The sequence below is a fragment of the Heterodontus francisci genome, chromosome 29 (genome assembly GCF_036365525.1).
Source record: "Heterodontus francisci isolate sHetFra1 chromosome 29, sHetFra1.hap1, whole genome shotgun sequence".
In the NCBI taxonomy this organism is placed as follows: Eukaryota; Metazoa; Chordata; class Chondrichthyes; order Heterodontiformes; family Heterodontidae; genus Heterodontus; species Heterodontus francisci.
The window spans coordinates 42,539,954-42,612,042 of NC_090399.1; the positions used below are offsets into that span (position 1 = coordinate 42,539,954).

The following is a 72,089-nucleotide window of genomic DNA, read 5'->3' on the forward strand; positions in this document are numbered from 1 at the left end:
GCCCGCTCTGGCTTGTTGTGGTACTGTAAGTTCTCTAGAGAGCAAAAGTGAAGGCACGGCATAGTTGTGCTATTGCTGGGTTTCCAGACTGCACCATTTGATGCTGGTCAGTCTGTGAGCGGGTTCCGGTCCTTGGAGATTTCCCCTTGGTCTCTTCTGCTGTAATGGTTACCTTAGTGACCTCATGGATGGTTATAATGTTGAGGTCCTTATACATTGGTAGTCCAACCTCTGCTTGCCTGCTCGTGTTAACTAGGTAGAACATTTGTGGTTCCATGCTGACTTGGCATAGCTGCATTGCATTGTTAGTGTGATACTGCAAGGGAATGGATGACCTGTTGTATGCAGATAACCTGGCAGTTGTCAGTTGTATCATTGATTTCCAGTGACTCCAGAACATATCTTTCATGATTCGGACTGGTAGTATATTTGCACGAGCTTCGGTGTCAATCTTGACCCAGAGTGTATGTTTGTCAGCTTTCTTTGGGCACATGATGTTAAATGGAGCAAAAGTTGTTTGACTTCATCAACATGATGTGTTAGGTTCACAATGTGGAACGCTTTCTCATCTTCTGTTTGAGAACGTCTTCTCTCAGAGTCTGGTCTCAGGTTTGTTTTGCTGTGGACTTCGTGTATCAGCTTGCATTTACTCAAGACTTTGGCATGTTCCTTGCTGCTGTTGCCCTGTTTTCTGTTTGCTTGTGTTCTACCGTGACTTCTGGCTGTGTCTCTGGAGCCAGAATTATTGCATAGGTGTACCCAGTGTCCTTTTGCTACACGCCTTGCACAGGTCTCAAAATGCAGGACAACTTCACCATGAATAGGACCAACCACACTTACCACACAGCTTGTTTGCTCTTTTCAACCTGGTTATTGGTCTGATACTGTTGGCTACAGCTAGTGCTTGCAGGTCCTGTTGTTCAGCTACAATGGCTTCATATTTCCTGCCATCTTGCAGCAGTGCATCAATTCTGTGACCTTTCTTTTTCCCGATGAGGTCTTTCTGAAATGCTTCAATGGGTATTCATATGAGCATCAGCTCCATTATTCGGTCAGACAGCTCAGTTTCTGAGAAGTCGCATTTATTGCCCTTACTACGGCATCTACTAATGAACTGGTCTATTGATTCCTGTGGCTGTTGCCTGTAGGATATCAATTCCAGGTGGTGAATTTGAAAATTCACTCTTAATCGGAGTTGATCATCCAGCACCATCCATATCTTTGCGGGATATTTCTGGTCCTCTTCAGGTAAGCCAGAGTTATTGATTCTGTGTAATCCATCAGTTCTGACTGTTAGAAGCATTTTTACAGCCTGTTTTTCTGGTACTACAATTATTTGGTCTTTAAAGCCTAATGACATTCCTTTTTGGAACAGTTTGAATTCTGATAGGATACCCAGGTCTTTCCAGTTTGTGCTGCAAAATTTGGTATCCATAGTTCTACTGCTGTTTTGCTTTAAGACAAGCTTCTATGATTCTGTCAGCAGGTCTGGCAGCATCTGTGGAAAGAGAAGCAGAGTTAACGTTTCGGGTCAGTGACCCTTCTTCGGAACTGACAAATATTAGAAAAGTTGTTCAATATTCAGTGTATTTACACCTAATCTGTACTAATGCTTTGTCTTTCAACACACCATTAACATATTGTTTGCCTTTGCTCCGTGACCTTTTGGTCAGCTATGTGGCCTGGTCCAATCTGCACCTTCTCCTTTGTTATCTCTTGCCCCACCCCCACCTCACTTGCTTATAATCTGTGACTTTTCTAATATTTGTCAGTTCCGAAGAAGGGTCACTGACCCGAAACGTTAACACTGCTTCTCTTTCCACAGATGCTGCCAGACCTGCTGAGTGATTCCAGCATTTCTTGTTTTTGTTTCAGATTTCCAGCATCCGCAGTATTTTGCTTTTATTCTACGATTCTGTACTGCTTTCCTTTAAAAAAAAGTCTTGGCTGCTTTGATTGACAGGAGCAGGCGTTTAGCAGTGCTTGTCTGTTTATGTAGCTTCTGGCACTCTATTCTGTCTGTTGAAGAACATTTGTTGCTTTTAAATGAACTTTTTGATTTATTGCAGAAAGTGGGATTGAAGGTGAACCTGAAAAAGACTCAGTTGGTGCAGAGTGAAGTCACCTCCTTGAGGGTAAAAATCTCTGCTCCAGGACTCAGTCCGGATCAGTATAAGGTCAAAGTTATTCCGAGACTCCCATTGCTTGTATCGATGACGGCATTGCCATCCTTTTTGGGATTGGTAGGATATCGGAGAAGTTTTATCCTGAACTTTGCAGATTTGGCCGAGCCACTGTATGAATTATTGAAAGGTGATGAGGAAGATATTCGGCCAGCATGGGGGTGATAGTCACACAGAATCAGTGAATGTCTGAAAACAGGCAACAATGCAGACTACTGCCCTTATCACCCCAGACTCCAGCAGGCCTTTCCATCTGGAAGTTGGTTCAAACCCTTCCAGCCTGACAGCAGTTTTAAGTCAGCAACAGCAGATAGACGCACGTTGTGCCCTGTATTTTGAGAGAGGCAGGAAATATGTACTCAGCCTGTGAACGTCACCTTCTGGGCAGTCAATCACTTTACTTACATCACCGGACCACAGAAAGTGATTTTATATTCATCGCACATGCTCCTTAATCTTCTATTAAAACCAAGTGATACGAAGGTGTCTTCTCAATGGATCATCAAATAGACACTTGAGTTACTGCAGCGAGACTTGGACATCACCCCCACATGAACAACTCTTTTTGCCCTGATGCTTGTGTACGAGCGAAGTCCACACCAGTGTCTATTACCTGTGTTGGAGATGGAATTAAACCCGGTAAAAGCCTGCACTATTCTGGAGGCCCGAAATGTGTACTTGTACGGCTCGTCCTATTACACTGACGGCCACCCCAAAACCGGGTGTGTCATAGTTGACATGGACACTCCTGATTGGACAATGGGAGTCCAAGTTCCTGTCCATTCATCTCAACAATCAGAGCTGATAGCTGTCATCCTCACCGTCCACTATACAGCATCAAAAGCAACTAATATTGGGTCTGATAGTGGTTACGTCTGCAATGCAGTTATGGTCTTACCCCTGTACCATAAAAATGATTGTTGTTTATCTGATGGTAAATCTTTATTACATTCTGGTCTCCTCTGTAAGCTATGGGAAGTGCTCCGGGAACGAGTCACCCTCTGTCATTAGGAAAGGTAACAGCCCATCGGAAATAGTTGGGACAAGGGATCAAATTTGGGAAGATGTGGTAAATCAAGGCAAGAGAGAAAGGGATTAATATGGGAAATGATAATCTGACTATGACAGGAAAGATTCATCACCAAACACCCAGGGTAACAATACAGCCGACTGACTTGCTCCAGAATCCGCAGAGAATGGATTCCCAGTCCCAGGGTAGGTGATGGATAAATCCAGATCCCAGGCACCTGTTGTAGCTGTTGTTACGAAAATAAAAACCATCAATTTGACAGAACTCCAAACTTTGTTCACTCCATTTGCTCAGGTTATAGAATGGCACAAACAGGGGTGTCCAGTATCACAGCCCCCCTGGTGGGCAAACTCCACAGTGATTCAACACCATGATAAAGAAAGCCCCTCCCTATTAATGATTAAAATAAGGTTGATTCATTGGTAGTTTACATTCCTCCCCACCTTAAAGAGGAAATGTTAGTACTCTTTCATTCTCACCCAATGGCTGGACATTACTCAGCCGATACTACATCACAAAAGCTAACTTGCGCCTGTCGGTGGCCAGAAATGGAGCAGCATGTAGAGCAATATGTCAATAGATGTAGACCATGTTTGCAAGTTAATCCTCCTTCCTGTTCGAATCGCGCCCTACTCCGGTCACAACCTCCTCCTAATGGCCCGTGGACACACTTACAGATTGATTTTATTGGTCCCTTTACAAAGTCTCAGGGAAACTATGAGTTTGGTCTTGTGGTGGTGGACCAATTTACAAAATGGATGGAGGCCTTCCCAACCAGGAATAATAAAGTACATACGGCCACACAATTCCTTTTGCGTGAGGTGTTCTGTCGGTAGGGAATACCGAGACAGGTGGTTAGCGATCAGGGTCCACACTTTACAGGGGACATTTTTACTGCCCTGCAGGACATGCTCCAAATAAGGCAGAAATTGCACATTACACACCACCCGCAATCATCAGGGATTGTGGAAAGGAGTAATCGTACTTTGAAAACCAGAACACCCCACTCAATTGGCTGACATGAAGCCTCTATGTTTGATGACAATATGTTCCACCCGTCATAAGGCAATAGGGATAAGTCCATATGAGGCTATGACTGGGAGACAAATGCAGATACCGGGACAATAACTCTGGGGAATAGAACGTCATTAAAACTACAGCCATGTCGTCAGAAGTGGTTGCAGACAATGATAGACCACGTGGAATAAGTGAACAGACTGGTGGCAGAAAACCTGGGAAGGTCACAAAATCAAGTTAAACAATGTTTTGACGAGAAAGTCAAACCATTTGAATATGGGGTTGCAGATCAAGTAAAATAACAACATTTCTCCCCTAAAAAAAACACCTTTTGATGTGAAATGGGTCAGTCCCCAGACCATAACTGATAAATTAAACCCAGCTGTAAACTATTGAATGTGCCACACGGTCCAAAAAAAGAACCAAAGTTAAGGTGATTCCATATTAATCAGATGGAAACTGTTAAGGATTAAGATGTTACATTTGCTCTACCTACAGGTGAGAATGTGGACCTGCATGCTTGAATTAATACTTGGAAAGACAGTGAACACAATAAACACAACAATAACATTCAGGACACCATTATTCACTGTACTCTGGACAAAGCAGGTGAATGTGCTCCACTTTGCAATTTATGGATCAGAACCTCAGATTTTTGGTGGACATAAAGTTAATGAGTCACAATGACTCTTACAAGACATACGAGGAGGATCTCCCAGTTTGGATAAGAAATAATAAGAGAGATAGTGTAATGACAGCAAACATAACAGGCTATGGTGCTCTCCTGGGAAGACTTTCTATGAGAAATAAAAGAGGGATATGGAGTGTGTATTCTGTGCAAGGTAAAAGACAGGGGAGGCCTGAATGTGTGGAACTTTCTGGGAAAGAATAATGGGAACTGGGAGCAAGTAAAAGAAACAAACCAAGGCCCAGTGGAATCAGAGAGTGAAGAAGACATCCAATTGAGTTGGCTTCGATGGTGGAAGAGACAGGAAGGGCAATATTCTTGTCTTAGGTCTAATAATGGAAATTGGGATGACAGACCTCTTTCAGTAACTTTTCGGTGATGGGCCTTGGGGGGTAATAGGCCGAGTCAAGATAAGATTTGAGGATGCAATAACCGGATGTACAAATACCGACAGCTACCTCTACAGTGTTACACTCATACCAATGAGAAGGTCGATAGCTCAGATGCCTGGGATCAGGAACAAGTGGGGCAATGTCCTCAATTAGAGGCTCAAACTAGGGTGTCAACTGACGTGGCAGACAAAAGACACCTACACGAGATACTTCATATAAACACCTTTATTGATACTTCAATCACTTATTAAGCTACTCGTTATTTCCCTTGTTAAACTATTTGTTACTTGTTACAATAAATCACAAGACTCACGGCTTGGAATTAAATACTACCCGTTGTGAGGTGAGGTGATCAGTCTCCCTCCAGTGGTGGGTTCTCTTCACTGAATCCTGGACTCGGGGTTCCCTTCCGCGATGGTGGTTCCTGCAGATCTTCGCTTCGGAGGTTCCTAACCTCCCCTTTTTATCCAGTTGCTTCCAGCATCGAGAATGTTCTTAGTCACGTACACCCATGACTTGGAGCCATCCGTTTGCTTAGTGCTAGTTGCAAAGCAAAACAAAATACATCTGCTGGCCTTGTTCTCCCTATCTGTCCTTGTCTAGCAAACTTCGTAACTGCAGCAGTCTCATATTCTCATAGTCTCATTCAGAAAACAAAATACATCTTATCACACACTGCCTATTCAACAGGCTGGGCTTGTTAAGCTGCAACTGCAGCTGTTTCACAGTCCTTGTCCTTGTGTAAAGTTGGCTATTTTTCCCTTCATGCTTTGCAGATGCTTGGCTGTTAGCCATCCAGGTACAATCCAGAAATAGCCTTGTAATCATCCCTACCCACGAAGCAGTATATCACCAGGTAATACCAGAAGTGGTCCCTGTCATTTTAAACTTAACCAATTTAGTATTGCTCGAATGGTGTCCCAACATAACAATACAGTTAACTCAAGGGATGATACAGCAGGTTTTCGACCAGTATTGGGAAAAGGTTGCCTTTGTCAGGAATATCCTGTTATCAGGACAATACAGAATTATGTAAAATTAGGAGTTTGATTGAAGTTTGCCCAGTCAAGCACGAATGCTACAAGGTTGGGAAGCAGAAGTTATTGGGACTAGTAATACAGATCCCCAGTCTTATGAATTGACCCATGCCTAATCCTCTGTTTAGAGTAGAAAACATAGGGGTTGTGAGGGAAAGTGTCATTCGTCGATTCCTGAAAGCACCCCAATGGTCGATCCGGCTAAAAGAACTAACTTGGATAGAACCAAACCTACAGGGATTCAGAACAAGTAAGGATGCTCTCATTTGCCCAGATGATTTATTCAAGAGACACATGTGGATTCAATGAGTAGGAACTGAACAGTATAATGGAGGTTACAGGACCATCAGATGTGAGAACTAGAATGACCAATGTACGAGAAGGGAATTACTGTTTTACCACCTTAGAAGACTATCATCATCACGGGTCACTGAAATGTCCAATCAAACCTGGGCCCAACAGTCCGACACCAACCAAAACCACAGGGATAGGGGGAAAAAACCTCCTCGCCATTGCTAAGCCTGACCAACAGGTTTTACAAGTAAAAGATGACTTGAACGTAAACATAGAGGATTATGTCACTAAATGTGGATATGACATCCCTGAACTACCTATGGTCTTAACAACATTAATAAGTCAAATGAACATCTCCCAATGCCATTATTACACACAAGAGCAAAGAAATAAAGCTATAGCTAAGGAAGTTCCGGGGTAGAGGATTCAATACATTGATGGGAAATAGGGTTCAACGTGGAACTTCCCCCCTGAATTAGAATAATTTCACAAATATTGGTTATAACTCAGTTATTGGTGCTAATATGCTTACCACTCTATACTTGCTACTTGAAGCACCTGGTGTGTCAGACAAGATGAGAATTAAACATGATCACAGCACAAAATCTCTCGGAAATTAGTAAATGTGGAAGTTTGAAGTACACAAGAATTTAATTTGAGGGGTCAGCGTAAATGCCTTGCCCTCAATGTGGGGTTATTGTAACATATTTCACTGCTTGGTGTAATTTCTTAAAATGTGTAAGCTTAATTATGTGATTATAAGAAGTAATAACACTTTATAATACTGTTACAGTAACTATAATATGAGTAAACTCAGGTAAACCTAGTCTGAGGCTGAGAAGCAAAGCCTGATGCTGAGCTGAGGTTATGATCAAAAACAAGCTGGCAGCGAAAAACAAACCTCGAGTTAAATATAAAAAGAATGTAGTGGAATGTTTGAAACTAACATAATGAAAAACAGAACATTAGTTAATTACAATTAAAAGAGAAGATTTAATGTTCCTAAGATCTGTTATCACCAGATTAAAAGATATTGCTGTAAGTCATGTAACAAGTGTTTGTATGAGGTTCCTAGATCAGGAATAATAACGTTGTAAGGAAATGGAACAATGTGATACCAGAATATTAAGCATAACATTTGATGTTACACTTTGAAAAAATGATGATTAAACGGAATGAGTGAGATAGCCCAGGCGATTGTCAGTTGCCACGTAGACTCAAAAGAGAAAAAGGGTATAAAAGAACAGCTATTGAACATGAGAAGCAGCACAAAAACCCAGAGGAAGAAAGAAGAGAATCTTTAGTCAACAGAACACAGCATGAAAAAGAGACACTGCACCACAGTCACTCGGAGGGCTAGCGCCAAGGTTCTGAGGGACAGGCTGTGACTATTGTCCTGGTCAATTATTACTTCTTTGGAAAGGATGCAAAGTACTTCATAAACCTGTGGTACTTAGAACCAATATATATCTGTACCCATAGTAATTATTGTCGTCATGGACAAGTCACCCTTGTTGGATTGAACTGAATCCGGAAAGTAGCAGGAAAGCTCCACATATATCCCCATCCTCAATGATGGGGGAGCCCAGCACTTGAGTACAAAAGATAAGCATTTGCGACCATCTTAAGTCAGAAGTGCTGAGTGGCTGATCCATCTTGGCCTGATCCTGTGGTCCCCAGCATCACTGATGCCAATCTTCAGCCAATTTGATTCACTCCACGTGATATCAAGAAATGTCTGAAGGCACTGGATACTGCACAGGCCATAGGCCTGACAATAATCTAGCTGTAGTACTAAAGACTAGTGCTCAAGAACTAGCCAAACTATTTCAGTACAGCTACAACACTGGCAGCTACCCGACAATGTGGAAAATTGCCCAGGTATGTCCTATACGCAAAAAGCAGGATAAAATAAAATCTGGCCAATTATTGCCCCAACAGTCTACTCTCAATCATCAGCAAAATAATGGAAAGTGTCAACGACAGTACTATCAAGTGGCACTTATCCAGCAATAACCTGTTCACTGACAGTCAGTTTGCGTTCCACCAGGGTCATTAAGCCCCTGATCTCATTACAGCCTTGTTCCAATCATGGACAAAAAAGCAGAACTCAAGATGTGAGGTGAAAGTTACTGACTTCGACATCAAGGCAGCATTTGACCTAGTATGGCATCAAGAGCTCTAGTAAAATTGAAGTCAATGGGAATGAGGAGGAAAACTCTCCAATGGTTGGAGTCGTAACTAGCACAAAGGAAGATGGTTGTGGTTGTTGGGGGTCAATCATCTCATCACTGCAGGACTTCCTCTGGGTAATGTCCCAGGCCCAACCATCTTCAGCTGCTTCATCAACGACCTTCCCTCAATCATAAAGCCAGAAGTAAGGATGTTTGCTGGTGATTGCACAATGTTCAGAACCATTTGTGACTCCTCAGATACTGAAGACGTAAGTGTCCATATGCAACAAAACCTGGGCAACATTCAGCCTTGGGCTGATAAGTGGCACATAACATTTGTGCCACACAAGTGCCAGGCAATGACCATTTCCAACAAGAGAGAATCTAACCATCTCCCCTTGACATTCAATGGTATTACCATCACCGAATTCCCCACCATCAATATCCTGGGGGGTTACCGTTGACCAGAAACTTAATGGACCAGCCATATAAATATTGTGACAACAAGAGCAGGTCAGAAGCTGGGAATTCTGCAGCGAGTATCTCATCTCCGGACTCCCCAAAGCCTGTCCACCATCTACAAGGCACCATTGTCAGGAGGTTGATGGAATACTCTCCACTTGCCTGGATGGGTGCAGCTCCAACAACATTCAGGAAGCTAGACACCACCCAGGACAAAGTAGCCTGATTGATTGGCATCCCATCCACCACCAACGCACAGTGGTAGCACTGTGTACCATCTACAAGATGGACTGCAGCAACGCACCAAGGCTCCTTCGACAGCACTTTCCGAACCCACAACCTCTCCACCTAGAAAGACAAGGGTAGCAGTTGCATGGGAACATGACCACCACCGGCAAGTTCCTCTCCAAGCCACACACCATCGTGACTTGGAGCTATATTGCTGTTCCTTCACTGTCACTGGATCAAAGTCCTGGAACTCCCTCCCTATCAGCACGGTGGGAATACCAGCACCAGATTGACTGCAGCTGTTCAAGGCAATGGCTCGACACCACCTTCTCAAGGGCAATTAGCAATGGGCAAGAAATGCTGGTCTACACCCATGAAAGAATAAAAAAAAAACATTGTTTAATCCCCCACCATTTATATCCTGGCTGTAACCATTGCAGCAGCAGCAGGATTATAATCCACCACAATCTGTAACCTCATCTCCTGGCAGATCCTTCACTCCACCATTACCCTCAAACCAAGTGACCAATCTAGTTTAAGGAGAAGTGAAGGGGGAGCAGCACCAGGAAGACCTGAAAATGAGGCATCTACCATTTGAAGCTACAACACAGGACTGTATGTGTGCAGAATGACAGAAGCAGCAAACTAGAGACAGAGGCCAGCGATCCCCTAATCAACAGATCAGAACACAGCTTTGCAGTCTGGTGACATCCAGTCATGACTGCTGGTGAACAATTAAACAACTAACAGTAGGTGGAGACGCCATGAACATCCTCATCCTCAACGATAGCAGAGACCAGCGAGTGAATGTAAAAGACAAAACTGTAGCATTCACCCCAATCTTCAAACAAAAGTGTAGGGTGGATGATCCATCTCAGCCTCCTTCTGAGGTCCCCACCATCACAGATGTCAGTCTTCAGCCAATTCAGTTCAATCTACATGATATTAAGAAATGGCTGGGTGCACTGGATATAGCAAAGGCTATAGTCCCTATAACATCTCAGCTGTAAAGCTGAAGGCCTGTACTTCAGAACTAACTTAGGGCGGCACAGTGGTTAGCACTGCAGCCTCACAGCTCCGGGGACCCGGGTTCAATTCTGGGTACTGCCTGTGCGGAGTTTGCAAGTTCTCCCTGTGACCGCGTGGGTTTTCGCCGGGTGCTCCGGTTTCCTCCCACAGTCAAAGACTTGCAGGTGATAGGTAAATTGGCCATTGTAAATTGCCCCTAGTGTAGGTAGGTGGTAGGGAATATGGGATTACTGTAGGGTTAGTATAAATGGGTGGTTGTTGGTCGGCACAGTCTCGGTGGGCCGAAGGGCCTGTTTCAGTGCTGTATCTCTAAATAAAAAAAAAATAACTTCATCTCTAGCCAAGCTGTTCGAGTACAACTACAAAACTGGCATCTACCGGACAGGTATGTCCTGTCCACAAAAAAGCAGAACAAATCCAATCCAGTCAGTTACAGCCCCATCAGCCTCCTCTCAATCATTAGCAAAGTGATGGACGGTATCATGGACAATGCTATCAATCACCATTTACTCACAATAACCTGCTCACTGAGGCTCAGTTTGGAATCTGAAAAGATCACTCAACACAAGACCTCATTACAGCCTTGGACCATAGATGGACAAAACATCTGAATCCCAGAAATGAGCAGAGAGTGGCTGCTCTCAACATCAAGGCAGCATTTGACCAAATGTGACATCAAGGAGCCCTAGTAAAATGGCTGGTGTCACACCGAGCACAAAGGAAGCTGGTTGTTGTAGGAGGATAATCATCTCAGCTCCAGGATGTCACTGCAGCAGTTCCTCAGAGTGTTTTTTTTGTTTTCTTTCATGGGATGTGGGTTCATGGGAACAGCACCACCTCCAATTTCCCCTCCAACTCACATACCATTCTGAATTGGAAATATATCACCATTCCTACATCATCACAGTCAAAATCCTGGAACACATTCCCTACCAGCAGCATTGGGAGAATATCTTTCCCATACGGATTGCAGCATTTCAAGGCAATGGCTCACCACCACCTTCTCCAGGGGAATTAGGGACGGGTGATAAATGCTGGCTTTTCCAGTGAAATCCACATCCAGAGAATGAAGAATTAAAAAATAAAAATTTGATTTTTATATATTTTGCTTCTTGTTTTTAATTGTAAATTCATTTTGCTTTAACCTTTTCCCATTCTCTTGTCCTCTTTCACTACTGACTTTTTTAGCCTCCGCCTCTCATTTTCTATCTCCATTCTTTACTACTTTCTATCCATTTCATTTTGTACTGAACATTTCTCCCATTGTCTCTCTTATTTTTCTCTTCATTGATGAATTATTATTTCTGTCTTTCCTTTTCCTCTTCTCATCTTCATTCTACTGATCTTTGGACTGGTTTCTTTCTTTCTCCCTCTCAGACCTTTATAGCTGATTATTTCTTACTTATCTTTTCCACACATCATTTCCCTCTTTTTTTTTATTTCCCAATTTAATTCCACATCTCTCTCATTTTGAACCTTAATTCCTCATCTCATTTTGTACATTTCATCTTTCAATTTTAATCTTTCCTTTCCACATAATCACTTCAGTTGGTTTTAATTGTAATTTAATTTAACTTTTTCTTATTTCCTATTTTACTCCTTCCCATTGCTCTAATGTTCTCCTGATCTTTTACCATCCTGAACTGATTTATTTGTTTCAATTTATCTTTGCTTTGCTCAATTTCTTTTCCTATTTCACATTTCAATCTCTTTTCTCTTTATCTTCTCCCTCATTTTTCTATTTTCTTTTCCTCATATTCATTCTATTGCCCTTTTAACTCTTCATTTGCTGATTAACGTTTGTCTCTTCTCATCTCCCACACTTTCCGATGTATTTTTTGTCTCCATCACATTATTCTTGTTTCTCTGTTCTTCTCTTCCTCACATCTCACACTTTTTAAAAAATTCATTCTTGCTTAACTTTTCCTCTTCTCATCTCCCTCATTTTTCGATTAACTTTTTCTCTCCTTCATATCTCTCATTTTTACCTCAAACAGATACACATGGTGGGACTGTCACTATCAGTGTTTACACACTCCTTAATCTGACACAATTGGGATCTCTCTGAAATGTTCACCATGATTGGGACATTACCAGACTAGGTCAACTCCTTAGTGAAGAGCAGACAGTGTCCGTCCAAAGATTGTCAGCAAATTCCCCCTCATGAAGTGAGACTAATATCACTACCTCTCAGGTGGGAATTTCCTCCAGAACCCAAAGATACTCTTGTAAATTTCTCCATGAACCAACTTCCCAAAATTACCCACAGTCATTCTATTCCTCAGCCCCAGAGATTGGTCCAACATCACCTTCAATCAAATTCTGCTTCTCCTGAGTCTGGGCCGTGCACCTGGGTTCACAATTAGAAAAAATAGTTTTCAGGATTCCCTGTAGTCTAAGAAAAGGAATTAAAGGAAGACCAGTAAGGTCAAGTGGGTTTTTTGATACAGGAGCTGGTAAAGGGATGTTCTGCTGCTGATGGGTGAAACAGACCCAAGGGCTGTGTTGGTGCCATTAGAGGGAATCCTCCTCCCACTCATGAAGTGCCAGAGACTGGATTCTCCATCAGTCAGATGAAGCTTTCCATGGATATGGAGATGTCATCTTGGTACTTCAGAGGGACTGGGCCTTGTGTCCCCAATCTGACCCAGTATTAACAGGAATGGAGATTAAGGGAGCCAGAAGTTACCACTTGTGTCTCCAAAGAGTTATGGGTGATGTAAAAGAGGAGAAAATGATCTGTATAAATTTCCCCTCTGATCCAGTGTTGGCCAGTGTCTGTACATCGGTCAGCTCTGTACCATCAACCTCTGGAGAGGAAACATCACAATAAACTGAATTGAAACAAATTGGATGTTAGAAACAAAGAGTGAGATTCACTGTCAGTCCATCGAATGGGGCCAAACCCACTCCAGAAGCAGCAGTGGGAAAGGAAATGTAAGTGGGAAATGTTGATCCTCCTGCTCAGTCCATGGCCCAGCACATTAGTGCTTCAGTGTCCTGGTTATTCCAGATTAGCACCTTCCTTCCTTCTTTTCCTCCTTCCTTCCTGCTGGGTCAAATTTCATCCAATTCCGATCTTCCCACTGATCAATACTTCAATGCTATTTATCAGTGTCCAGTTTGGTTTCTAATCCCTTTGTAACAGGCCTCATATGTGTTAACCTGGTATTGACTGTTACTCCTCTTGATCCGTAGACAATCTGGATTAATTGTAAACAACAAGCATATCAAACACATGTATCTGGTATGAACACACCATGATCTGAGGATCTGTATTTTGTTCAGAATCCAGTTCCTCAAAGCTTTACTTTTTCTGTCTTTCCTTCACCGTCTCTTGGGTCGAGTGACTGACTGTCTTTTACAGCAGAGCTGCCGTTATCTCCCTCCGCAGGGGAATTCCAGCATTTCTCCATCTGTCACAGCACAGCAACAGGTGTGGGCAGGATGGATGTTGCTGAGTGTGACTGCACATGTCCTACCTCTTTGACGACACTCTCTTGTCCTTTGGACAGTCCTGGAAATGCACTGTCTGGAAATGCAGGGCATCTGAAGGACAGTCTTGGTCTTCAATGATGAGCTGAACCCAAAGAATTGAAGGACTGAAGAGATCAAAGTGGGAAATTCCTCAGACTGAATGTCACACACACACAATATTCCAACTGTAACCAGTAGAAAAGGATAAAGTAGAATGGGAGTGGACAAAGGCTCATCTCTCGAGGTTTCTAATTTACCTGCAGAGTGAGTGCTGCACCATCCCAGGGGCAGCTCCTGTGAATGGAATGTTTCGTGCTCTTGTGCTGATCTCTGTGAGTGTGCAGAATGTGTCTGATTTCAGGCCAGTGCTGGGTACAAGAACAACAACTTATATTTATATTGCACCTTCAACCTAATAAAATGTTCCAAGGCGCTTCACAGGAGCATTATAAAACAAAGCATGATACATAGCCACATAAGGAGATATTCGGTCAGATGACCAAAATCTTGGTCAATGAAGTAGGTTTTAAGGAGTGTCTTAAAGGAGGAAAGTGAGGTGGAGAGGTAGAGAGCTGTTAGAATCAGAGGACCTTAAACAGCAGGAGAGAGGGTTTAGGATGGAAAAGGAGCAACAGATGGCCATGGATGGACGTGCACAGCAAGAAGCTCTCTTGGGAGCTGACTGCCCAGGAGCCATCTTACACTGGTATGTGAATGAGGTAGATAAAGAGTAAACCTCCCTCTACAGTGTCACAGCAAACACTCCCATGGCAGGTACAGCCCAAGTTAAATACAGTGTAAAAGCCTCCAAATTGGCTCACCAATCACAGCCAACTCAGTTACAGCTTGTGTTAAACACAATGTACAAACTCTCTGACACTAACCAATGACACACACCAGCTCAGGTACAGCATGGTAAGCAGACAGATCAAAAATCCCTCTACATGTCAGTGTCAAGTCCTCCCAGGTGAGGTATAGACTCACTTTACACACGGTTTAAACTACAGTCAACTTGTTGCATCAAAGTCCGAGATTCATCGTTAGACTGTCACCTCGGCAAAATCCTGGACTGATGGGAATCTCAGTAAAGTTCCTCACCTTTACAAATCATTGAAGCTGCTGTTTCATCCCATCCTCAATACTGAGGGTCTTGGAGCCACCAGATCTGCTCTGTGAACCCAGAGACCTTTCTCCAGTCCCAGTTAGTGTGGTGATGATTCAACTTCTCTCTCCAGCTTCCTGAGATACTGTTCACTCCAAGAATCTTTAGCATTAAAGTTATTAATATTAATTCTAGAATCTGTAACTTTAATACAGTGAGACTGTGTCTGAATATGATTATATTTAATTTGAATATATTTGTAATGAATGGCATTTGTTTGAATTACTTACTTTAATATGAAATTGTTCTTTTCTTTCCATTTCCCTATTGATATGGTCTAAAGTCACTCACAGTGTCAGCTGCCGACTCCAGCTCCTCCCTCAGTAACTCCACTGATGTGGAACCAGGGCTGTAAACCCGCCTCCAACTGACATCACAAAGGAGCCAGGAGCCAATCACACAGCAGCCAGAATTATGTCACAAAGCAGCCCGAGTCTCTCCCACTCAAGGGGAAGGGGGTGGGGTGGTTACAGGGTCAAATGACCAGACTCTGCCGCAGACAAAGAGACGTTACACCACAGAAGGCAGACCATTGGCTGCCTTCTCCCATCTCCTGATTTTGATAGAATAAATAAGGAGAAACTGTTTCTACTGGTGAAAGCTCTGGTAACCAGAGGACACAGGTTGAAGGTGATTGGCAAAAGAACCAGAGGTGACATGAGGAAATATTCTTTCACACAGTGAGTTGTTATGATCTGGAATGCATTGTCCAAAAAAGGTGATGGAAGCAAATTGAATAGCAGCATTCAAAAGAGAATTAGATAAATACTTAGTGGGGAAAAATACAGAGTGATAAGGAAAGAGCAGAGGAGTGGGATTAATTGGATAGCTCAAGTAAAGGGCTGACACAAGCACAATGGCTACCTCTTGTGCTATGATTCTATATTCCTCCCTGTTTTCATTAGTTGCTTATAAGAGATATTCCAGCTCATCACACTGTTTTTAGTTTAGAGATACAGCACTGAAACAGGCCCTTCGCCCCACCGCGTCTGTGCCGACCACCAACCACCCATTGAAACTAATCCTACACAAATTCCATATTCCTACCACATCCCCACCTGTCCCTATATTTCCCTACCACCTACCTATACTAGGGGCAATTGCTAATGGCCAATTTATCTATCAACCTGCAAGTCTTTGGCATGTGGGAGGAAACCGGAGCACCCGGAGGAAACCCACGCAGACACAGGGAGAACATGCAAACTCCACACAGGCAGTACCCAGAATTGAACCCGGGTTGTTGGAGCTGTGAGGCTGCGGTGCTAGCCACTGCGCCACTGTGAGAATATTATAGGGTAATGCATGTATGGGACACAATAATTCGGGGGCACGTCAGTATAAAATCATACAGAGGCCAAATTCAATGCATAACATTCAATAGGTATCAGAGCATCACATTTCAGATTGAGATGCACCAACAGCTGAGGAGAGGATTTAAACATCCTCTGCAGTGATTATCACCCTGTTATTAAATACAGAGCGGAAGGGAAAGAGCAAGTGAGTGGGATTAATTGGATAGCTCAACTAAAGGGCTGACACAGGTACGATGGGCTGAATGGCCTCCTCCTATTCTGTGTGTTTATATGATCCTCTATTTTTTCATTCATTGCTGAGAAGAGATATCCCAGCACATCACACTGTGGGAATGTTGTAGAGCCATGCATGTATGGGACACAATCATCCTGGGTCACATCAGTATCAAATCATACAAGGGCCACAATCATTAGGTGCAATTTCAAAACATATCATTCAATAGGTATCAGAGTATCACATTTCAGATTGAAATGCACCAACAGCCGAGGAGAGGATTTAAACATCCTCTGCAGTGATTATCACCCTGTTATTACAGTCCTGCAGACTGTTAACTGGGAAGACAGACACTTCACCACTTTGTAACTGCAGCTTGTTGGCACCAATGTCAGCAACCTCATTCCCTAATCCAAGAGACTCCATGACCAGTGAGCTCCGCTGGATACAGACGGTGTCATTGAGCGGCAGAATCAAATCCTCATTTAACATCACAATATCATTTTAGTTTGTCAGGAAGGGTACTTGTAGAATGTATTACTTCAGTGCTGGAGAGATTGGGATGATTGGCCCCTTCAACAGGCTTCCAGTCAAAGGTACTGACAGGGTTAATGGGGAAGTTGCTACATTGGTGTACTTGTCCATAGATCACTGAAGGCAGCAGTGCAGGTAGATAGGGTGGTTAGGAAGGTATATGGGATACTTGCCTTTATTAGCTGAGGCATAGAATATAAGAGCAGGGAGGTTATGATGGAGCTGTATAAAATGCTAGTTAAGCCACAGCTGTAGTACTGTGTACAGCTCTGGGTACCACACTAAAGGAAGGATATGATTGCTCTGGAGAGGGTGCAGAGGAGATTCACCAGGATGTTGCCTGGGCTGGAGCATTTCAGCTATGAAGAGAGACTGAAAAGTCTTGGGTTGTTTTCCTTAGAGCAGAGAAGGCTAAGGGGAGACATGATTGAGGTTTACAAAATTATGAGGGGCATTGATAGGTTAGATAGGAAGAGACTTTTTCCCTTCGTGGAGGGGTCAATAACCAGGGGGCATAGATTTAAGGTAAGGGGAAGCAGGTTTTGAGGGGAACTGAGGAAAGTTTTTTTTTTTTACCCAGACGATGGTTGGAATCTGGAACGCACTGCCTGAAGGGGTGGTGGAGGCAGGAACCCTAACAACATTTAAGAGGTATTTAGATGAGCACGTGAAACGTCATAGCATACAGGGCTACGGGCCAAGTGCTGGAAAATGGGATCAGAATAGTTAGGTGTTTGATGGCCAGCACAGACACGATGGGCCAAAGGACCTGTTCTGTGCTGTATAACTCAATGACACGATGACTCCATCTGTCAATCATTATTGGAGTTGAGTTCCGAGATCCACTTTACCAGGCAACCCAACTTTGCAGCATTGGGGAATGAATTAAACTCAATTAGATGGAAAGTGATCCAATAAAACACATTCAGGTGGAAGGAATGTATCTGATTCATTCCTCTGCTGTGAGTTCACAGTTTGTTAGAAGGAGGGGAAGAGTTGTTGGGTTAATATTAGTAACTGTCTAATTTCAGGATTGATTGTTTCATGGCTAGAATGCAGAGAATGGGAGTTATGGAGAAGCTCTCATCTGTTCCCTTTGCCTTGGGTTATTTGTTGATCCTGTCCTAGTGGACTGTGAGTGTAATTTCTGCCGCTCCTGTATTGTGTCCTACAGACAGGTGCAGGGAGGGTCTGTCTGTTGCCCCCAGTGTGGTGAAGATGCTGCAGAGCAGACCCTGCAGCCCAACTGTGTATTGAGGAATGTGATGGACAAGATTTTCAGGCTGACTGGTTTGCTGGAGGTGAATGAGGAGGAGAGGCGTCTGTGCCAGGAACACCAAGAGAAATTGTCCCTGATCTGTGAGACGGATGAGATGTTCATCTGCCTGGTGTGCAGGGACTTGAAACTTCACAAGCAGCACAAATTTATAGAGAATTGAATTCATCACAACATGCAAGGTATGGGATCCCTTCTCAACGGTGAGAATGGTGATGGGGGAATGGTGGAAATGTACTACTCAGTCAGTACATGAAGGTGGACTGGGGTCTCCTGTATACTTTATCATGGGGTAATTCTGTCTTCTCTTCTACTTAGTAACTTCACAGAACTAGTCTTGTATCCAAGTATCACAGTTCAATACACTTCCTTCCTGTCTCCCCTGCAGAATAAAGGAGTTGCTTTCTTAAACTCACTAAACCAGAAAGTGGTCTCTTTGAAAGATGCGCTGCAGAAACAAGGACTTGAGATTGCACACACTAAAGTAAGTTGGTCTGATCTACCTGTGTCCAGAAAGGTTTACAATCTGCAGTCACTGTGTGTGTGTTGTGGCTGTTACACAGGCTAATATCTGCATGACAATGACTACACCTGTTGTTTTGGTAAGTCCCAAGATTGTAAAAGGTGTATTATCAATGCCAGATTTCTTTCAATGTGGCAGCCATTTTACATGTGCTAGCGAAATAAATAAATTACTAATTAAATAGTTTCTGAGGCTGTTTTGAAGGAGGGGTATCAGTTGGGGCATTGGGAGGAATCTCTGCTCTTTTTAATATTGCCAAGGGATCTTTCACATCCAGACAGGGCCTTGAGTTAACATCTTATCCAAAAGGCAGCACCTACACCAGTGCAGCGCTCCCTCAGTGTTGCCCATCTGAGAGTGCAGTGCTTCAGCAGGTCTCGGCCTAGATCATGTGCTGAAGTCTAAGTCATGGGTTCAAGATCCACTCTATTCATAGAGGCTACCAAATTGGCCAAGGCTCCAGGCTGTGGATTTCACTTTTTTTAGTTTGGAGAATGTGTAGGAATTAATTTTTTTGGTCTGGAAATCAGTGTCAATCATGTTGAATTCTGAAGTTTGTTCCTTTCCTTAAGGAAATGGGGTTTAATCTGATCTACCATGTTACACAGCAGTTTGCTGACCACCAGTTCCTCAATGACCAAGAGCAACATGATGGAAAGGCTGGAAGCTCAGGTGGAAAGTAACTTGACAAATGGAAAGAAACCTGACAGAAATGCACACGATACTCTTCTCCCCTGAGCTGGATATCACTAACATTTGAGGCCAAACTGAATCAAAGTGATCTCTCTGCAGGTCCACACTGTGCTCTTTTCTTCTCCCTCCTCACTTCTGTTTGATTAAATTGAAAGGTATCTGCCCCCTCCCAGTGGCTCATTGTTATGGCGATGGTGGACATCTGTAACTTAGCTTCCAAGTTGCTCGACAACAAAGGGAAACCTAAGCCAGGGTTTCTGTTGCTGACGTCCATTCGTTTTACTTAGTTTATGCTATTGCACCTCACTTTTTCTTACCAAATGCATTGTTTTACATTTGTGTTCAATTTCATCAAATATGTGTCTGCCCGTTTTACCAGTTCATGTCCTGTCACTATCCTCCTCACTTGTGTTTACTACATTTGAACTTTGAAACAATGCCCTGTCGAACCAACTCCAAATCATTGTGAAAAAGAGCGGGTTCCTAATACTGACCCCTGGGGGACACCACTGTATAGCCTCCCTCCAGACTGAAAAACAACCATTCACCATTACTCTCTGCTTTCTGTCTCTTAGCCAATGTTGTATTCATGCATCCACTGTCCCTATTAATCCAAGTCAATTATCTGGTACTTTATCAAAATATTCTAAACCTGCATCTTTCTGGGTTTTTTTTACTTTTTATTACACAATAGCAGAGTAAATCCATCTGGCTGATGGGTGACTGACCCCAGCTCCAGAATCTACAGTTGTTCACATTGGGCTGATCTCTCTGATTTGCCTGATCTGTCTGTGCAATGGTTCCTGGCTTTTCCCTCCACCTCTCTGTCTAGAAATCCATTCCACGTGTCCTCTTTGAGTGAAGAACTTCCTGACCATCGGATATTTAACTTCACCCGGTTTAGCCTGTCACTTTGTCATAATTTACCTTTCATTCATCCTGATCCGTCTCTAAATGCCACCCATTGTATCATGAACTTCCCTGCTCTCACCGGCACCCTGCTTAGGCGCCTCAACAGTCACCAGTGTTTCCTTCTTCCGTCTTGCCTTTACTGATTTATATATTTGAAGGGTCAAAGGGCTTTAAAAAGAATTCTGACCAAATCCTTTACTATCTAGAAGGACAGGGGCAGCAGACACATGGGAACACCACCAATTGCAAGTTTCCCTCCAAGCCACACACCATCCTGACTTAGAACTAAATCGCCGTTCCTTCACTGTCACTGGGTCAAAATCATGAACTCCCTCCCTAACAGTACTGTGGGTCTACAAACATCACATCGACTATAGTGCTTCAAGAAAGCAGTTCACCACAATCTTCTCGAGGGCAATTAGGGATCGGCAATAAATGCTGGCCTTGGCAGTGATGTCCACATCCCATTAAAGAATCAGATTCTGGCTTTTTGATTCATTCTCATGTCTGTATTAATCTTAGATTATTAAATAACCGTGTTCAAAGAGAACTTAATCTAAAGTGGGATAATATGAGACCAAATCGATGAAGCTTCAGTGAAGTGATGAAATCTGTTGGGAATGTGTGCCCTGGGTACATTGAGTGTGGAATCAATGAGAATGTACTGTCCCAAGTTGGTTTTCACCTCGCCCAGTTTAATTCACTTCAGCGTGCTTTTGTGTTCCATGAAGCTGCAACAACAAACTAACATTGTTTCTGTTTTCTCTTCAAGGAGGTTAGTTCTTGGAGGGACAGGTATGTATTGTCAATAATGAACTATTGCTGATGTAGCAGCTCCACATCCCACTGTGTTCTCTAGTCTGAATCCTGTAGTGTTAATTCACTTCATACAAAACTGGCTTTTATTGCAGGGGCTTGGAGTACAAGAGGAAGGAAGTCTTGCTGCAATTGTACAGGGCTTTGGTGAGACCACACCTAGAGTGATGTGTGCGGTTTTAGTCGCTGTGTACCAAAGGAGCTTTTTGCCTTAAACAAGGTGCAACAAAAGTTCATGGATTTAATTTCTAGCATGAGAGGGTTGTCTTATGAGGAGAGACTGAGTAAATTGGGCCCATACTGACTGGAGTTTAAAAAAATGCCAACTGATCTCAGAATCTTCTTTTTCAATGATGGGGTATGACAGGCTGGGTGCAGAGGGGCAGCCATGTAGGAGTAAGATGAAGAGCAATTTCTTCACTCGGTGTTGTTTCTCTACCCCTGAGGGCTGTGGATACTCAGTCACTGAGTATATTCAAGGCTGAGATTGATTAGATTTTGGGACTCTAAGGGATCGAGGATATGGGGATGAGAAAAAGTGGAGTTGAGGGTCAGCTGTGGTCTTATTGAATGGCGGTGCAGGCTCAAGGGGGTGTATAGCCTACTCCTGCTCCTAGTTCTTGAAGTTCTTCTGTCCTGGTGTTCTCCAACAGGTATTAATGTTAGCAGTTTTTCTGAAGAGACGCCCACTGCTATGTCTGGGAATGTGTGCCTGGGGACATACAAAGTGCACACTTAGGAGAGAAATAAAGGAAATTATCCATCCAGGTAAATGAATGAATAACATTGCTTCCACCAGTAATCCTGTATCCAGATCAACAGGGGTGATCTGAATCCCAGCCTGTGTTCAGTTGTAGATTATTCTTTCCCAAGTTGTGTCTGTAGAATTCACTTGCAGGGTTAGTGGTTTGACACAGAAGCTGTCGACATTCGAGGTTAGGTTGGTGAGGTGGATGAAGGGATGTGTGATTAGGACTATTCCCTCATGGAGGGTGGACGGTGGGGTGGGGGGGCAAATACTAATATGAACTGGCTGAGCTGACTGTAACTTGTATGTGGGAGGGTGGCAGGAATTTTATTTAAACCCTTTACACTTTATAGCATTTAAATACAGTCCCCACTGCTTACAGTTTGTGCTAATGCATTTTTCCCACTATAGGTAGTAGATGGCTTGTCCCAAAGTTGTGACTCTAAATCTAAAAATGGGCACACTTTTCTTCAAGGGAACCTGTAAAGTGATTTATGCCTTTAACCCCTTATAGAGACTAAACCAAATCAGGAGTACATCTCTATGAATCTCCTTTAAGTTCAAATCAGACAAATTCTCAGACACATGGGGAGGCGGTGGCGTAATGGTATTGTCACTGGACTAGTTACCCAGAGACCCAGGGTATTGCTCTGGGGACATGGGTTCGAATCCCACCACAGCAGAAGGTAGAATTTGAATTCAATTAATAAATCTGGAATTAAAAAGCTAGTCTAATGATGGCCATGAAATCATTGTCGATTTGTTGTAAAAACCCATCTGGTTCACTAATGTCCTTCAGGGAAGGAAATCTGCTGTCCTTACCTGGTCTGGCCGACATGTGACTCCAGACTCACAGCAATGTGGTTGACTCTTACATGCCCTCTGAAATGGCCTAGCAAGCCACTCAGTTGTATCTAACTGCTACGAAGTCAATAAAAAGGAATGAAACCGGACGGACCACCCGGCATCGACCTAGACACCAGAAACGACAACGGCAAACCCAGCCCTGTCGACACTGCAAAGTCCTCCTTACTAACATTGGGGACTTGTCCCAAAGTTGGGAGAGCTGTCCCACAGACTAGTCAAGCAACAGACTGATGGTCATACTCACGGAATCATACCTGACAGACAATGTCCCAGACACTGCCATCACCATTCCCGGGTATGTCCTGTCCCACCGGCAGTGCAGAGGTGACGGCACAGTGGTATACAGTAGGGAGGGAGTTGCCCTGGAAGTGCACAACATCGACTTTGCATCCCATGAAGTCTAATGGCATCAGGTCAAACATGGGCAAGGAAACCTCCTGCTGATTACCACTTACCGCCCTCCCTCAGCTAATGAGTCAGTACTCCTCCATGTTGAACAACACTTGGAGGAAGCACTGAGGGTGGCAAGGCACAGAATGTACTCTGGGTGGGGGACTTCAATGTCCATCCCAAGAGTGGCTCGGTAGCACCACTGCTGACTGAGCTGGTCAAGTCCTAAAGGACATATCCACCACCGACGCACAGTGGCAGCAGTGCGTACCATCTACAAGATGCACTGCAGCAACGCACCAAGGCTCCTTAGACAGCACCTTCCAAACACCCAACCTCTACCAACTAGAAGGACAAGGGCAGCAAATGTATGGGAGCACCACCAACTGCAAGTTCCCCTCCAAGTCGCACACCATCCTGACTAGGAACTATATCGCCGTTCCTTCACTGTCACTGGGTCAAAATCCTGGAATTCCCTTCCTAACAGCACTGGGGTGTACCTACCCCCACATAGACTGCTGCAGTTCAATAAGGCAGCTCACCACCACCTTCTCAAGGCAATAAATGCTGGCCTAGCCAGCGACGCCCACATCCCATGCATAAATTAAAAAAACTTATTTGGATCCAAAGAATTGTACTTTCTTTCCCTCAAAGAAAGATACTAAAAGAGAATATTACCATTTGTCGGGTGGCCTATTTAAAAAAATTATTGTGGCTGTCAAGTATCCCAGATATTATAAGGGTCTGGGAAGTCTGTTCAATATGCATCTCTCCACTTAGAGACACGGAGAGGGGGCTCCTTGTAGTTGTATACAGGATGCAACATGAGACAATTTATTAACTTTTTTTTATAGATTTATTAAAGAATTTAACATGCAACCACTTCTAAGTGGATAAATATAACACTATCAAATATTACTAAAAGATGTAACTCCTAATCTTATTTCTAACCTATAACCAAAAGTTTAACCTTGCTAATGTTACAGCAAAATATTTTAGAATATCCATAAATTTAAAGTGAACTTTTTTACCTTAAATTCCCCGTAGTTGAGAAGCATTGTTGAGGATTCAACATTTCTAATCTTTGCTTCATAACCTCCTTAGGTTTATACTGTTTCTGAAGTGTCATCTGACTTTTAACATATAGGTGTTATCTTCCTGTGTGTTTTTCTTTTGCTTTTTAAAATCCATACCTTGAACTACTATCTCCACTTAATGGTTTACTGGAACTCTCCTGCTCTTGAGGATGTGAGCATTTATCTGGTCAAAATGTTGATAATTGTGTTTATTTGACTATTTTAATTGCCTTTTTTATGGTAGGTTGGACTTCCCTTGTTGGTCAATCTGTCGACATTTACTAACACCATCAATTATTTTAAATTTATGGTATCTCTTACTGATATCACATGGGATATTTCAATGTGTGTGTTTATCCTCCAAGACCCGAGCTACAGAAACACTGAAATGGATTTTCCAACTTAAGTTTGTAGCAGGGACCTTGAAATTTCTAAGTCTGCCTTCTTAAAGGGGAATGCCAATGAGTCTTGAAAACCTGACCAGCCACTCAATCTTTAATTCTAAAAGGTATAATGCATTAACTATTTCTAAATTTTACCTAATGAAGCCTGATACCTATATTCCATCATACCTGTGTGTACTTCACATAGAAAAGGCACACTCTGAATCTTTGACACCTGTTTGTAACTTTATCACAAAAATGTCCTGTTCAAGGACAGCAGAGTATTCAACTCCACAGAAGCTTGGCAGGGGGAGCAGATGACAAAACAAATTGCAAAGGTTAAAAATAGTCTATTGATTACAACAAAACAAGCTGAACTGATTGGTTGGGCTGGTGTAGTGTAATTTACTTAGACACTCACTGTCAGCAGGTGCAACCTCCACACTGAACATCCTGTTTCTGCACTGAAAGAGCTGGTGTGTGGAACACATTAATCAGTGACTTTGTAATTGACGATGGCAGCAATGGAAATTGATCAGTGCTCTTTGCCCAGTTGAAGTGGTGCGGACTGTGTGTCTTTTACTGAGGCCGGTGGGGCTGCTGTTCTTCTACTCGGCCAGTTTGTGGGGAACTGGGTCACAGCAGTTGGGTGGAAATGCTTGGTGATTTCTGACCCCTCCCCATGCTCAGATTTCTGAGCAACTCTTTTTTTTTATTGATCAGAAATGAAATCTGTTTTACAATGTGAAGTGATCTTTTATAATGTCCTTAACATTTTTCACATTGGACAGTGTCCTCTCTCTGAAGGGAGGAAAATGGTGTAATATTTGACCTGTAGTCCATCCCACCTGATGCCAAGGATTCTCCGGAGGCAGCGAAGATGGAATGAATTGAGACGTCGCTCTTGGCTGACATACGTTGTCCAGGCCTCGCCGCCGTAGAGCAAGTACTGAGGACACAGGCTTGATACACGCGGACTTTTGTGTTCTGTGTCCGTGTGCCATTTTCCCACACTCTCTCTTGGCCAGTCTGGACATAGCAGTGGAAGCCTGTCCCATGCGCTTGTGGCAGGACCGTATCTCCAACACAGAAGTCCTAGAGGCAGCCAACATCCCCAGCTTATAGACCCTACTGAGCCAGCGGCGCTTGAGATGGCTTGGCCATGTGAGCCGTGTGGAAGATGGCAGGATCCCCAAGGACACATTGTACAGCGAGCTCGCCACTGGTATCAGACCCACCGGCCGTCCATGTCTCCGCTTTAAAGACGTCTGCAAACGCGACATGAAGTCCTGTGACATTGATCACAATTCGTGGGAGTCAGTTGCCAGTGATCGCCAGAGCTGACGGGCAGCCATAAAGGCGGGGCTAAAGTGTGGCGAGTCGAAGAGACTTAGCAGTTGGCAGGAAAAAAGACAGAAGCGCAACGGGAGAGCCAACTGCGAAACAGTCCTGACAACCAATTTTATCTGCAGCACCTGTGGAAGAGCCTGTCACTCTAGAATTGGCCTTTATAGCCACTCCAGGCACTGCTCCACAAACCACTGACCACCTCCAGGTGCTTACCCATTGTCTCCCGAGACAAGGAGGCTAAAGAAGAAGAATTCCATTCCACCCAGAGTTCCAATTAAAGTGGGATTCTCTCCATTCCAGTAAAGGAACAATTGGCTCATTCCCCCTCCCCCAAGACTCAATCACTGTCCTCTCTTGGTCATCCACCGACGAGAGGGAACTCCAGTAACCCATGGACTTTGTTCTGCAGTTCTGCTTGCCCTGACCCTGGACTCTCGAACAGTAAACCCTTGGCTGCTGCTGTCTGCTGATCTGACCAGTGTGACTGCCATCGATACCAAACAGCTGCTTCCTGACAGCCTGGCCAGGTTCGATCTGTGTCACCATCCTGGCTGCTGTGGGTTTTATGGCAGGGATGCACTACTGGGAGGTGAAGGTGAGCGACCAGTCCAAATGGGACCTGGGCGTGGCCAGAGTCCATTAACAGGAAGGGAGACATCGCTTTGAAACCCGAGAATGGATACCTGGCACTGTCCCTGAGCAATGGAGAGCAGTACTGTGTTCAAACTTCACTGACAGTCACCTTGCTGGCTCTGAGGAGGAAGCCCAGCCACACATGAGTTTACCTGGACTACGAGGGAGGCCAAGTGTCCTTTTACAATGCTGCTGACTTGTCTCAATTCTACACTTTTACAGAGACTTTTTTTTTAATTTCCAAAATATACTTTATTCATAAAAATCTGTAAAAATTACATTCCGAAACAGTTTAATACAGCATCAAGTCAAAAAATACAAACAGTGCAAAGATGATCGGTTTCCTTCAATACAATCATGAGTTGCCTCACAACCCTTCCATTTCATTGTCATGCCATATACATTTTTACATTTGCAGCACACAGAATTTTCCCGATACAGTTCGAGGTGTTTTCCATGGACCCAGCCCCTCAGTTCAGCTTGGTGGGGGGACCTTACACTGTGGTCTTTCCCCATTGAGCCTTTGCTGCGGCTGCCCCAAGCGTTAGTGCGTCCCTCAGCACGTAGTCCTGGACCTTGGAATGTGCCAGTCTGCAACATTCGGTGGTGGACAACTCTTTGCGCTGGAAGACCAGCAAGTTTCGGGCAGACCAAAGGGCGTCTTTCACCAAATTGATAGTCCTCCAGCAGCAGTTGATGTTTGTCTCGGTGTGCGTCCCTGGGAACAGCCCGGAGAGCACAGACTCCTGTGTTACAGAGCTGCTTGGGATGAACCTCGACAAAAACCACTGCATCTCTTTCCACATTTGTCAAGAGAATGTTCCCTTTCTTTTGCCCCTGTTTGAATGACACTGGTGACAATGGTGCTCCTCTCTCAGTAGTTTTCTTGAGGTGACTGTGTCTTTAAAGATCTGTTCAGCTCTGGCTGCTCCTGGCTAGGTTGGTGTATAATTAAAAACACTTTACTGAGAATGTGTAACCGTGGTTGTGAGACTGGGAGGAGTGGACTATTAGAATTGTCTTTCTAACCTCATCTGCATTGCCCATTCTCTACTGTGAGAACCTAGTGGGACAGGGAATGTGTATTGACCAAACTCTACTGTCCATCCAATACACATTCCCTGTCCCACTCGGTTTACACTCATGATGTTTCAGTGTACCTGTGTCAGAGGAATCCACATCTCTGCTCCAATGAAATAGAAGCTTCATAAATTTCATCCTTGACAAATACACAAATTGCTTCTGATATTTTTTTCACTCCCTTGTGTCCCATTCGCAGCTATACACTGCAAAGTATTTGATGCCCCTTGATCTCTCTCTCTCTGCAGCGGTATATGGATTTTGAGCTCATTGATGCAACTACTGGCTGTGAACAGTTGCCCTTAGCCTAAAAGGGAGTGGGGAATTCAGGCATTGAACCCACTACCTCTCATGTAAAGCAACTGTTTTACCATTTGAGCTAATTCCCAGTCTCTGATGGCATCTTACTCGAACTTTCAGGAGCCCTTCAGCATCCACCTTCATGTTACTCTCTGACCAGCAGTGAAATCCTGCTTCGGGTTGACCCGCTGTCTGAACACATTAAATGCTTTGCTTGATCCGAGCAGCAGCAGGCGAGCACTGGCTGCACCGAAAGACACAATAATGATGGAAGAAGCCGAGAAGAGCCCGAACTTGAAGCAAGTGAGGTGACTGGAAACTAGCAGCTGCCCAGAGTGTGAGGGAGCAGTTGAGAGCCCTGTCTGACTGACAGAGACTTCTTTTGCTTTCAAGCGAGTGCTGAGTGGCAGGGACCCCATGACTGCATCTTGTTCTCCGACCGGTATTCAGTTTTGAATACTGGTGAGAATGTTGGTTTCTCGGGGGATTACAGGCAGAGCCAGGTTTATGGCACCATAGGTGGCTTAGCTGCACAGTGAGGGAGGGAGAGAAAGTGCAATTGAGGTAGGGGTTTGATAGTGAGGGGGAACAGACAGGCACTTCTGATGCAGACGTGACTCCAGGATGTTATGTTCCCTCCATGGTGCCAAGGTCCAGGATGTCACTGAGTGGCTGCAGGACATTCTGCGGGGGTGGGTGAACAGCCAAAGGTCATGGTCCTTATCAGTACCCATGACACAGACAAAAAGAGGGATGAGGTTCAAAAAGCAGAGTTTAGGTAGCTAGAAGAGAGATTGAAAAGCAAGACCTTGAAGGTAGTAATCTCCAGATTACTGCTACTGAGTACAGAAATAAGATAAAGCTGATGAATGCATGGCTGGAGAGATGGTGCAGGATAAAGGGCTTTAGATTCCTGGGGCATTGAACCTGGTTCTGGGGGAGATTGGACCTGTGCAAGCTGGATGAATTGCACCTCAACAGAACTAGGACCAATATCCTTGCAGGGGGTTTTGCTAGTGCTGTTGGGGAGCATTTAAACTAGCCTGGGAGGGGGATAGGAAACTGACAGCAGATTTGGAAGGGAAAGAAGAAAATGTGGAAATGGAAGACTGATAATGCTCGCAAGGCAAAGGAATAAAAAGCTGGAAGGTAGACAACAAGGGCGTTTGGCTGTACTCATTTTTGTGTTATAGTCTTTCTTGGATGTTTCTTGGATGTACTTTGCATCAGTATTCACCAAAGAGAGGGACTTGGTGGATGATGAGCCGAGGGAAGGGAGTGTAGATAGTCTCAGTCATGTCATTATCAAAAAGGAGGAGGTGTTGGGTGTCTTGCAAAGCATTAAGGTAGATAAGTCCCCAGGGCCTGATGGGATCTACCCCAGAATACTGAGGGAGGCAAGGGAAGAAATTGCTGGGGCCTTGACAGAAATCTTTGCATCCTCATTGGCTACAGGTGAGGTCCCAGAGGACTGGAGAATAGCCAATGTTGTTCCTTTGTTTAAGAAGGGTGGCAAGGATAATTCAGGAAATTATAGGCCGGTGAGCCTTACGTTAGTGGTAGGGAAATTATTAGAGAGGATTATTCGGGACAGGGTTTACTCCCATTTGGAAACAAATGAACTTATTAGCGAGAGACAGCATGGTTTTGTGAAGGGGAGGTCATGTCTCACTAATTTGATTGAGTTTTTTGAGGAAGTGACGAAGATGATTGATGAAGGAAGGGCAGTGGATGTTATCTATATGGACTTTAGTAAAGCCTTTGACAAGGTCCTACATGGCAGACTGGTACAAAAGATGAAGTCACACTGGATCAGAGGTGAGCTGGCAAGATGGATACAGAACTGGCTCAGTCACAGAAGACAGAGGGTATCAGTGGATGGGTGTTTTTCTGAATGGAGGGGTGTGACTAGTGGTCTTCCGCAGGGATCAGTGCTGGGACCTTTGCTGTTTGTAGTATATATAAATGATTTGGAGGAAAATGTAGCTGGTCTGATTAGTCAGTTTGCAGACGACACAAAGGTTGGTGGAGTTGCGGATAATGATGAGGATTGTCAGAGGACACAGCAGGATATAGATCGGTTGGAGACTTGGGCGGAGAAATGGCAGATGGAGTTTAATCCGGACAAATGTGAGGTAATGCATTTTGGAAGCACTAATGCAGGTGGGAGGTATACAGTAAATGGCAGAACCCTTAGCAGTATTGACAGGCAGAGAGATCTGGGCGTACAGGTCCACAGGTCACTGAAAGTGGCAACACAGGTGGATAAGGTAGTCAAGAAGGCATACGGCATGCTTGCCTTCATCAGTCGGGGCATAGAGTATAAAAATTGGCAAGTCATGTTGCAGCTGTACAGAACCTTAGTTAGGCCACATTTAGAATATTGCATGCAATTCTGGTCGCCACACTACCAGAAGGACGTGGAGGCTTTGGAGAGGGTACAGAGGAGGTTTACCAGGATGTTGCCTGGTCTGGAGGGCATTAACTATGAGGAGAGGTTGGATAATCTTGGATTGTTTTCACTGGAACGATGGAGGTGGAGGGGCGACATGATAGAGGTTTACAAAGTTATGAGCGACATGGACAGAGTGGATAGTCAGAAGCTTTTTCCCAGGGTGGAAGAGTCAGTTACTAGGGGACATAGGTTTAAGGTGAGAGGGGCAAAGTTTAGAGGGGATGTGCGAGGCACGTTTTTACACAGAGGGTGGTGAGTGCCTGGAACTTGCTGCCAGGGGAGGTGGTGGAAACAATACGATAGCGACGTTTAAGAGACATCTTGACAAATACATGAATAGGAAGGGAATCGAGGGATATGAGCCCCAGAAGTGCAGAAGGTGTTAGTTTAGGCAGGCATCAAGATCGGCGCAGGCTTGGAGGGCCGAATGGCCTGTTCCTGTGCTGTACTGTTCTTTGTTGTTTGTTCTTAGCCGTGTTGGCAAGACCAGCATTTGTTGCCCATCCCGAATTGCCCTTGAAGGTGATGAGTTGCCTTTTTGAACCACTGCAGTGCATCTGGTGCAGGTACTCTCTGTGCTGTTGGGGAGGGAGTTCCAGGAATTTGACCCAGTGACAGTGAAGGAATGGTGATATAGTTCCAAGTCAGGGTGGTGTGTGGCTTGGAGGGGAACTTGCAGGTGGTGGTGTTCCCATGCATCTTCTTTCCTTGTCCTTCTAGGTGGTAGAGGTTGTGGGTTGGGAAGGTGCTGTTGAAGGAGTCTTGGTGAATTGCTGCAGTGCATCTTGTAGATGGTACACACGACTGCCACTGTGTACCAGTGGTGGAGGGAGTGAATGTTTAAGGTGGTGGATGAAGTGCCGATCAAGAGGACTGCTTTGTCCTGGATGGTGTCGAGCTTCTTGAGTGTTGTTGGAGCTGCGTCCATCCAGGCAAGTGGAGAGTATTCCATCACACTCCTGACTTGTGCCTTGTAGATGCTGAACAGGCTTTGGGGAGCTGAGTTACTCACTGCAGAATTCCCAGTCTCTGACCTGCTCTTGTTGCCACAGTATTTATGGTCCAGTTCAATTTCTGGTCAATGGTAACCCCCAGGATGTTGCTCGTCGGGGTTTCAGCAATTGGTAATGCTGTTGAATGTCAAGGGGAGATGGTTACATTCTCTCTTGTTTGAGATAGAATTGGACAAATTAACCCATTGGGCTCAGGGGCAGAGCCACAATGGATTCTTTGTGTTTTTTTAAGCAGGTGACGGCAAGTTCCAAGGCCACATGAGAACTGATGCCACAGCAAGAGATCCAGCAGCTTTAAGAATTTAAAAACTTAATTGCAGACATCAAATGTCACAGCATCTTTATCAATGAGACAAAGTGCTTGAGAAGGAGAGATAGTTGCAAGCATTTCTGTCTTTAATGTAACAAATGCAATACCACCAAGTCTGGGCATAAGAAATTGGAATCAATAAACACAATGTAATTGATATGTGTGGTCATTTAAAGCACTCAAAGGGAAATTTATCTGATATTTAGGAGGACAATCAACGTTTTAGAAAATAAAAAAACAGAACAGTCTAAGTGGTTTGCTGTGTTGGATATTAGCAATGGGTTCTGGTCCATACTGCTGGCACAAGAGGGTCAATATAAATTTGCGTTTGCGTTCCAGGGACAACAGGACGTATGGCTCCCAGGGAAAGGCACAGATATTAAAAGAAAAGGTTTATTATTTGAGAATAGTGATAACACAGGGAAAGCGTGAGACGGAGCGGATGCGAGTACAGACAATCCTCAAACTCCCCTTACCACAAGATACTAAGGCTCTGAGATCATTTTTGGGCCTTGTCGGGTATCGCAGGAACCTTACTGATGGATTTGACTTAAAGCCAGCCCCTTTATATAAAATCCTGAAAAGAACTACTATGTGCCTGGCGGACAATTTAATCTGCTGAGTATTTCCAGCATTTCTTGTTTTTGTTTCAGATTTTCAGCATCTGCAGTATTTTGCTTTTATTTTAGTGGACAATTTAATCTACCAGGGGTGTCAGGTTTTGACAGCAAAGGCCCTCCAGGGACCTTTTGTGTCAAAATCATTGAGGGGTGTGCAAGGGAAGGAGACATAAACGTAGTTTAGTGAATGACGCAGCCACAGTCCTTAATATTAATGATATCATAGAAAAGGTAAAGGAGGTCCACGACATTTCAAATAATGAAAGTGTTTGTAGTACATATGGTCCGTGGATGTTAGAACAAACGAAGAAAAATTGGAGGCAAATTGATGCAGGACAGGTACCAGTTTGGATAAATTACACCCAGTTGGAGGAATTACCTAGTCATACATAATAACATTACCACGTGCCAACTCAGAAAACCTAAGATATGGAAAGGTCAGGAGTGTGTAAATACAGGATCTATGAGTATTGGAGTAGTATTGGGAATACCTGTAATTCTGAGAGATAAGTTAGGGATGCAATTACATGAAGTAGAAAATATAGGGGTGATAAGGGGAAAAGATTACATAAAATACCATGATATTTTACCCTACGTTATGGAAATTGGAAACGAGGTAGTTGGAACAACATTGTCTGAGTGTAGTCTGGAAAACCAGGTGGTCATATGTCCTCATCCTATATATAAAACGGCAGAATCAAAATGTGGGTTTAATGCCACTGTAAATTGCACCATGGAGACTAGGAAAGCATTGTCAGGGCTAACCCATGTGGCCTATATGGGAAAGGGGAGGTATTGCTTAACCACCACAGCGAAGGAGTACCAGTATGGACATAAACGGACTTGTCCGGTGAACAACAGTATGTTTCGTTACAACCCACGAATACCAACCAGAGTAGGGAAGATGGAGTTGGTAGATATACATAAACGAAAGAGAGAAACGAAACCTGTGACAAAGTATTAAGGAGGGTTTGACAAATTACCACCGGGAATATGAATATACTATTCAACTATTGTCCACACGCTTGGGTAAAGAGAGACAGCAGCTAGAAGTCATTGCTGTAGTATACTACAATCTGGAACAACAGTCGAAGATGCTACAAAATGAGATTGACGAGACAAACGATTCTACCTGGTGGAAGGACTTATGAAGTTGGGGGTCAAATGTGCAGATACACCCCTGGTTTAGAATTATCTCCCATGTCCTGATAGTGGTTTTGGGTATCAAGGCGTAATATGTGACATACTTAATTTGGAAACTTAGGAAATTAATTAGGCGATGTGAGAGGATGCATGAATACAGGATGGACAGCTACCTTAAAGACAATCAGTGTTCAAACTTGCTCTATAAAAGATAGACAATTAGTTATGCCACACGAGGGTGATTGTATAACCTATTCGTATATACTTTAAATTAATTAATGAATGGTCAACTTGCTCCAAGAATGAAATTGCAGCTGTATTGTGTTCGCACAATTGATTATGTAATCTTCTTCTTCTTTGGCCTCCTTATCTCGAGAGACAATGGGTAAGCGCCTGGAGGTGGTCAGTGGTCTGTGGAGCAGCGCCTGGAGTGGCTATAAAGGCCAATTCTAGAGTGACAGACTCTTCCACAGGTGCTGCAGAAAAATTTGTTTGTCGGGGCTGTTACACAGTTGGCTCTCCCCTTGTGCTTTTGTATTTTTTCCTGCCAACTGCTAAGTCTCTGCGACTCGCCACACCCCGCCTTTATGGCTGCCCGCCAGCTCTGGCGAACGCTGGCAACTGACTCCCACGACTTGTGGTCAATGTCACAGGACTTCATGTCGCGTTTGCAGACGTCTTTAAAGCGGAGACATGGACGGCCGATGGGTCTGATACCAGTGGCGAGCTCGCTGTACAATGCATCTTTGGGGATCCTGCCATCTTCCATGCGGCTCACATGGCCAAGCCATCTCAAGCGCTGCTGACTCAGTAGTGTGTATAAGCTGGGGAGGTTGGCCGCCTCGAGGACTTCTGTGTTGGAGATACGGTCCTGCCACCTGATGCCAAGTATTCTCCGGAGGCAGCGAAGAATTGAGACGTCGCTCTTGGCTGACATACATTGTCCAGGCCTCGCTGCCATAGAGCAAGGTACTGAGGGCACAGTCTTGATACACTCGGACTTTTGTGTTCCGTGTCAGTGCGCCATTTTCCCACACCCTCTTGGCCAGTCTGGACATAGCAGTGGAAGCCTTTCCCATGCGCTTGTTGATTTCTGCATCTAGAGACAGGTTACTGGTGATAGTTGAGCCTAGGTAGGTGAACTCTTGAACCACTTCCAGAGCGTGGTCGCCAATATTGATGGATGGAGCCTCACAGCTCCAGCGACCCGGGTTCAATTCTGGGTACTGCCTGTGCGGAGTTTGCAAGTTCTCCCTGTGTCTGCGTGGGTTTCCTCCGGGTGCTCCGGTTTCCTCCCACATGCCAAAGACTTGCAGGTTGATAGGTAAATTGGCCATTATAAATTGCCCCTAGTGTAGGTAGGTGGTAGGGAAATATAGGGACAGTTGGGGATGTGGTAGGAATATGGAATTAGTGTAGGATTAGTATAAATGGGTGGTTGTTGGTCAGCACAGACTCGGTGGGCCGAAGGGCCTGTTTCAGTGCTGTATCTCTAAAACTAAAAAACTAAAAACTAAGAACAATCTGCTGGACATTCCGCTTCTGTAAATTGCCTAGGCAACCACACTAAATTTAGAATAACAAGTGACGTATGCTCTGAAATGTATAAATGCTACCTCGCATTGTTTTAAACTTAACTCACATGTGACACTGTCAGTGGGACATGTGGTCCTGCGCAGTAGAATCAACTGAGTTCAGCTTGCAAGCAATAAAGAGTAATTGATTTTAAAATGGTGTCGAGACTTCTTGACCTATCCAGGTCTGAACCGATTCTTACAATCTCATCACCCAGACATGACACATTCCTAAGGAACTGTTAGTGTGAGAAATATACTGACCAGGCAAACCCACACCCCTTGTCCGAGGATGGCTCACCTCAGGTTCCACACTTCCCCTCTTTTGTCCTGAAAGGACAACTTCCAGTCCTCACTCAAGTTCTATGTTTGCTAGCCGCTGGGCTTCATCCTTCGTGGGGTCATGGTTCTTGAGAAGAGGGAGGAGATGGGTTGTTGGACTGCCACCAGGACCCTGGAGATTTTGTGACCGGCAAACGGAGTGGATGCAACAGAGGAAGAGTTGGATGACAACGTACAGGATGAGCTGCACAGACCCCCCCTTGTGCCGCCAGCAAGAAGTCAAGGGCCATTGTCGCTAGATATGATTTCAGGGATTCCAAACCTAGGCACATATTCACCTAACAGTAACTTGGCTACAGTAATAGCAGCACATAGTTGTATCCCATACATTTAGGCATTTGTATCATCACCATTGTTGCAAGATGGCTCCTGGGCTGTAAGCTCCCTAGGAAACTCCCTCGCTGTTCAACTCTATCCATGGCCATCTGCTCCCATTCCTCGTGTTTTCTCCCCCAATCTACCCTCTTAAACTGTTTAAACTCCCCGGGCTCTTTAATCAATTCATTTTAGCCCTAACTAAAAGCTAACAGTTAGTTTATGTTACCTGAGCCCACTGCCCTCCCCCAGCCATACCTGCTCTTTGTTTTATCAATGAAATTGATCACAGTCTGGATGAAACTGAAAAGTACAGCTGGTGATACTCTGATCTCCAATCCTGCTGTCTTCACTGGTGGGGGAGGGGGCTTCCTCTTTGAACAAGCTCCCAGATGGGGGGGCTCCATCTGTGCTGACCTCTGGCGGGGCAGCACTCCCTCTGTTGGCAGAAAGGCCATCCATAATGCATAATAACTTCTCCAATCTGTCTGCATAACTGAAATTCCCCATCCCTAGAACCATTCTTGTGAATCTTGTCTGTACTTTCTCCAATGTCCTCACACCTTTCCTCAAGTGCGGGACCCATAATTGGACACAATACTCCAGCTGAGGATGAACTATTGTCATATACAAGTTCAACATTACTTCCTTGCTCTTGTACTCTATGCCCCTATTAATAAAGCCCAGGATACTGTATGCTTTATGAACTACTCTCTCAACCTGTCCTGACACCTTCAATGACTTATGCACATATACACTTAGGTCCTTCTGCTCCTTTAGAGTTGTACCCTTTTGTTCTATCTTGTCTCTCCATGTTCTTCCTTCCAAAATGAATCACCACACATTTCTCTGCAATGAACTTCATCTACCACTTGTCTGCCCATTCCACCAACTTGTCTATATCCTTACACTATCCTCACAGTTCACAATGCTTCCAAGTTTTGTATCATCAGCAAACTTTGAAATGGTGCCCTGTACTCCAAGGTCGAGGTCATTAATGCAGATCAGGAAAAGCAAGGGTCCCAACACTAATCCCTGGGGAACTCCACTACAAACCTTCCTCCAGCCAGAAAGACTTCCAATAACCACTACTCTTTGTTTCCTGTCACTCAGCCAATTTCGTCTCGATGTTGCTAATAGTGGAGCAGACCTGAGGGGCTGCATTCCTCATGTACTTCCCTCTGTTACTTTCTGTGTCAAATTTTTATCCGTCCGAGCAACTGGTGATGAAACTAGCAATATTTCTTTGATTGGATAGTTCACGATATTTGTTCCTATCCCTGACTCAAATTGAAAAAAAGCCGAAATGTTAACTCTGCTTCTCTTTCCACAGATGCTGCCAGACCTGCAGAGTGGTTCCAGCATTTCTTGTCTTCATTTCTGACTCAAACTGTCTGAGACTATTCCGCCCGGAGCCTGATGATTCACAGTCTGTTTTAATTCTGATTGGTTTGATGCTATGTTAACGTCCAATCAGTCTGGAGCAGTCTGAATAATTGGCAACAGGGTTTAATATCATCGGTGCAGGGCACAGCTCACAGACTGAGAGACACAGTATCGGTACAGGACACAGCTCACAGACTGAGTGACACAGTATCGGTACAGGACACAGCTCACAGACTGAGTGACACAGTATCGGTACAGGACACAGCTCACAGACTGAGAGACACAGTATCGGTACAGGACACAGCTCACAGACTGAGAGACACAGTATCGGTACAGGACACAGCTCACAGACTGAGTGACACAGTATCGGTACAGGACACAGCTCACAGACTGAGTGACACAGTATCGGTACAGGACACAGCTCACAGACTGAGAGACACAGTATCGGTGCAGGACACAGCTCACAGACTGAGACACAGTATCAGTACAGGCACAGCTCACAGACTGAGAGACACAGTATCGGTGCAGGGCACAGCTCACAGACTGAGAGACACAGTATCGGTACAGGACACAGCTCACAGACTGAGTGACACAGTATCGGTACAGGACACAGCTCACAGACTGAGAGACACAGTATCAGTACAGGGCACAGCTCACAGACTGAGAGACACAGTATCAGTACAGGACACAGCTCACAGACTGAGAGACACAGTATCAGTACAGGGCACAGCTCACAGACTGAGAGACACAGCATCAGTACAGGACACAGCTCACAGACTGAGAGGCACAGCATCAGTACAGGACACAGCTCACAGACTGAGACACAGTATCAGTACAGGCACAGCTCACAGACTGAGAGACACAGTATCGGTACAGGACACAGCTCACAGACTGAGTGACACAGTATCAGTACAGGACACAGCTCACAGACTGAGAGACACAGTATCGGTACAGGACACAGCTCACAGACTGAGTGACACAGTATCGGTACAGGACACAGCTCACAGACTGAGTGACACAGTATCGGTACAGGACACAGCTCACAGACTGAAAGTGGAAGTCTTGCGGAGGGTTTGGTTTTTCACTGGGTGTGCTTATCACATCCTATAATTTGCAGCTACAGGTATGGTTTAGTTGTGTGTTTTTTTTTTACTGAATGCACTGTATATTTTGGGTGTCATCTTTATTTGTGAATGTACGGTATATTTCTGTGTATAGTTTTTTTTTAACCAGTGGTTTAATACTGGGTGTTGGAACAGGGTTGTTGGGTGAATGTTGGAAAGGCTGGGCATTGGACTGTGGTGGAAGAAGTTCTTTCAGGGTTTTCATTGCCCTGAAATACTGTTCAAACTGCTGACTTTACACTTTGCCCTGTGGACTATGGGCCCTGACAATATTCCAGCAATAGTACTGAAGACCTGTGCTCCAGAAGTTTCCACGCCCCTAACCAAGCTGTTCCAGTACAGCTGCAACACTGGCATCTACCCTGCAATATGGAAAATTGCCCTGTACACACAAAGCAGGACAAGTGCAACCTGGCCAATTACGGCCTCATCAGTCTACTCTCGATCATCAGTAAAGTGATGGAAGGTGTCATCGATAGTGCTATCAAGCGGCAGTCGCTTAGCAATAATCTGCTCAGTGACACTCAGTTTGTGTTCTGCCAGTGACTGTGAACTCCTAACCTTACTCCAGCCTTGGTTCAAACATGGACAGAAGGGCTGAACTCAAGAAGAGAAGTGAGTGACTGCCTTTGAAATCAAGACAGCATTTTACCAAATATGGCATCAAGGAGACTGAGCAAAACGGAAGTCAGTGGGAATCTGGCGAAACTCTCCACTGGTTGGAACTGTACCCAGCACAAAGGAAGATTGTTGTGGCTGTTGGAGGTCCATAATCTCAGTCTCAGAAGACCACTGCAGGAGTTTCTCCAAAGTAGTGTCCTAGGCCCAACCATCTTCAGCTGCTTCATCAATGACCTCCCTTCAATCATAAGGTCAGAAGTGGGGATGTTCGCTGATGATTGCACAATGTTCAGCACCATTCGCAACTCCTCAGATACTGAAGCAGTCTGTGTAGAAATGCAGCAAGACCTGGACAATATCCAGGCTTGGGCTGATAGGTGGCAAGTAACATTCGCGCCACACAAGTGCCAGGCAATGACCACCTCCAACAAGAGAGAATCTAACCACCACTCCTTGACTGAATCCCCCACTATCAACATCCTGGGGGTTACCATTGACCAGAAACTAAACTGGAGTAGCCACAAATGAAGGGCCCGGGATCGGCGGATCCCCGAGTTGGAGATTCCTGGCGTCAGCGACTCACATCGACAACGGCTTCTTCCCTGAGGTAAAATCCGAAAGCGCGATTAAAGATCCGAGAGTGGCCATCTTTGGGAGGGGCTGCAAGGTCGCAGTGCTGCTGGTCAAAGTGTGGGCTTTGGCGTATGTCAGGCTTCAGTGACGAGGGTGAGTATTGACCAGGTAAGGCTTGGTTTTTTCATTCCCAATTTCTGTCTTTTAAGCCAGAAGTAAAGCGACGGGTGGAAATGGCAGTCGGTGGGGTAATATGCTCCTCCTGTGAAATGTGGGAGATCAGGGAGAAGTCAAATGTCCCTGACGACTATGTTTGTAGGAAGTGTGTCCAGCTGTGGCTCCTTTCAGATCGGTTGGAGCAGCAGTTGGACTCACTGAGGAGCATACAGGAGTCAGAAAGTATCAGAGAGTTTCAGGGAGGTGGTCACACTGCAGGTTCAGCCAGATAGATGGGTGACCACCAGGAGGGGCAGGCAGGTAGTGCAGGAGTCCCCTGTGGCTAGTCCCCTCAATAACAAGTTTGCTGTTTTGGATACTGTTGGGGGGGAATGGTCTCTCACGGGAAAGCAGCAGCAGCAACCAGGTCAATGGCACCACGACTGGCTCTGTTGTACAGCAGGGAAGGTCAAAGTGTAGGCGAGCGGTAGTGATAGGAGACTCAATAGTCAGGGGCACAGATATGCGTTTCTGTGGCCAGGAGCGACAATCCAGGATGGTGTGTTGTCTTCCTGGTTCCAGGGTCAAGAATGTCTCTGAGTGGGCACAGGGCATTCTGAAAGGGGAGGGTGAGCAGCCAGAGGTCATGGTCCATATTGGTACTAACGACATAGGCAGGAAGAGAGATGAGGTCCTGCAAAGTGAATATCGGAGTTAGGCAGAAGATTAAAAAGCAGGACCTCTAGGGTTGTAATCTCAGGATTACTCCCTGTGCCACGTGCTAGTGAGGGTAGGAATAGCAGGATAAGGCAAATGAATGCGTGGCTGAAGAGCTGGTGCAGGTGGGATGGCTTCAACTACTTGGACCATTGGGATCTTTACTGGTGCAGAGGTGACCTGCACAAGAGGGACGGGTTGCATCTGAACTGGAAGGGGACCAATATCCTTGCGGGGAGGTTTGCTGGTACTGCTCAGGAGGGTTTAAACTAGTCTTGCAGGGGGATGGGACCCAAAGTAGTAGTCTCTCCGATGAGATGTGACAGGTTTTGTGACGGGTAGGTCGTGCCTCACAAACCTTACTGAGTTTTTCGAGAAGGTGACCAAACAGGTGGATGAGGGTAAAGCAGTGGATGTGGTGGATAAGGATTTCAGTAAGGCGTTTGATAAGGTTCCCCACGGTAGGCTATTGCAGAAAATACGGAAGTATGGGGTTGAAGGTGATTTAGAGCTTTGGATCAGAAATTGGCTAGCTGAAAGAAGACAGAGGGTGGTGGTTGATGGCAAATGTTTATCCTGGAGTTTAGTTACTAGTGGTGTACCGCAAGGATCTGTTTTGGGGCCACTGCTGTTTGTCATTTTTATAAATGACCTGGAAGAGGGTGTAGAAGGGTGGGTTAGTAAATTTGCGGATGACACTAAGGTCGGTGGAGTTGTGGATAGTGCCGAAGGATGTTGTAGGGTACAGAAGGACATAGATAGGCTGCAGAGCTGGGCTGAGAGATGGCAAATGGAGTTTAATGCGGAAAAGTGCGAGGTGATGCACTTTGGAAGGAGTAACTGGAATGCAGAGTACTGGGCTAATGGGAAGATTCTTGGTAGTGTAGATGAACAGAGAGATCTTGGTGTCCAGGTACATAAATCCCTGAAGGTTGCTCCCCAGGTTAATCGGGCTGTTAAGAAGGCATATGGTGTGTTAGCTTTTATTAGTAGGGGGATCGAGTTTCGGAGCCACGAGGTCATGATGCAGCTGTACAAAACTCTGGTGAGACCGCACCTGGAGTATTGCGTGCAGTTCTGGTCACCGCATTATAGGAAGGATGTGGAAGCTTTGGAAAGGGTGCAGAGGAGATTTACTAGGATGTTGTCTGGTATGGAGGGAAGGTCTTACGAGGAAAGGCTGAGGGACTTGAGGTTGGTTTCGTTGGAGAGAAGGAGGAGGAGAGGTGACTTAATAGAGACATATAAGATAATCAGAGGGTTAGATAGGGTGGATAGTGAGAGTCTTTTTCCTCAGATGGTGATGGCAAACACGAGGGGACATAGCTTTAAGTTGAGGGGTGATAGATATAGGACAGATGTCAGAGGTAGTTTCTTTACTCAGAGAGTAGTAGGGGCGTGGAACGCCCTGCCTGCAACAGTAGTAGACTCGCCAACTTTAAGGGCATTTAAGTGGTAATTGGATAGACATATGGATGAAAATGGAATAGTGTAAGTCAGATGGTTTCACAGGTCGGCGCATCGAGGGCCGAAGGGCCTGTACTGCGCTGTAATGTTCTAATTCTAATTCTAGTTCTAATATAAATACTGTGGCTACAAGAGCAGGTCAGAAGCTATGAATTGTGTGGCAAATAACTCACCTCCCCAAAGCCTGTCCACCATCTACAAGGCACAATTCAGGAGTGTGATGGAATACTCTCCAATTGACTGGATGGGTGCAGCTCCAACAACACTCAAGAAGCTCGACAGCATCTGGGACAAAGCAGCCCACTTGATTGACACCCCATCTACAAACATTCACTCCCTCCATCACGGACGCACAGTGACAACAGTGTGTGTACCATCTGCAAGATGCACTGCAGCAACGCACCAAGGCTCCTTAGACAGTACCTTCCAAACTCGCGACCTCTACCACCGAGAAGGACAAGGGCAGCAGATGCATGGGAATGCCACCACCTGCAAGTTCCTTTCCAAGCCACACAGCATCCTGACTTGGAACTATATCACCATTCCTTCACTGTCACTGGGTCAAAATCCTGGAACTCCCTTCCTAACAGCATTGTGGGTGTACCTACACCACATGGACTGCAGCGGTTCAAGAAGGCAGCTCACCTTGTCAAGGGCAATTAAAGATGGGCAATAAATGCTGGCATTGCCAGCGATGCCCACATCCCATGAATGAATTTTTTTTTAAACACCCTGAAGAGGAAGTGAGGGACCTTGGAGTGAATGTCCACAGATCCCTGAAGGTAGCAGGACAGATTGATAAGATGGTTAAGAAGGCAGATGGAATCCTTTCCTTTATTAGCTGTGTATCAGGGTCTGAATCCTGCCCAGTGAGGACAGCACAATTCTGTTCCACGTCCCCAATCACAGTGCAGAGCCTGTTCACTGGCTGCTGTCCAGCTTCTTCCGAGAAGAGACTGTTTCCTCCACACTTCGAATAAAACCCCCACATCGAGCATATCAGTGACACTCAGAGTGCAAACCACAACTGTACCAGCAAGGCCCAGAATCATATCCCAATAGCAGATTCGGTGTCTTGGTTCCCCCCCACCGCCCTGCCTCCCTCCCTCAAAGTTCTTCAACCCTCCAAAGGGTAATATTCAGTATTGCCTCAAGTAGTCACCCCGCTGCTCAGTTACTATTCAGATATCTGTCTGACTAGATGTGAACAGTTGAACAGGAAGTACAATGAGAAATCAGTGGCCAATTAAATCTGTCACCCAATTTCAAAGCAGGTCAGCTTGGTCAAGTGGAATGTACTTCCTGCGGTATGTGGGAAGTCACTAACACATCTGCAGGAAGTTTCACCGGCTGCAGAAGCCCAAGTTCCAGGTTTAGCATCCGCAAGACAGAGAACTATGTGGATAGCACGTTTAGGGAGGTGGTCACACTGCAGGTTAGGAAAATGCAGGCTGAGTGGGAATAGGTGACTGCCAGACAGGCAGTGCAGGAGTTCCCTGAGTTTATCTTGCTTGCTAATCGTTTTCCGTTTTGGATACTGGTGACAGCGATGGTTCCTTGGGGGAGTGCAGCCAGAGCAAAGTCTGAGGCACCACGGGTGGCTCAGCAGCACAGGCGGGGAGGAAGAAGAGTGGGGTTTTATTATTTAAAAGTTAGTTTTGCAACTGTGAAAAAGCAATGAACAGCTTGTTTTGTAAGAAATAAGCTTTAGCCTTTATTCCTTGTCGGGGAACATTTAGGGGACAGTGATCATAGTATCATAAAGATAAGGCTGATTAAGGAAAAGGAGAAATTCAAAGTAAAAATAATTTATTAGGGGAAGGCCAACTTCAATGTGGTGAGAACAGATCTGGCTCAGGCAAACTGCGGTATGCTCAGGCAAGCTCAGAGTGCGGTGGATGCCAGGACATTTAATGAATTTAAGGAGGAGATAGACACATTTTCAATTAGTAATGGGTTGATGGGTTATGGAGAACGGGCAGGAAAGTGGAGCTGAGGCCAAGATGAGATCAGCCATGATCGTATTGAATGGTGGAGCAGGCTCGAGGGGCTGAATTGCCTGCTCCTGCTCCTAGTTCTTATGGCCTTATAAACTGGAATCACACATTGGCAGGCAAAACTGTAACTGAAGAATGGCTGCCTTTAAAGATGAGATAGTTTGGGTACTGTCAAGATATATTCCCATGAGGGAGAAAGGTAGGGCAAACAAATCCAGAGCTCCCTGGATGACAAAAGAGGTAGAAAATAAGATGAAGCAGAAAAATCGTGCAAATGACAGGTGTCAGGTGGGCAATACAGTTGAGAACCAGGCTGAATATAGAAGGTCCAGAGGGGAAGTGAAAAAAAAAACTGAGAAGTAAAGAGAGAGTATGAGAAGGGACTGGAAGCTAAGACAAAAGGGAATCCAATAGTATTCTGCAGGCATATAAATACTAAAAGATTGGTAAAAGGAGGAGGGGACCGATTAGGGACCTAAAAGGGACCTACGCATGAAGGCAGAGGGTATGGCTGAAGTGCTAATTGCATATTTAGCATCTGTCTTTACCAAGAAAGAAGATGCTGCCCAAGTCATTGTGAAAGAGGTGGTAGTTGAGACTCTGGATGGGCTAAAAATGGACAAAGAGTAGGTATTAGATAAGCTGGCTGTACTTGTGTTGATATGTCACCAGTACCGGATGAGATGTACTGAGGATACTGAGAGAAGTAAGGCTAGAAATTGAGGAGACACTGGCCATAATCTTCCAGTCCTCCTTAGATACAGGGGTGGTGTCAGAGGACTGGGAAATTACAGATGTTACATACTTGTACAACTACAGGCCAGTCAGTTTAACCTTGGTAGGAAAGCTTTTAGAAACCATAATTTGGGACAAATTGTTTTTAACTAACTTGCTTGAGTTTTTGATGAGGTATCAGAAAGGGTTGATCAGGGAAATGAGGTTGATGTAGTGTATATGGACTTCCAAAAGGCTTTTGATAAAGTACCACATATTAGACTTGTCAGTAAAGTTAGAGCCCACGGTATAAAAGGGACAGTAACAGCATGGATACATAATTGGCTGAGTGACAGGAAACAGGTAGTAGTTATGAATGGTTGTTTTTCGGACTGGAGGAAGTTATATAGTGGGGTACCCCAGGGGTCTGTGTGGTGACCTCTGCTTTCCTTGATCTACATTAATGACCTCAACTTTGGTGAACAGAACACAATTTGAAAATGTGCAGATGACACAAAACCTGGTAGTCTTGTGAACTGTGAGGAGGATAGTGATAAACTTCAAGAGGACATAGACAGTCTGGTGAAATGAGCAGACAAGTGGCAGATGCAATTTAATGCAGAGATGTGAGAGTGATTTGTTTTGGTATGAGAAGTGAGGAACAGCAATATAAAATAAAGGGGATTCAATTCTAAAGGAGGTGCAGCAGCAGAGGCACCTGGGGGTATATGTACACAGATTGTTGAAGGTGATAGGGTAGGTATGGACCTGAGGGGCTGTATGGCCTCCTTCTATGCCATTAATGACTCTGACCGTAGGTTGAGAGTGGTTAATAAGGAATACAGGATCCTAGGCTTTATAAATAGAAGCATAGAGTACAAAAGCAAGGAAGTTATAGTCAACCTTAATAAAACACTGGTTCAGCCTCAACTGGAGTATTATGTCCAGTTATGGGCATCATCCTTTTGGAAGGCTATGAAGGCATTAGAAAAGGTTCTATGGATAAGGAGAGATTGGAGAAGCTGGGGCTGTTCTATTTAGAGAAAAGAAGATTAAGAGGAGATTTGATAGAGGTGTTCAACATCATGAGGGGCCTGGACAGAGTAGGTAGGGAGAAACTCCCACTGGTTGAAGGATTGAGAACCAGTGGACATTGATTCAAGGTGACTGGGAAAAGAAGCAGTGGTGATATGGGGACAAACGGTATAACCCAGCAAGTGATTAGGATCTGGAATGCAGGTCCAATCAAGGTCTTCAAAAGTAGATTCAATAATTATCTGAAGAGAAAAAAATTTGGAGAAGAAGAGCGGGAGTGGGACTAGGTGAGTTGCTCTCGTAGAGAGCTGCCATGAACATTTGGGACTAAATGGCCGCCTTCTGTGCTGTAACTGTTCTGTGCTACGGTGATTCTGTGAAACAGGCTCCCTGACAGAGGGGGGTGGCTCCCTCTTTGAACAGGCTCCCTGATTGGGGGTGGGGGGGGGGGCTCCCTCTTTGAACAGGCTCTCTGATTTGGGGGGGGGGTGGCTCCCTCTTTGAACAGGCTCCCTGATGGTGGGGGGGGGGGGCTCCCTCTTTGAACAGGCTCCCGGACGGTGGGGGGGGGTCTCCCTCTTTGAACAGGCTCCCTGATGGGGAGGGTGGGCTCCCTCTTTGAACAGGCTCCCTGATGGGGGGGTTGGTGGGGGGGCTTCCTCTTTGAACAGGCTCCCGGACGGGGGGGCTCCATCTGTGCTGACCTCCGGCGGGGCAGCACTCCCTCTGTTGGCAGACAAAGGTTGGCAGGGAAAATTGTAAATGAACAATGGGCTGCCTTTAAAGTGGAGATAGTTTGGGTACAGTCAAGGTACATTTCCACGAGGGGCAAAGGTAGGGCAAACAAGTTCGGAACTCCCTGGATGACAAAAGAGATGAAAAGTATGATGAAACAGAAAAAGGGTGCATAAGACAGATGTCTGATGGATATTATAATTGAGAACCAAGCTGAATATCTGAGATACTGAAGGGAACTGAAAAAACAAAGAAGAGGAGCGAAGAGAGAGTATGAAAAGAGACACGTGGCTAACGTAAGAGGAATCCAAAGGTCTTCCATAGGCACCTAAATAGTGACACAGTGGTAAAAAAGAGAAGTGGGACCAAAAAGGGAATTTATGCGTGGAGACAGGGGGCATGACTGACGTATTAAATGTATACTTTGTATCTGTATACTTTGTACCAAGGAAGAAGATGCTGCCGAAGTCGTAGTGAAAGAGGAAGTAATTGAGACACTAGATGGGCTAAAAATTGGTAAAGAAGCGGTATTAGATAGGTTGGCTGTAAAGATGATAAATTATCAGGGCCAGATGAGATGTATTCAAGGATACTGAGGGAAGTAAGAGTGGAGATTGAGGAGATGCTGGCCATATTCCAATCCTCTTTAGGTACAGGGATGGTGCTAGAGGACTGGGGATTTGCAAATGTTACATCCTTGTTCAAAAAAAGGTGTAAGGATAAGCCCAGCAACTACAGGCCAGTCAATTTAACCTCAGTGGTGGGAAAGCTTTTAGAAAAAATAATTAGGGACAAAATTAACAGTCACTTGGAAACCAGCATGGATTTGTTAAGGGCAAAATTTTTTTTACAACTAACTTGCTTGAGAATTCTGATGAGATAACGTAGAGCATTGATGCGAGTAATGCAGCCGATGTGGTGCACTTGGACTTCCAAAAGGTGTTGATAAAGTGTCAGATAACAGGCTTCTCAGCAAGTTAGAGATCATGGAATAAATGGGACAGTCGCAGCATGGACAGGAAGTTGGCTGAGTGACAGGAAACAAAGACTTGTGGTAAATGGTTGTCTTTGGACTGGAGGAAGAGATACAGTGGGGGTTCCCCTGGGGTCAATATTAGGACCCCTACTTTTCTTGATCTGTATTAATGACCTAGACTTTGGTGTGCAGGGCACAATTTCAAAATGTGCGAGTGGCACAAAACTTGGAAATATTGTGAACTGTGAGGAGGATAGTGATGAACTTCAAGAGGACATAGACAGTTTGGTGGAATGGGCGGACAAGTGGCAGATGCAATTTAATGCAGAGAAGTGTGAAGTGATTCATGTTGGTAGGAAGAATGAGGAGAGGTAATATAAATCAGTGGGTACAATTCTAAAGGGGTGCAGGAGCAGAGGCACCTGGGAGTATATGTGCACAAATTGTTGCAGGTTGAGAAAGTGGTTAATAAAGCATACAGTATCCTGGGATTTATAAATAGATTACAAAGGCAAGGAAGTTATGATAAACCTGTATGAAACACTGATTTGGCCCCAACTGGAGTATTGTGTACAATTCTGGGCACCACACTTTAGGAAGTATGTGAATGCATTAGAGAGGGTGCAGAAAAGATTTTCGAGAATGGTTCCAAGGGTAAGGAACTTTAGTTTTGGAAATAGATTGTTCTCCTTAGAGAAGGTTGAGAGGAGATTATTTTGAGGTGTTCAAAATCATGAAGGGCCTGGACAGAGTAGAGAGAAACTGTCCGCATTGGCCAAGAACCAGAGGACATTGATTCAAGGTGATTGGCGACATGAGCAAAACATTTTTATGCAGCGAGTGGTTAGGATCTGGAATGTGGTGCCTGAGAGTGTGATGGAGACAGATTCATTTGTGACTTTCAAAAGACAATTGATAATTATCTGAAGAGCAAACATTTGCAGAGCTATGGGGAAAAGGCAGGGATGTGGGACTAGGTGAGTTGCTCTTGCAGAGAACTGGCACAGACATGATGGGCTGCATGGCCTCATTCTGTGCTGCAAAAGAATAATATTATCGAGTTCAATGTAGTGTTTGAAAAGGAGAAATATGGAACGGCTACCAAGAATCTAGATTTAGGTAAGCCTGACTTCAATGGGATGAGACAGAGACTGTCCACAGTAAACTGGTCTAGTCTGTTAATCAGTAAAAAAGATAGAAGATCACTGGATGCTTTTCAAAAACAAATAATTTAATGTGATACAGAACTAGTTTCTAATCCTGAAGAGCAGCAGTTTTGCTTGCCAAAATGAAAACAACCACAGATGACTAAAGAGGTAAGAGGCAACATAAAAATAAATGGAATACAAAAAAAAATCACAGATCCTGGCAAATAGGAGAGCTACAAAGAACAGCAATAAGTGAACAACAGATAGTAAGAGCTATAAAAAGGAGTCTCTCTGTCAAGGAACCTGTTTATAGAGGGAGTCCCTCCATTGGGCAGCATGTTTATAGAGGGAGCATGTTTAAAGAGGGAACCTCTCCTTTCCGGGAGAGTGTGAGTGTGTGTGAGAGTGTGTACAAAACTATTACCTTGAAGAACTTGGTGATCCCAATGAGTCCTTCGGGGGTTTTGATGTCCAAATCTGAGTTGAGATATTTGATTTTCCAGAATACCAGGTGTGTCTGCAACAACTACAACAGGTCTCAGCGAGCAGAGATAAGTCTTCACTATCAGTCTGTGCAGTTCTCAAACTGTCATTAACTCTCTCAACTGTCTCTGTCTATCTCTCTCTCCCTCTGTCTGTCTGTCTGTCTCTGCCTTGGCATCTCTCTGTGTTTCTTTCTGCCTCTGTCTTGTGACACGGGGCACATGTCTTCTTTAACAATATAGAAATATAAGAAATAGGAGCAGGAGTAGACCATTCTGCCTCTCAAGCCTGCTCAACCATTCACTATGATCATGGCTCAACCCCACTCTTTCCCGCCCCTCCCCATATGCTGATTTCCTGAGAGATCAATAATCAATCTCAATCTTGAATATACTCAGTAATGGAGCATCCACCACCCTCTGGGGTAAATAATTCCAAAGATTAGTAACCCACTGAGTGAAGAAATTTATCCTCATCTCAGTCCTAAATGATTGAGCCCTTACCCTGAGACTTTGCCCCCATGGTCTTGATTCCCAGCCAGTGGAAGCATCCCCTCAGTGTCTTCCCTGTCAAACCCCTTCAGAATTGTGTATGTTTCAATATGATCATACCTCATTCGTCTAAACTCCAGATAGTTATAGGCTGTAATTGCTTGGTTTTGAGTCATCATCATGCAATAAGTCAGGTGATTCCTGTGTTTTCTCCTTCTGCTTTGTGCGCTTCGGAAACTCGTCAAATTTAACTTGCTAACTTATACGCCGAACAAATACCCTGATGCACCTGGAATTTAAAGATGTTTCAACACCTCTGTCTGTCTGTCTGTCTCTCCCGATTGGTTGAAAATGGAGATCCAGTTCTTGATTGGTTTGGAATGTAGATCCTGATCTGGTTTGGTTGGAAGGGATTATTCTAATTCTGAATGGTTTGGAGTCTTTTCAATTTGTCTTTGGGATGTGGGTATCGCTGACGAGGCCGGTATTTGTTGCCCATCTCTAATTGCCCTTGAGAAGGTGGTGGTGAGCTGCCTTCTTAAACTGCTGCAGTCTATATGGGGTAAGTACACCCACAATGCTGTTAGGAAGGGTGTTCCAGGATTTTGACACAGTGACAGTGAAGGTATGGCAATATAGTTCGAAGTCAGGATGGTGTGTGGCTTGGAGGTGAACTTGAAGATGGTGATATTCCCCTACGCCTGCTGCCCTTGTTCTTCTAGGCGGTAGAGGTGAAAGGTTTGGAAGGTGTTGGTAAAGGAGCCTTGGTGCATTGCTGCAGTACAACTTGAAGATGGTAAACATTGCTGCCACTGTGCACTGGTCGTGGAGGGGGTGAATGTTTAAGGTGGTGAATGAGGTGCCAATCAAGTGGGCTGCTTTATCCTGGATGGTGTCGAGCTTCTTGAGTGTTGTTGGAGCTGCTCCCACCCAGCCAAGTTGAGAGTATTCCATCACATTCTTGACTTGTGCCTTGTAGATGGTGGACAGGCATTAGGGAGTCAGGAGGTGAGTTACTCATCGCAGAATTCCTAGCCTCTGACCTGCTCTTATAGCCACATTATTTACATGGCTGGTTCAGTTGAGTTTCTGGTCAATGGTAACCCCCCAGGATGTTGATGGTGGGGGATTCAGCGAGGCTAAAGCTGTTGAATGTCGAGGGGAAATGGTTAGATTCTCTCTAGCTGGAGATGGTCATTGCCTTGGACCTGTGTGGCGCAAATGTTACTTGCTACTTATCAGCCCAAGCCTCAATGTTGTCTAGGTCTTGCATCCCCACTTCGGACCTTATGATGGAGGGAAGGTCATTGAGGAAGCAGCTGAAGATGGTTGGGCCTCGGACACTACCCTGAGGAACTCCTGCAGTGATACCCTGGGGCTAAGATGATTGGCCTCCAATAACTATCTTCCTTTGTGCCAGGTATGACTCCAACTAGTGGAGAATTTTCTCTGATTCTCATTGACTTCAATTTTGCTAGGGTTCCTTTGATGCCACATCTAGTCAAGGGCAGTCACTCTCACCTTGCCGGGCCTAGCTCCAGTATTAATGTAGTAATTAGTCAGAAATCAGTTGTATCTAATTCACTGTCCTTCTCCATATCAGAGACCATTTCTGGCCAGGACATAAACAAACCTGGTGCAATGGCTGAAGGAGGCAAAGACATCATTGAAATGCCAACTCTTGGGAGATCTCTCCGACTAGGGACGCTATACGATCGACGCAGTGACATGATCATCCCAGGTAACACCAGATCATCCAGGATGTTATCCCAATATAATCCAGAATAAAAACCTGAAAAAAATCAGTTAGGATAAACATCCAGGAAAGGAACCTAATATAGTCAAGAATAAAAACCTAACAGAATCTAATATCAGACAGCATTTAACAACAATTTCATCCAGAATTTAAACCTTAATATCACCAAAGATATGATCCCATTATCGCCGGGGGTATAAACCTCAATATCACACAGCATATCAATCACAATAACACGCAGGATATATTCCCATAATTGCTCAGGATATAATCCCCAGTACCACCAAGGATATAAACCCCAATATAATCCAGGATATAAATTCCAATATCATCAAGGATATAAATCCCAATATCAAAAAGGATATAAATCATAATATCAAACAGCATATCAACCACAATATCATGCAGGATATAAAGTGCAATACCATCTAGTATATATATTTCAATATCACCCAGGATATAAATGGAGCTATCATGTAGGATATAAATCCCAATATCACCCAGGAGATAAAGCCCAATACCACACACGATACAAGTGGCAATATCACCCAGGATATAAATCCCAATATCATCCAGGATATAAACTATAATATCAGCAAAGATATAAACCCCAATATCACCCAGGATATAAATTCTAATATCACCCAAGATATAATTCCCAACATCATCCATGATAGAAACCCCAACATCATCCAGGAGAGAAACCCCAAAGTCATCCAGAATATAAACCCCAATTTCACACAGGATATAAACCCAGCTATCACCAAGGATATAAAACCCCAATATCCCATGGGATATAAATCCCAAAGTCACCCAAGATAAAAACCCCAATATCACCCATGTTATAAGCACCAACATCATCCAGGACATAAAGCCCAATATCATCTTGGATATAATCCTCAATATCACCAAGGATATAAATCCCAAAACCATCCAGGATATAATTCCTTATATCATCCAGGACACAAACCCCAATATCACCAAAGATATCATCCCATTATAGCCTGGGATATAAACCCCAATGTCACCCAGGATATCAATGCCAATATCACACAGGATATAATCCCCAGTATCATCCAGGATATAAATCCTGATATCTCACAGGATATAAATCACAATATCACCCGGGATATGAAGTCCAATATCATCCAGGATATATGTCCCATTATTGCCAGGATATGAATCCCAATATAATCCAAGATATAATCCCCAGTATCATCCAGGATATAAATCCCAATATCACACAGAATATAATTCCCAATATCATGCAACATATCAACCACAATATCACACAGGATATAAAGTGCAATCTCATCTAGTATAAATATTTCAATATCAACCAGGATATAAGCCCCAATGTCATCCAGGATATAAACCCCAATATCATCCAGGATATAATTCCCAATATCATCCAGGATATAGAAACATAGCAAATAGGAGAAGGAGGAGGCCATTCAGCCCTCCGAGCCTGCTCCGCCATTCATTATGATCATGGCTGATCATCCAACTCAGTAACCTGTTCCCGCTTTTTCCCCATATCCTTTGATCCCTTTAGACCCAAGGACTATATCTAAGTCCTTCTTGAAAACATACAATGTTTTGGCCTCAAATGCTTTCTGTGGTAGCAAATTCCAAAGGCTCAGCAATCTCTGGGTGAAGTAATTTCTCCTCATCTCAGTCCAGAAAGGTTTACCCCGTATCCTCAGACTATGACCCCTGGTTCTGGATTCCCCCCCATCTGGAACATCCTTCCTGCATCTACCCTGTTAGAATTTTATAGGTTTCTGTGAGATCCGCCGCACTCTTCTGAACTCCAGCGAATATAATCCTAACCGACTCAATCTCTCCTAATACATCAGTCCCGCCATCCCAGGAATCAGTCTAGTAAACCTTCGCTGCACTCCCTCTATAGCAGGAATATCCTTCCTCAGATAAGTAGACCAAAACTGCATACAATATTCCAGGTGTGGCCTCACCAAGGTCCTGTATAGTTGCAGCAAGACATCCCTGCTCCTGTACTCGAATCCTCTCACTATGAAGGCCAACATACCATTTGCCTTTTTTACCACCTGTTGCACCTGCATGCTTACCTTCTGCGACTGGTGTACGAGAACACCCAGGTCTCGCTGCATATTCCCCTCTCTCAGTTTATAGCCATTTAGATAATAATCTGCCTTGCAGATTTTGCTACCAAAGTGGATAATCTCACATGTATCCACATTATACTGCATCTTCCATGCATTAGTCCACTCACTTAACTTGTCCAAATCACCCTGAAGCCTCTCTGCATCCTCCTCACAACTCACCCTCCCACCCAGTTTTGTGTCATCTGCAAATTTGGAGATATTACATTTAGTTCCCTCATCTAAATCATTAATATATATTGTGAATAGCTGGGGTCCTAGCACCGATCCCTGTGGTACCCTCGAGTGACTGCCTGCCATTCGGAAAAAGACCCATTTATTCCTACTCTTTGTTTCCTGTCTGTCAACCAATTTTCTATCCGTCGCAATACACTACCCCCAATCCCATGTGCTTTAATTTTACACACTAATCTCTTATGTGGGACTTTGTCGAAAGCCTTCTGAAAGTCCAAATAAACCACATCCACTGGCTCCCCCTCATCAACTCTACTAGTTACACATCCTTGTAGAATTCTCGTAGATTTGTCAAGCATGATTTCCCTTTCGTAAATCCATGCTGACTCTGCCCGATTCTACCACTGTTCTCGACCTTTTCTGCTACAAAATCTTGATAACTACGTCCCCACTACCGACGTCCGGCTGACTGGTCTATAATTCCCTGTTTTCTCTCTACCTCCCTTTTTAAATAGTGGGGTTACATTAGCTACCCTCCAATCTGTAGGAACTGTTCCAGAGTCTATAGAACCTTGGAAGATGACCACCAATGCATCCACTATTTCTAGGGCCACTTCCTTAAGTACTCTGGGATGTGGATAATCAGGCCCTGGAGATTTATCAGCCTTCAATCCCATCAATTTCCCCAACACCATTTATCTACTAATATTGATTTCCTTCAGTTCCTCCCTCTCACTAAACCCTGTGTTCCCCAACATTTCTGGTATGTTATTTGTGTCCTCCCTTGTGAAGACAGAACCAAAGTATGCATTTAGTTGGTCAGCCATTTCTTTGTTCCCCATAATAAATTCCCCTGTTTCTGACTGTAAGGGACCTACATTTGTCTTCACCAATCTTTTTCTCTTCACATACCTATAGAAACTTTTGCAGTCAGTTTTTATGTTCCCCGCAAGCTTGCTCTCGTACTCTATTTTCCCCTTCTTAATCAATCCCTTGGTCCTCCTTTGCTGAATTCTAAACTGCTCCCAATCCTCAGGTCTGTTGTTTTTTTCTGGCATATTTGTATGCCTCTTCCTTGGATCCATTGCTATCTCTAATTTCCCTTGTAAGCCATGGTTTGGCTACCTTTCCCGTTTTACTTTTGCACCAAACAGGAGTAAACAATTGCTGCAGTTCATCCATGCGTTCTTAGAATGTTTGCCATTGCCTTTCCTCCGTCATTCCTTTAAGTAACGTTTCCCAATCCAGCATAGCCAACTCGCGCCTCATACTTTTGTAGTTTCCTTTATTAAGATTCAGGACCCTTGTCTCAGAATCAACTACGTCACTCTCCATCTTGATAAAGAATTCTATGATATTGTGGTCACTCATCCCCAAGGGGTCCTGCACAACTAGATTGTCAATTATTCCTCTCTCATTACGCAATACCCAGTCTAGTATGGTCTGTTCTCTAGTTGGTTCCTCAAAGTATTGGTCCAGAAAACCATTCCGTATACACTCCAAGAATTCCTCCTCTACGGTATTGTGACTAATTTGATTTGCCCAATCTATATGCAGATTAAAGTCACGCATAATTACAGATGTTCCTTTACCGCATGCATCTCTAATTTCCTATTTAATGCCATTCCCAACATCACCACTACAGTTTAGGGGTTTATATACAACCCCACTAACCATTTTTGCCCGTTAATGTTTCTCAGCTTTACCCATACAGAGTCGACATTATCAGAGCTAATTTCCTTCCTTACTATTGTGTTAATTTCCTCTTTAACCAGCAATGCAACTCCACCACATTTTGCTTTTTGTCTGTCCCTCCTAAATACTGAATACCCATGGATGTTATTTTCCCATCCCTGGTCACCCTGCAGTCATGTCTCCATAATTCCGACTATATCATACCCATTTACATCTATTTGCATGATTAATTCATCCACTTTATTGCGAATGCTCTGCGCGTTAAAGCACAAAGTCTTTTTAACACTACTTGTCCCCTTCCCACTATTTTTCACTGTGGCCCTGTTTGATTCTGGCCCTTGATTTCTCTGCCTATTACTTTTCTTATTCCCCTTATTGCCTTTTGTTCTTGTCTTTGATCCCCCCCTCCTCTGACTCCTTGCAAAGGTTCCCATCCCCCTGCCATTTTAGTTTGAACCCTCCCCAACCACTCTAGCAAATACTCCCCCGAGGACATCAGTCCCGGTCCTGCCCAGGTGTAACCCGTCCAGTTTGTACTGGTCCCACCTCCCCCAGAACCAGTCCCAATGTCCCAGGAATCTAAATCCCTCCCCCTCACACCATCTCTTCAACCATGTATTCATCCGATATATCCTGCTATTTCTACTCTGACTAGCACGTGGCACTGGTAGTAATCCTGAGATCGCTACCTTTGAGGTCCTACTTTTCAACTTACTTCCTAACTCCCTATATTCTGCTTTTAGGACCTCATCCCTTTTTTACCTACGTCGTTTGTACCAATGTGTACCATGACCACTGGCTGTTCACCCTCCCCATTCAGAATGTCCTGTAACCGCTCTGAGACATCCTTGACCCTAGCACCAGGGAGGCAACATACCGTCCTGGAGTCTCATTTGCGGCCACAGAAACACCTATCTATTCCCCTTACAATTGAATCTCCTATAACTATTGCATTCCCACAATTTTTACTCCTCCCCTGTGCAGCAGAGCCAACCGTGGTGCAACGAATTGGGCTGTTGCTGCTTTCCCCTGAGAGGCCATTCCCCCCAACAGTATCCAAAGCAGTATATCTGTTTTGCAGGGGAACAGCCACAGGAGATTCCTGAACTGCCTGCCGAGTCCTCTTGCTCTGCCTGGTGGTCACCCATTCCCTTCCTGCCTGTGCAGTCTGAGCCTGCGGTGTGACCACCTCTCTATCCGTGCTATCCACGATACTCTCTGCATCGCGGATGCTCCACAGTGTCCCCAGCTGCTGCTTCAGCTCTGAAACCCAGGCTTCCAGGAGCTGCAGCTGGAGACATTTCCTGCACACATGCTGGTCCCGGGCGCTAGAATTGTTCCTGGCTTCCCACATAGAGCGTGAGGAGCACACCACAGCTTTGAGCTCTCCTGCCATGACTTAACCCTTTAAATTAAACCTTTTGGAAAATGCTTAATATCAAATAATATCTATTACTCGAGGGCCCTTCTTCCCTGGTCCTCGTTACCACAGAACTCCCTAAAAACCACGACTTACTATATATGAAAATAAACTGTAGACCTCTCTTACCTTAGTTACTAAGCCAGCTATTTAGAGCTATTCCCTAATTATTAAATATTCTCTCAACCCTAATATCACCCAGGCAATAAACCCCAATATCACACAGGATATAAATGGAAATATCATTCAGGCCATAAATCCCAATGTCATCCAGGATATAAATCTCAATTTCACCCAGGATATAAAACCCAATTTCACCCAGGAGATAGACCCCAATGTCATCCAGGATCAAAAAAAAATCATTCAGATATAAATCCCAATATCATCCAGGATATAATTTCCAATATCATCCATGACAGAAACCCCAACATCACCCAGGATAAATAGCCCAATGTCATCCAGGATATAAATCCGAATGTCATCCAGGAGATAAAAACCCCAAAATCACCAGGATGAAAATACCAATATCATCTTGGATGTAATCCCCAATATCATCCAGGATATTCCTCCAGTATCATCCGGCATATAATTCCAAATATCATCCAGGAGATAAAGACCAATATCATCCAGGAGAAAATTCCCAATATCACCCAGGATATAAATCCCAATATCACCCAGTATATAATTCCCAACATCATCCAGGATATAAACCCTAATATCACCCACAATATCATCATCCAGTATATAATTCCCAATATCATCTGGGATATAAATCCCAATATCACCCAGGATATAATTCGCAATATCATCTCGGATACAAACCCCAATATCACCAAGGATATAAACCCCAGTGTCATCCAGTATATAAACCCCAAGAGCATCCAAGGTATAAACCCAAATATCACCAAGGATTATAAAACCTCAATATCACTTGGGATATGAACCCCAAAGTCACCCAAGATAAAATCACCAACATCATCCAGGATATAAACCCAAAAGCCATCCAGGATATAAATCCCAATATTATCCAGGATATAAATCCCAATATTATTCAGGATATAAACTCCAATGTCATCCAGGAAATAATTCCCAATATCACCCAGGATATAAACCCCTATATCATCCAGGATATAACCTGTTAAACACCCAGGATGTAAACACCAATATCACCCAAGATATAAACCTCAATATCGTCCAGAATATAAATCCTATTATCATCCAGGACATAAACCCCAATCACATCCAGGATATAAACCCCAATATCACGCAGGACATAATACCCAATATCACCCAGGACATCAACTCCCATATCACATAGGATATAAACCTCAATATCACCCAGGACATAATACCCAATATCACCCAGGACATCAACTCCCATATCACATAGGATATAAACCCCAATATCACCCAGGACATAATACCCAATATCACCCAGGACATCATCTCCCATATCACATAGGATATAAACCTCAATATCACCCAGGACATAATACCCAATATCACCCAGGACATCAACTCCCATATCACATAGGATATAAACCTCAATATCACCCAGGACATAATACCCAATATCACCCAGGACATCATCTCCCATATCACATAGGATATAAACTCCAATATCACCCAGGACATAATACCCAATATCACCCAGGACATCAACTCCCATATCACATAGGATATAAACTCCAATATCACCCAGGACATAATACCCAATATCACCCAGGACATCATCTCCCATATCACATAGGATATAAACTCCAATATCACCCAGGACATAATACCCAATATCACCCAGGACATCATCTCCCATATCACATAGGATATAAACCTCAATATCACCCAGGACATAATACCCAATATCACCCAGGACATCAACTCCCATATCACATAGGATATAAACTCCAATATCACCCAGGACATAATACCCAATATCACCCAGGACATCATCTCCCATATCACATAGGATATAAACTCCAATATCACCCAGGACATAATACCCAATATCACCCAGGACATCATCTCCCATATCACATAGGATATAAACTCCAATATCACCCAGGACATAATACCCAATATCACCCAGGACATCATCTCCCATATCACATAGGATATAAACTCCAATATCACCCAGGACATAATACCCAATATCACCCAGGACATCATCTCCCATATCACATAGGATATAAACCTCAATATCACCCAGGACATAATACCCAATATCACCCAGGACATCAACTCCCATATCACATAGGATATAAACTCCAATATCACCCAGGACATAATACCCAATATCACCCAGGACATCATCTCCCATATCACATAGGATATAAACTCCAATATCACCCAGGACATAATACCCAATATCACCCAGGACATCATCTCCCATATCACATAGGATATAAACCTCAATATCACCCAGGACATAATACCCAATATCACCCAGGACATCAACTCCCATATCACATAGGATATAAACCTCAATATCACCCAGGACATAATACCCAATATCACCCAGGACATCAACTGCCATATCACATAGGATATAAACTCCAATATCACCCAGGACATAATACCCAATATCACCCAGGACATCATCTACCATATCACATAGGATATAAACTCCAATATCACCCAGGACATAATACCCAATATCACCCAGGACATCATCTCCCATATCACATAGGATATAAACCTCAATATCACCCAGGACATAATACCCAATATCACCCAGGACATCATCTCCCATATCACATAGGATATAAACCTCAATATCACCCAGGACATAATACCCAATATCACCCAGGACATCATCTCCCATATCACATAGGATATAAACTCCAATATCACCCAGGACATAATACCCAATATCACCCAGGACATCATCTCCCATATCACATAGGATATAAACTCCAATATCACCCAGGACATAATACCCAATATCACCCAGGACATCATCTCCCATATCACATAGGATATAAACCCCAATATCCCCCAGGATATAAACCCCTATATCATCCATGATATAACCTGTATAACACCCAGGAGATAAACCCCAATGCCACCCATGATATCATCCCCCATATCATTCAGGATATAATCTGAATAATGCACAGGATATATTATCACCAATATCACCCAGGATAGATATCCCATTATCACCCAGAATATAAAATGTAATACAATCCATGATATAAATCCTAATGTTACCCAGGATATAAACACCAACATCATCCAGGATATAAACCACAACATCACGAAGGATATGATCCAGAATATCATCTAGATATAAACCCCAATAAACATCTAGGATAGAAAAAACATCATGAAGGATGTGAACACCAATATCATCCAGGATACAAATCCAACTACTAATCAGGATATAAAACCCAATAAGATCCAGGATACAAATCCCACGACTGATCAGGATATAAACCCAAATATCATCCAGGATACAAATCCCACGACTGATCAGGATATAAACCCACATATCATCCAGGATACAAATCCCACCACTGATCAGGATATAAACCCCAATATTATCCAGGATACAAATCCCACTACTGATCAGGATATAAAAACCAATATCATCCAGGATACAAATCCCACTACTGATCAGGATATAAATACCAATATCATCCAGGATACAAATCCCACTACTGATCAGGATATAAATACCAATATCATCCAGGATACAAATCCCACGACTGATCAGGATATAAAACCAAATATCATCCAGGATACAAATCCCACTACTGATCAGGATATAAACCCCAATATTATCCAGGATACAAATCCCACGACTGATCAGGATATAAACCCACATATCATCCAGGATACAAATCCCACCACTGATCAGGATATAAACCCCAATATTATCCAGGATACAAATCCCACTACTGATCAGGATATAAAAACCAATATCATCCAGGATACAAATCCCACTACTGATCAGGATATAAATACCAATATCATCCAGGATACAAATCCCACTACTGATCAGGATATAAACCCCAATATCATCCAGGATACAAATCCCACGACTGATCAGGATATAAATCCAAATATCATCCAGGATACAAATCCCACTACTGATCAGGATATAAACCCCAAGATTATCCAGGATACAAATCCCACTACTGATCAGGATATAAACCCCAAGATTATCCAGGATACAAATCCCACTACTGATCAGGATATAAACCCCAATATTATCCAGGATACAAATCCCACTACTGATCAGGATATAAACCGCAATATCATCCAGGATACAAATCCCACTACTGATCAGGATATAAACCTCAATATCATCCAGGATACAAATCCCACTACTGATCAGGATATAAACCCCAATATCATCCAGGATACAAATCCCACTACTGATCAGGATATAAAACCCAATATCATCCAGGATACAAATCCCACTACTGATCAGGATATAAACCCAAATATCATCCAGGATACAAATCCCATGACTGATCAGGATATCAACCCCAATATTATCCAGGATACAAATCCCACGACTGATCAGGATATAAACACCAATATTATCCAGGATACAAATCCCACTACTGATCAGGATATAAACCCCAATATCATCCAGGATACAAATCCCACTACTGATCAGGATATAAACCCAAATATCATCCAGGATACAAATCCCACTACTGATCAGGATATAAACCCCAATATCATCCAGGATACAAATCCCACTACTGATCAGGATATAAACCCCAAAATTATCCAGGATACAAATCCCACTACTGATCAGGATATAAACCCAAATATCATCCAGGATACAAATCCCACTACTGATCAGGATATAAACCCAAATATCATCCAGGATACAAATCCCACTACTGATCAGGATATAAACCCCAATATCATCCAGGATACAAATCCCACGACTGATCAGGATATAAACCCAAATATCATCCAGGATACAAATCCCACGACTGATCAGGATATAAACCCAAATATCATCCAGGATACAAATCCCACTACTGATCAGGATATAAACCCAAATATCATCCAGGATACAAATCCCACTACTGATCAGGATATAAACCCAAATATCATCCAGGATACAAATCCCACTACTGATCAGGATATAAACCCCAATATCATCCAGGATACAAATCCCACGACTGATCAGGATATAAACCCCAATATCATCCAGGATACAAATCCCACTACTGATCAGGATATAAATCCAAATATCATCCAGGATACAAATCCCACGACTGATCAGGATATAAACCCCAATATCATCCAGGATACAAATCCCACTACTGATCAGGATATAAACCCCAATATCATCCAGGATACAAATCCCACTACTGATCAGGATATAAACCCCAATATCGTCCAGGATACAAATCCCACTACTGATCAGGATATAAACCCCAATATCATCCAGGATACAAATCCCACTACTGATCAGGATATAAATCCAAATATCATCCAGGATACAAATCCCACTACTGATCAGGATATAAACCCAAATATCATCCAGGATACAAATCCCACTACTGATCAGGATATAAACCCCAATATCATCCAGGATACAAATCCCACTACTGATCAGGATATAAACCCCAATATCATCCAGGATACAAATCCCACTACTGATCAGGATATAAAACCAATTATCATCCAGGATACAAATCCCACTACTGATCAGGATATAAACCCAAATATCATCCAGGATACAAATCCCACTACTGATCAGGATATATCCCCAATATCATCCAGGATACAAATCCCACTACTGATCAGGATATAAACCCCAATATCATCCAGGATACAAATCCCACTACTGATCAGGATATAAAACCAATTATCATCCAGGATACAAATCCCACTACTGATCAGGATATAAAACCAATTATCATCCAGGATACAAATCCCACTACTGATCAGGATATAAACCCTAATATCATCCAGGATACAAATCCCACTACTGATCAGGATATAAACCCAAATATCATCCAGGATACAAATCCCACTACTGATCAGGATATATCCCCAATATCATCCAGGATACAAATCCCACTACTGATCAGGATATATCCCCAATATCATCCAGGATACAAATCCCACTACTGATCAGGATATAAACCCTAATATCATCCAGGATACAAATCCCACTACTGATCAGGATATAAACCCAAATATCATCCAGGATACAAATCCCACTACTGATCAGGATATAAACCCCAATATCATCCAGGATACAAATCCCACTACTGATCAGGATATAAACCCAAATATCATCCAGGATACAAATCCCACTACTGATCAGGATATAAACCCCAATATTATCCAGGATACAAATCCCACTACTGATCAGGATATAAACCCTAATATCATCCAGGATACAAATCCCACGACTGATCAGGATATAAACCCAAATATCATCCAGGATACAAATCCCACTACTGATCAGGATATAAACCCAAATATCATCCAGGATACAAATCCCACTGGCGATCAGGATATAAACCCCAATATTATCCAGGATACAAATCCCACTACTGATCAGGATATAAACCCAAATATCATCCAGGATACAAATCCCACTACTGATCAGGATATAAACCCAAATATCATCCAGGATACAAATCCCACTACTGATCAGGATACAAACCCCAAAATTATCCAGGATACAAATCCCACCACTGATCAGGATATAAACCCCAATATCATCCAGGATACAAATCCCACGACTGATCAGGATATAAACCCCAATATCATCCAGGATACAAATCCCACTACTGATCAGGATATTAATCCAAATATCATCCAGGATACAAATCCCACGACTGATCAGGATATAAACCCCAATATCATCCAGGATACAAATCCCACGACTGATCAGGATATAAACCCAAATATCATCCAGGATACAAATCCCACTACTGATCAGGATATAAACCCAAATATCATCCAGGATACAAATCCCACTACTGATCAGGATATAAATCCAAATATCATCCAGGATACAAATCCCACTACTGATCAGGATATAAACCCAAATATCATCCAGGATACAAATCCCACGACTGATCAGGATATAAACCCAAATATCATCCAGGATACAAATCCCACTACTGATCAGGATATAAATCCAATTATCATCCAGGATACAAATCCCACTACTGATCAGGATATAAATCCAATTATCATCCAGGATACAAATCCCACTACTGATCAGGATATAAACCCAAATATCATCCAGGATACAAATCCCACTACTGATCAGGATATAAACCCCAATATCATCCAGGATACAAATCCCACTACTGATCAGGATATAAATCCAAATATCATCCAGGATACAAATCCCACTACTGATCAGGATATAAACCCAAATATCATCCAGGATACAAATCCCACGACTGATCAGGATATAAACCCAAATATCATCCAGGATACAAATCCCACTACTGATCAGGATATAAATCCAATTATCATCCAGGATACAAATCCCACTACTGATCAGGATATAAATCCAATTATCATCCAGGATACAAATCCCACTACTGATCAGGATATAAACCCAAATATCATCCAGGATACAAATCCCACTACTGATCAGGATATAAACCCCAATATCATCCAGGATACAAATCCCACTACTGATCAGGATATAAACCCAAATATCATCCAGGATACAAATCCCACTACTGATCAGGATATAAACCCCAATATCATCCAGGATACAAATCCCACTACTGATCAGGATATAAAACCAATTATCATCCAGGATACAAATCCCACGACTGATCAGGATATAAACCCAAATATCATCCAGGATACAAATCCCACTACTGATCAGGATATAAATCCAATTATCATCCAGGATACAAATCCCACTACTGATCAGGATATAAATCCAATTATCATCCAGGATACAAATCCCACTACTGATCAGGATATAAACCCAAATATCATCCAGGATACAAATCCCACTACTGATCAGGATATAAACCCCAATATCATCCAGGATACAAATCCCACTACTGATCAGGATATAAACCCAAATATCATCCAGGATACAAATCCCACTACTGATCAGGATATAAACCCCAATATCATCCAGGATACAAATCCCACGACTGATCAGGATATAAACCCCAATATCATCCAGGATACAAATCCCACTACTGATCAGGATATAAACCCAAATATCATCCAGGATACAAATCCCACTACTGATCAGGATATAAACCCCAATATCATCCAGGATACAAATCCCACTACTGATCAGGATATAAACCCCAATATCATCCAGGATACAAATCCCACGACTGATCAGGATATAAACCCAAATATCATCCAGGATACAAATCCCACTACTGATCAGGATATAAACCCCAATATCATCCAGGATACAAATCCCACTACTGATCAGGATATAAACCCAAATATCATCCAGGATACAAATCCCACTACTGATCAGGATATAAACCCCAATATCATCCAGGATACAAATCCCACTACTGATCAGGATATAAACCCCAATATCATCCAGGATACAAATCCCACGACTGATCAGGATATAAACCCAAATATCATCCAGGATACAAATCCCACTACTGATCAGGATATAAATCCAATTATCATCCAGGATACAAATCCCACTACTGATCAGGATATAAATCCAATTATCATCCAGGATACAAATCCCACTACTGATCAGGATATAAATCCAATTATCATCCAGGATACAAATCCCACTACTGATCAGGATATAAACCCAAATATCATCCAGGATACAAATCCCACTACTGATCAGGATATAAACCCCAATATCATCCAGGATACAAATCCCACTACTGATCAGGATATAAACCCAAATATCATCCAGGATACAAATCCCACTACTGATCAGGATATAAACCCCAATATCATCCAGGATACAAATCCCACTACTGATCAGGATATAAACCCCAATATCATCCAGGATACAAATCCCACGACTGATCAGGATATAAACCCAAATATCATCCAGGATACAAATCCCACTACTGATCAGGATATAAATCCAATTATCATCCAGGATACAAATCCCACTACTGATCAGGATATAAATCCAATTATCATCCAGGATACAAATCCCACTACTGATCAGGATATAAACCCAAATATCATCCAGGATACAAATCCCACTACTGATCAGGATATAAACCCCAATATCATCCAGGATACAAATCCCACGACTGATCAGGATATAAACCCAAATATCATCCAGGATACAAATCCCACTACTGATCAGGATATAAACCCAAATATCATCCAGGATACAAATCCCACTACTGATCAGGATATAAACCCCAATATCATCCAGGATACAAATCCCACTACTGATCAGGATATAAAACCAATTATCATCCAGGATACAAATCCCACTACTGATCAGGATGTAAACCCTAATATCATCCAGGATACAAATCCCACTACTGATCAGGATATAAATCCAATTATCATCCAGGATACAAATCCCACTACTGATCAGGATATAAATCCAATTATCATCCAGGATACAAATCCCACTACTGATCAGGATATAAAACCAATTATCATCCAGGATACAAATCCCACTACTGATCAGGATATAAAACCAATTATCATCCAGGATACAAATCCCACTACTGATCAGGATATAAATCCAATTATCATCCAGGATACAAATCCCACTACTGATCAGGATATAAAACCAATTATCATCCAGGATACAAATCCCACTACTGATCAGGATATAAATCCAATTATCATCCAGGATACAAATCCCACTACTGATCAGGATATAAACCCCAATATCATCCAGGATACAAATCCCACTACTGATCAGGATATAAACCCAAATATCATCCAGGATACAAATCCCACTACTGATCAGGATATAAACCCTAATATCATCCAGGATACAAATCCCACTACTGATCAGGATATAAATCCAATTATCATCCAGGATACAAATCCCACTACTGATCAGGATATAAACCCAAATATCATCCAGGATACAAATCCCACTACTGATCAGGATATAAACCCAAATATCATCCAGGATACAAATCCCACGACTGATCAGGATATAAACCCCAATATCATCCAGGATACAAATCCCACGACTGATCAGGATATAAACCCCAATATCATCCAGGATACAAATCCCACTACTGATCAGGATATAAATCCAATTATCATCCAGGATACAAATCCCACTACTGATCAGGATATAAATCCAATTATCATCCAGGATACAAATCCCACTACTGATCAGGATATAAACCCAAATATCATCCAGGATACAAATCCCACTACTGATCAGGATATAAACCCCAATATCATCCAGGATACAAATCCCACTACTGATCAGGATATAAACCCCAATATCATCCAGGATACAAATCCCACTACTGATCAGGATATAAACCCCAATATCATCCAGGATACAAATCCCACTACTGATCAGGATATAAAACCAATTATCATCCAGGATACAAATCCCACGACTGATCAGGATATAAACCCAAATATCATCCAGGATACAAATCCCACTACTGATCAGGATATAAATCCAATTATCATCCAGGATACAAATCCCACTACTGATCAGGATATAAATCCAATTATCATCCAGGATACAAATCCCACTACTGATCAGGATATAAACCCAAATATCATCCAGGATACAAATCCCACTACTGATCAGGATATAAACCCCAATATCATCCAGGATACAAATCCCACTACTGATCAGGATATAAACCCAAATATCATCCAGGATACAAATCCCACGACTGATCAGGATATAAACCCAAATATCATCCAGGATACAAATCCCACTACTGATCAGGATATAAATCCAATTATCATCCAGGATACAAATCCCACTACTGATCAGGATATAAATCCAATTATCATCCAGGATACAAATCCCACTACTGATCAGGATATAAACCCAAATATCATCCAGGATACAAATCCCACTACTGATCAGGATATAAACCCCAATATCATCCAGGATACAAATCCCACGACTGATCAGGATATAAACCCAAATATCATCCAGGATACAAATCCCACTACTGATCAGGATATAAACCCAAATATCATCCAGGATACAAATCCCACTACTGATCAGGATATAAACCCCAATATCATCCAGGATACAAATCCCACTACTGATCAGGATATAAAACCAATTATCATCCAGGATACAAATCCCACTACTGATCAGGATATAAACCCTAATATCATCCAGGATACAAATCCCACTACTGATCAGGATATAAATCCAATTATCATCCAGGATACAAATCCCACTACTGATCAGGATATAAATCCAATTATCATCCAGGATACAAATCCCACTACTGATCAGGATATAAAACCAATTATCATCCAGGATACAAATCCCACTACTGATCAGGATATAAAACCAATTATCATCCAGGATACAAATCCCACTACTGATCAGGATATAAATCCAATTATCATCCAGGATACAAATCCCACTACTGATCAGGATATAAAACCAATTATCATCCAGGATACAAATCCCACTACTGATCAGGATATAAATCCAATTATCATCCAGGATACAAATCCCACTACTGATCAGGATATAAACCCCAATATCATCCAGGATACAAATCCCACTACTGATCAGGATATAAACCCAAATATCATCCAGGATACAAATCCCACTACTGATCAGGATATAAACCCTAATATCATCCAGGATACAAATCCCACTACTGATCAGGATATAAATCCAATTATCATCCAGGATACAAATCCCACTACTGATCAGGATATAAACCCAAATATCATCCAGGATACAAATCCCACTACTGATCAGGATATAAACCCAAATATCATCCAGGATACAAATCCCACGACTGATCAGGATATAAACCCCAATATCATCCAGGATACAAATCCCACGACTGATCAGGATATAAACCCCAATATCATCCAGGATACAAATCCCACTACTGATCAGGATATAAACCCCAATATCATCCAGGATACAAATCCCACTACTGATCAGGATATAAATCCAAATATCATCCAGGATACAAATCCCACTACTGATCAGGATATAAACCCAAATATCATCCAGGATACAAATCCCACTACTGATCAGGATCTAAATCCAATTATCATCCAGGATACAAATCCCACTACTGATCAGGATATAAACCCAAATATCATCCAGGATACAAATCCCACTACTGATCAGGATATAAATCCAATTATCATCCAGGATACAAATCCCACTACTGATCAGGATATAAACCCAAATATCATCCAGGATACAAATCCCACTACTGATCAGGATATAAATCCAATTATCATCCAGGATACAAATCCCACTACTGATCAGGATATAAACCCAAATATCATCCAGGATACAAATCCCACTACTGATCAGGATATAAATCCAATTATCATCCAGGATACAAATCCCACTACTGATCAGGATTTAAATCCAATTATCATCCAGGATACAAATCCCACGACTGATCAGGATATAAACCCAAATATCATCCAGGATACAAATCCCACTACTGATCAGGATATAAATCCAATTATCATCCAGGATACAAATCCCACTACTGATCAGGATATAAACCCAAATATCATCCAGGATACAAATCCCACGACTGATCAGGATATAAACCCAAATATCATCCAGGATACAAATCCCACTACTGATCAGGATATAAACCCAAATATCATCCAGGATACAAATCCCACTGGCGATCAGGATATAAACCCCAATATCATCCAGGATACAAATCCCACTACTGATCAGGATATAAACCCAAATATCATCCAGGATACAAATCCCACGACTGATCAGGATATAAACCCAAATATTATCCAGGATACAAATCCCACGACTGATCAGGATATAAACCCCAATATCATCCAGGATACAAATCCCACGACTGATCAGGATATAAACCCCAATATCATCCAGGATACAAATCCCACTACTGATCAGGATATAAACCCAAATATCATCCAGGATACAAATCCCACTACTGATCAGGATATAAACCCAAATATCATCCAGGATACAAATCCCACTACTGATCAGGATATAAACCCAAATATCATCCAGGATACAAATCCCACTACTGATCAGGATATAAACCCAAATATCATCCAGGATACAAATCCCACTACTGATCAGGATATAAACCCCAATATCATCCAGGATACAAATCCCACTACTGATCAGGATATAAACCCCAATATCATCCAGGATACAAATCCCACTACTGATCAGGATATAAACCCAAATATCATCCAGGATACAAATCCCACTACTGATCAGGATATAAACCCCAATATCATCCAGGATACAAATCCCACTACTGATCAGGATATAAACCCCAATATCATCCAGGATACAAATCCCACTACTGATCAGGATATAAACCCAAATATCATCCAGGATACAAATCCCACTACTGATCAGGATATAAACACCAATATTATCCAGGATACAAATCCCACTACTGATCAGGATATAAACCCCAATATCATCCAGGATACAAATCCCACTACTGATCAGGATATAAACCCAAATATCATCCAGGATACAAATCCCACTACTGATCAGGATATAAACCCCAATATCATCCAGGATACAAATCCCACTACTGATCAGGATATAAACCCAAATATCATCCAGGATACAAATCCCACTACTGATCAGGATATAAAACCAATTATCATCCAGGATACAAATCCCACTACTGATCAGGATATAAACCCCAATATCATCCAGGATACAAATCCCACTACTGATCAGGATATAAAACCAATTATCATCCAGGATACAAATCCCACTACTGATCAGGATATAAACCCCAATATCATCCAGGATACAAATCCCACTACTGATCAGGATATAAACCCCAATATCATCCAGGATACAAATCCCACTACTGATCAGGATATAAAACCAATTATCATCCAGGATACAAATCCCACTACTGATCAGGATATAAACCCCAATATCATCCAGGATACAAATCCCACTACTGATCAGGATATAAACACCAATATTATCCAGGATACAAATCCCACTACTGATCAGGATATAAACCCCAATATTATCCAGGATACAAATCCCACTACTGATCAGGATATAAACCCAAATATCATCCAGGATACAAATCCCACTACTGATCAGGATATATCCCCAATATCATCCAGGATACAAATCCCACTACTGATCAGGATATATCCCCAATATCATCCAGGATACAAATCCCACTACTGATCAGGATATATCCCCAATATCATCCAGGATACAAATCCCACTACTGATCAGGATATAAACCCTAATATCATCCAGGATACAAATCCCACTACTGATCAGGATATAAACCCAAATATCATCCAGGATACAAATCCCACACCTGATCAGGATATAAATCCAAATATTATCCAGGATACAAATCCCACGACTGATCAGGATATAAACCCCAATATCATCCAGGATACAAATCCCACTACTGATCAGGATATAAACCCCAATATCATCCAGGATACAAATCCCACTACTGATCAGGATATAAACCCCAATATCATCCAGGATACAAATCCCACTACTGATCAGGATATAAACCCAAATATCATCCAGGATACAAATCCCACTACTGATCAGGATATAAACCCCAATATCATCCAGGATACAAATCCCACCACTGATCAGGATATAAACCCCAATATCATCCAGGATACAAATCCCACTACTGATCAGGATATAAACCCCAATATCATCCAGGATACAAATCCCACTACTGATCAGGATATATCCCCAATATCATCCAGGATACAAATCCCACCACTGATCAGGATATAAACCCCAATATCATCCAGGATACAAATCCCACTACTGATCAGGATATAAACCCCAATATCATCCAGGATACAAATCCCACTACTGATCAGGATATATCCCCAATATCATCCAGGATACAAATCCCACTACTGATCAGGATATAAACCCCAATATCATCCAGGATACAAATCCCACTACTGATCAGGATATAAATCCAAATATCATCCAGGATACAAATCCCACTACTGATCAGGATATAAACCCAAATATCATCCAGGATACAAATCCCACTACTGATCAGGATATAAACCCCAATATTATCCAGGATACAAATCCCACTACTGAT

General features: G+C 43.2%; 1 protein-coding gene and 1 pseudogene across 1 annotated transcript in view; both read left to right on the forward strand.

Annotated features, from left to right (window-relative positions):
• The first annotated feature begins 14,628 nt into the window (after positions 1 to 14,628).
• On the forward strand, positions 14,629 to 28,314 carry LOC137345804 (zinc-binding protein A33-like; annotated as a pseudogene).
• A 9,258-nt stretch (positions 28,315 to 37,572) lies between these two features.
• LOC137345805 (neoverrucotoxin subunit beta-like) overlaps positions 37,573 to 72,089 on the forward strand; it is a 108,585-nt gene continuing 74,068 nt past the window's right edge. The window contains exons 1-2 of the mRNA XM_068009054.1: positions 37,573 to 38,562; positions 51,280 to 51,417. Of these exons, the coding sequence (XP_067865155.1) occupies positions 51,318 to 51,417 (100 nt within the window). The 5' untranslated portion in view covers positions 37,573 to 38,562; positions 51,280 to 51,317. The remainder of the gene's footprint in view (positions 38,563 to 51,279; positions 51,418 to 72,089) is intronic.